Genomic DNA, 60948 nt, shown 5'->3' on the forward strand with positions numbered 1-60948 from the left:
AGTTTTCCTTCACTATGACGATTGATTTCGGTCGCCAGTAAATATCAAGAGACAAGACAACTGTCTTTAAGAATCCGAAAACATCCGGTATAAACAAGAATAATGAACTTTTAATTCCATGGGTCTTACAAGACGCACTGTGCACATATGTAAAACTACATTCGGTTAACAATTTCTTCACGTCTAAAATAAAATTCATTCCAGATCATCACCTGCTTGCAGCGAAATCTTAAGGCCATCTGTCCATAACATGCGTACACCCGATGCCATCTTGAACATATATATGTCCAACACAGCCTGATTGTGATTTTTAGAAACAAAAGCGGCATGTGTTTTCTAGCAGGAGCCTGAAAGGCAAATTCGAATATCATCTTTTTCTAAAACGTCGACGTTTACAGAGCATGGAATCGTGACCTGCGGGTGCAATTTGTGGATCCTTCATCAGCAGTAATTACCAGGTGGGCGCGTGCCGGCCACGTGCCACCTGGCACCACCAGCCCTGCGACACTCCAGATGATGTGGTTGAAGGCCCCAAATTGACCAACCAACCTGAACAGAACGGTCAGAGGCAGTAGAGGCGTCGCAGGTGGCTGGTGGGTTAAATGTTCGACTTTTGGCTTATAGTGTCTTCTTTCTTATATTAAGCAGATGGGTTTGCTTGCATACTACTTCCTTTTTGCCACAGGTGGTGTGAGTTTCCTCACTGAATTTTATCCCTTTATAACCAACATTCATGATTTTATTTATCTAATAATGTATTCAGGAAGGCTTAGAAGTCATTTTAAAAGATGATTTAGATAAGATATATGCTAATTAAGCTGGGCAAATTATAATTTACTTTTGAAAAAATAATTATTTATTCTTAAAATAAATCGTTCATAAACAAAAGATATTTTACCAAATATGAAAGTGCTTCTTAAAATTGTGTATATTAGATTACTACGAGAGGGCTTCGCTCCCTGTTCGCTATCGTCCACCGTCCTCAAAAATTGCTAAGCAAATATTTTTTGTTTGCTTCACTGATGCCCTCATAAATCATTTTACCGTAATTTTATCCAGAATATTTTACAGTATTGGGATAAAACAGTTTTTTTTTTTTATCAAAGTTTAAACTATGATCTTATCGTGAATTTTTTACAGTGTTAGCATAAAACAGTTTTTCCGACCAAAATTGAAACTATTTACAATTTTGGTATATAGTTTTTTAAATAGTATGTACTGAAATAATGTGTCTGCTAACGCTTCCACATTTCAAACATTTCATTTAGGATTCTATTAAAATAAGATCTATAAGAAAACATAATTTTTTTAAAATTACCTTTGCAATCAAAGAATTATTTGTTACAGAAAATTTGGTGAGTTCTCAACCGTTATTTAATATTTTCGCTCACCAAACAGGTTGATATATTAAGTACAATTTTCGTCTTCATCATCACATTGAACCTGAAGCTGATCGTTAAGTTCTAAATCATTTAACGAATCTTTTTATTGGTTATTTATAATAGCGTATTAGTGTAATTAACATAAAAAATAATGAAAATTATAAAACATTTAATAAGTTTAGACACTGACTCAAATAAGTATCTTAAGATGCAGTGTACTAAAGTTTTCTTTTTCCAATGCCCACCTGTGTTAACATCTGTCAACTCAGGGATATACAGGGCGATTTTGTTGGCCTCTCTTTCAGGGGCACCATATTGGGTGGGCCAACGTCGCTCTCACAGTGAGGACAGATAGTACAGAGAAGGAAAGAACATCCATGCTTTGCCCAGATTCGAACCCAGAACCTTTCTGATTCAAGGACAGCCTTCTGCCCCCTATTCAGGCCGGTCGACTGTGTAGTAAAGTAATATCATAGAATTACGTTATAATAGAGAAATACCTCTTTTTGTTTTAATTTAGAAAACAATAAAAATCAATAACTTAATAATAACAGAGTAGAGAAAGAAAAATTAATATTTTATGTAAATACTTTAGAATTACAGGTACAAAATTATTTTATAGAAAAACAATACCTTGATGACTTCTTGAATTTTATGCTGTTAAATATGAGAAAACTAAATCGTACCATGTGATTTGCCAGCCAATAAATACATCTACAAAACAGTCTGACTACAATATGAGACAACTTTATCTTTATTATATAGAGAGATATTATCGAATGTTTGCACCTTTGAGACTAAAACTAGAAAAAAAAGGAAAAAATAATAATTTGATAACATTCATTTAATGTGATTTATTTGAAATTCATCTTTTAATTTAAGGTTACAGTTTATAGACGTTGAAAAAACAATTTCTAAGTGATATATGATAAATTAACCACTAAAAATAGCAATAAAAATTGAGCATTAAAACGTTTTTGGACATCTAAATTAGAAAATTGGACATCTAAATTTTTATTTCTCTTTGGACTATGCAGTGTATTTTTTCTGCGCTCTGTACTTTAAAATCACAAATGGTGCAAAGTTTATCTTAATTTGCTTCTTTTTAATGCATTTAGTTTAAACTTGTTTTTGTTATTTTTTTATTTTTAATTTTTATAATTTTGGTTTTGATAATATTTTTTTTATAAATGTCTGAATTTATATTTATTAAATTTAAAAAAAAAAAAAAAATTCAAAGGAAAAAAAAGAAAGTATATTGAGCATTTATGGAACTATTAACTATAGTAACTTGTGCTGCTATCTAGTGATGTTCATAGAAAGTAAATGTTCTTTATTTACTTTCATTTCAAAAATAGAACTTAATTTGGTATTTTTAGAAAATGCAGGTTATCGAGATTCATCAATTCAGTTATTGGAAACAAAAAAAAGAAAAATTGTTATATAGCGTAAGATTATTCGAGGAAAAAAATTTACAATTCTGTTAATAATTCTGTTCACTAACTCTTATGTCAAAATTATTGATTTATAGTAGAAAAAAACTTCTCTACGTGACAGATAATACTTACTAGACTGATATTTTTTTTAAAAATTACAGCAATCATTGCACCATAAATTGTGGTAAATTACATTGCTGCATATTATTATTAATTATTCATTCTTTTGAATATATTTTTTTTATGCATTTTTGCTTCCTGTCATATAATTATTCATTATGAATTGGTTTAAAAGCCAAGTGTCGCAATTAAATTCTGAAGTTATTTTTTAAAGATGTGATAAAATTAATTTTTACACCTAAAAAACCAGAAGAAAATATAAGATACAATTTTTTTTAATCCTGCAAGCTTTGTTTAGCTATTCTAACTTTTCAAACAATGCAAAAAAATTTCTTTCTTGAAAATATTCCCTGGAAAAGAAATAAAATTTTGCCAATTTATTGAAATTGTGATATTTAGTGATAAGTTGCATTAAAATAAGCTTTAAAGAATCACATTAAGTAGTTTTTGTTGATTTAAAAACTCACATCAAAGGATTTTCCAAATTCCTCTGTATAATAGTTATTAAGCAAAAAAAAAAAAATCCTCAAATAATAATTTATCTTGGAAAACTTATAGTTTTCTTTTATTGCAAAAGAGGGCAGCATCATACCATATAGTGTGAGTTGCTGGAGCAATGAAAAAATTAAAACTTTTCCAATCCAAAATATTTTATAAATATAACGTACATTTTTTCAAGATATTTTTTGATTGTAGTTTTTTTTTGCAGTTTGATTATTGTATAGAAATTAAACTTTTTATTTTTCGTACAGTACGAGAAAAAACATAAAAATATTATTCCTAACCTCAACTTTCACATGATTGACCGATACACGTATTAAAAATAAAAACAATTAGATAATCTCTACATGAATTATTAAATATAGTAAAAATGTTTGTACAGAGCTACAAAGTTTAACCTTCAATTATTTTTTATTTGATTCGTCATATTTTTACTTTATAGAATCTTCACTTTTGTAGGATTATTTGTCACAGTGATTAATAATATTAACTGTTAGAGAAATTAGGGAATCGAACACAAAAAATTATTTATTCTGCAACTTGAAAAAATATTTATTTATGCAGCATATTTTTATTTTTTTTTGTAATTTCCGAATTTTTATTAATTGCTTTCGACGAAATATATCTTGAGGTTCTAAAAAATGTGAACGTAATCGATTTGGAACTATTAATGATTTTTTTTTATTTTCATACGATTTCTGAAACTAGATATTGTGCAAATACCCCTAAATTTATCCCTAAATTCTATAACTGAATTACCAAAAAAAAATTTTGATCTTCATTATTTAGTTTTTAATAAAAAAAAAGTCGAAAAATATTTGAATTTCTATGAAGTAAAAAACTGTGTTTATTTTGTGTGTTTTTGAAACAACTCAATTAAGAAATAAATTTTTTATTTAAAAATTATAAGCTTTTTTCATTTTTTTTCTTTTTAAGAATTTTAAGAATTGTTATAGAAAAGAGTTATAGATTTTGAAACTTGAAATAGCATTGTCTAAAAGTGATATAAGAATTTTAGGACATAAAAAGTTCTTGAATAATGAAAATTGAAAATAACTGTTATAATTTATTTCTTCGCATGGTATTAAATTTGGATGAATTAATTTTATAACTGCGTATGAAATGTGAAAACATTTTTTTTTTTTTATGATTTCGAATTGCTTTGATTTATTTCTTTTCCTTCCATTCTCCATGAAATATTAATAAATAAATAAAAATTAAAGGAAATCTGGATGAATTTTCCGAATTGATGAATTCAATATTGTTACGAATAAGTCATTTAAATTATTCGTTTTGGTTTTTTAAATGTCAGTGAAATTACTAAAAGTCAAAACTTATGCCTGTTTTTATTGAATAGCACGTTACCATGGAGCATGCAAATAAAAGAAAGTATTAAGTGGCAAGGAAGAAAATTGAATTAGTACATTATGCAAAATATTTGATGAGCAAATAAGTAAACTGGTTACATCGGTAATCGGTATATCAAACAGTTAGCAAATCAGTGAATCGATAATGGGTGAATCAGTTTATCAATAAATATATTATATTTGTTGATCAGCAGTCAACACCATAATTTTCGATTATTTTTTCCAGGCTTATTTCTTTTATTCTCGAAAAAAATGTCGTTGTACTTGCACAGCAGAATGAGTTTTATGAAAACAAAGGGCAGCATTTCGCTTTTTCAGCACTGTTGTAGTTCGCCATTACCGTATTGCCGAACAAGAATGATTACCGTATTGCCGAACAAGAATGATACTAAAAGATAGAATCAGCTATGACACCTACCGCCATCTATGAATAAACTTAGGAAAATGTTGATTCTATCTTTCCTAACTACTACTATTATTTTAAACTGAAAAATTTCATTTGATATTTCAAAAGCTCTTAACTTACAAAATTGCCGAAATAATTTGTAAATATCCTACATAAAATAAAGTACCAATAATTAATTTGGAATGTTTAAATCGAGGAGAGCGGGGAAAGACTGGTAATAGGGTAGAACAGGTACCTCAATTCTGGCGAAATTAGTTCTGTTCTCAAGAAAACAGGTTCCAGATTACATACATTACATACTAAAACTAAATACATACATTACAAACTAAGTTACACATTACTACTTCGTTGAATTCCTAGAGTCAATGCACATAAGTTAGTTTCAATGTGTCTACTGTCTAATAATAATTTATTTGTTAATTATCCTTCTTCATTGGTCGTTACAGTTACAAGGGCGCCGTCAACGGGGTGCAAGAGGGTGCACTTGCACCCCCCTGACTTTTTTTTTAAGCAAAAGAGATACAGAAAAACAATTTTGTTATAAATTTATTTTATTAAGTATTTTTATTCAAAAACAAATAATTAAGTAATTATTGATACATAGCAATTAAAAAATTGTTTAATCAAACAAGAATTGTAATCGTCTTGTTTGCTGTCCAAATCTGTTTATAACTTTTTCAATGAATTCTGAGTCATTTTTTATTCTTTTTTTATGCACACTTAGCATGCACAAACTTGGCAGATATCTAAGCTATATTTTTAAATTTCATTTAAAAAAGCATAAATAATATTATATTTTCTATTAGTTATTAGGTGTATAACATAAACTGACTTCTAACAACTGTAAAACTTCATCAGCACAATAAATACCAATGTTAAGCGTGCACAAACACGTTAGTATACAAAATTACTGTTTGTAGTTATTTGTGTTTCAATGTCAGTAGCCAGCCCCATCAATACAGTTTCTTGTGGCAAAATTTGCAAGTACAAGAAATTCGTACTTTTTTCTAAATATCTTGTTAACAATGAAGAAATGTATCTTGAAAAAACAGATTAAAGTATGTGTAATAACAAAACAAAATGTAATAACAGAATATTTTAAATTCTTTTTGGGGGGAGCGGGGGGGTAGTTTGTTGAAGGGTTGCACCCCCTTTTATATTATTCTGCCGGCGCCCTTGTACAGTTATAAGAAATCGTTTTAGTCTAGCTTACTATTCGTTAACTAAGGATTCATACCCAAACAAAAAATTACAATTTAGTCCACTAGTAGTTTAGTTATGTTTTGTTTCGTAAACCTCTACTGTCGGGGTAAGATCAGTTACGGCAAGTCGAGGGTACTGATTTCGGTACTATACTCACCAAATAAAAAAAGAATTTTAGAATATCAGGAGAAAGAAAAGAAGAAAGAGATGGATGAAAAAAATTGCTTTGTAGTGACGTAAAAAAATAAATAAATCAAACAAAAACTAAATATGTGAAATAAAGTAAAATAAGGATAAAATAAAACAAAATAAAAAGGAAAACCTAAAAATAAAATTATCAAAAAAAAGAGTAGTACCAATATTGCATAATTTTATGTAAAAAAAAAACTTTTCTAACTTTAAAAAAGAAGGACGTTAAGTGAATCCAATGATGAAAGTATTTTTGCTGGGCCCACGAAAGCTGCAGTGGAGCAGCGGGATAACATAACTATACTTTACACGTGAATTTGATGCATAATATTCATAAATTGTAATATAAGATAAAAATGACTGCTACTTCTGATACTTTTTCACTGAAAATCTAGTATTTTTAAATTTCCTATAAAGTTTGCATTTGCGTACGATTTTAACCCACTAGTGGGGTAAGATCAGCTGATTGGACTTTTCCTAGAAAAATGTATTTATAAATAAAGTAGTGCATCTATGACTTTTCAGCAATCGTCATAGTTGTTGGAATTATTGTACACAAATAATCAGTGAATATCTTGATTGAATCTGACATTTTCTCGGTCGAACACTTTAGCTCCACCAGGCTTTCGAATCTGAACGCCGTTCTCACCTTACTTTCCCTATATATTGTTTTGATATTTCAGTGTACGATTTTAAATATAGAAATACTTGAAATTTTACTTAATTAAAGAGGTGGATTGCCTTGTTGCCGTAGATGGCGTACTCCACAATCGGTAACTTTGGACCAGTGGTCTGTAAAACTACATTACTTTTGTAGTTTACTATAATTACTTTGTTACAAATGTAGTTAATTGAGTCGTGATGGCTCAGGGGATGGAGAGTCCGCCTCCCAATGAGGTGAGCCGGGTTCGAATCCTAGGGACGGCTAGTGCTCGCACCGACCACAGTGCAAACGTAAAATATCTTCAATGGTAGACGGATCATGAGTTAGAGTCCCTTTGCCGTCAGATTAACCGTGGGAGGCTTTCGTGGTTTTCCTCTCCATGTAAGGAAAACGCGGGATAGTGTCATTAAAAAAACTCTTCACGAAGACAAAATGTCTCCTAATACTTGATCCTGAAGTGCCCTTGTCTTCTGGATTGGGTTCAAAATTACAAGGCTACGGCGTTGAACAATGGTAGCCGTAAACTCAAAATTGGGTCGACTGCTCAAAGCGACGGTGACAAAATAAAACAAAAATATATTTAACTACAACTATTTTTTTTAAAAATGTGGTGACTACGAACTACTTTGGAATTTTGTTACTACTTCACTACTTAAAAGAGACGAACTTTGCTGGAGAATTTAATTTACACCTAATTTACAAATGGTTTTGAATAACAAAATTGGCTTACATTAAATGCATGGGAATAATTAAGAAATATTTATTCATGTTCAGAAGAAAGAGCTTTTTTTTTTTCAAAACATCTTTTTTTTCAAAACTTGTTCATTTAACCTTCAACTTTTTATGCCTTTTTTGGCAGAGAATATTTAATTTAAGAGATGCGAAATTATCAAATAATTTCAACTCTTTAATTGCTTAATGCTCTTTTATATATATTTCCTCTAATAAATTGACTTATATATTTTTTATTATAATTTAGATATTGAATTGAAAAAGCATTTCGTTTCTTTGAAGTAACATCAATGTTTCACGAGTGTGCATCCGCATGCGGAAGTGTGACCCAAGTAATTAATTATCTGTTTTCCGCATTAGCTAGTTCAAATGCTAGTTATACGTGATTTTAAATACGTAATTTCTGTTAAATCTCAGCTGCATCCACAGGGTAATTTTCAATGCATATATTGACGGATCCGCGAAGATTTGTAGCCGTCAAATTCGAAAAATTAAATGCGTTAGAACCATATTTCTTTTCTAAACTAACGTTAAAAGTAGTTCCCAGGAATCACTACAAAAACAAACTACTGTTTTTTTTCTTCTTTTTACATCGCACTACTCACTACAGTACTTTTTTAAACATGTAACACACTACTCTACAAACTACGAAAAGAGCAGCGACTCAGTAGTTTCACTACTTGTAGTGCTCTACGTCCGACTACTGTAGTCTGGAATATTGGAATAAAAAACTCTCATTCACGTTTAGATGGCAGCTCCTCAGAGCTGAACAACGCAAAAAAGTGTAGTATTTTGTATCTCAAACTATAGACGACACCAATAGATGAACTAATTAAAACACATTCCTTGGTTCACTTGACAAAACACAACCGCACAACTATGTCCATTCAAAAATTACAAATTTTCAATTTAAATTTTAACTTTCAATTTTGTGTAAAGCCATGTATTTTAATTTAAAAATAGAAAAAATTAAATATCTATTAGTTTCTTGCTTTTAAAAGTTTAAACTTAATAACTAAAAAAAATAATTTAAATTAAAAACCAGTTATTTATAAATTGAATAAATATTTTAAATAATTATCAGCGTTTTTAGAAGAAGAAAAAAAATCCATGATAATAATCCACACATTTAAATTAAAAAAAACCAAAAATACTAAATATCTAATTTTTTTTTGTTTTTCTTTTAAACCTTTTAAAAAATTAATTTAAATTAAAAAATAATAATTTACGAATTAAATGAAACATATTAAAGAGAAATCTACCTTTATAGAAAAAAAAAATTAGAGATGAAATTTAATCGTTTCAAGTAAAGTAAATAGGTCCAGCGTAAAATAATAAGTCGGAAAGTAAATATGTTTAAAGTAAAGTATTAAATATTTTTGAAATAGTCCATTATAATTTGGTTTTGTTCTCATCTGGTATGGTTTTGTCTCATTTGATAAATCTAAAACTTTGTTTGTCTGCCTAGCAGTGCATTGCACTCCACAAAAACTTTTATAGTTATATAACTTTTGATCTACACTTTGAACTTGGGTGAGATTTTTCTTAAATTCAATTTAATAGAAAAAAAAAGAAGAAGAAAATGCATCAAAACAATACTTCACTTGTCTAGATAGCAAAGCGTAAGTTTTTACCCTCCCCTTTAGTAAGTTTTATATTTCGATTGCAGGTCACCTCAGGGGAAGGGTTTTAAATTCATCTATTCATACGAGGCCCAATTCACAATTTACAGTATTACCATAACCATTTCCGTATTTATTTACTCAGATACGTGCCTCAAACTTCAGTGTTATATTATAAAAAAAATTGAATCAGTAACCATAGATCTGTAAATTGATTTTGTTTCTGCTATTTTTAAGACTTCTTTTCCTACAAATTTCATATTTGTTTAGTTTTGACGGAATCAGTTAATGACCTTGAAAGTTAATCAAAATTTCATTTTCTTGTTACTTTAAGGTCAATATTAAGGCTAGGCCAAGTATACCCACATGATATTTTATTTTGTACTACTTAAAAGTATCTATTCACAGAAATATATACCTTCTTGTGGTTCACTGTAGGTACAAGTAGATTCTGACGGTCAAATACTAAGAAAATGGCATTTTTTCTAAAACTTTTGAGTGACCTTTGATACAAAATAAGTATTTATGTCTTAATAGTTAGTGTGAACGTAGCAGAACATAAAGTAAAGATCAGTGTCGTGATTCAGTAGTTTTAGAAAAGGAATTGCCATTTGTAAGTCGATGTGTTTTTCTCAAAATTTCAGAGGATCTTCAGTATAAGAGTTCAGCGGATCCGTTCCCCTAAAACTTCCTCCAAAAAAAAAAAAAAAAGAAGGAAAGAAAAAAAATTTTTCAAAAAAATAAATACGTGTCTAATAGTTTTAAAGAGCATATCCTGAAAATTTCAAGAAAACCAAAAATGTCAAGTATCTAAACCTGCCTGTTTTGGCCAATTTAAAAAAAAAATGACTAACTAAACTTTAATGTTAATTAAGTAATTATTACTTAATGACGGTACTTTAAAAATGTCTGATAATGATGAAGGTCGCTTTGTTCTCCTTTTTATTTTCATTTTTGTAATCTAAATCTTTTTAATGTAAGTTTTTTTCATAAAGAATGTCATTTGAATAAAATTAAAATTGAAAAAAAAATTTGAAAAAAAAATCTCTTTTAATTTTCATTAAAAAAAAATTTCCGAAGATGATTTTACATTTCCGGAAAATACCTGAATAATTGTGCAATTTATTAGTTAGGTCACAAAATAATGTTTGAGAAAATCATTTTGATTGTGTATAAAACAGTAGTTTTGAACTCATTTTCCACCTCTGACTTATATAACCACATTCTTCTTTACATTTTTGACGAGGAAATCAAAAGTTTTTCAAATTTAAATTTTGTTTGAGATTCTTTGACATTTGTTTTGTGACGTTTAAGGAAAAGAAGTTTTTTTTATTGTTAAATAAAAACTTGTTTACATATAAAGTGTTTATTGTAAGTTGTTTTTATGCTTGTTTAAAATGAAGTGATGATAAAAATTACATGAATTCGAAAATTACAGCAAATTTGCTTTCACAAATATTCAGCGCTACAGAATTTAAAGAAAAAAAAATAGCAATAATCATAATCGTGTTAAATAATTACCATAACAAAAAGTACTAATAAAACCTTTTTCTCTAACTATTAATTGTGCTATATCGTATTAAAATTATTTTTCCAAATATTAATTGCCCTATATCGTATAAAAATTATTATTCTGTTCAAAAATACTACTCTGTTTTAAATTAATAGGCAATATAAACATAAAGAATTTTCGTTTAGTAATCACAATCAAAAAAAGTGCACATTTTGAAATAAAACATTATTTGCAAAATATAAATATTGCTCTTTATCTTTAAAATTGTTTATCTGCTTAAAAATATTATTTTGTTAAATATTAACACGCAATATAAATTTTTTTTTTTAAAAATGAGCGTGTTACAAAAGTGCTTGTTTTTAACTGAAACTTTTTAATATTTTCCTATTAAGCATTAAATCTGCTATATACTGTTTATAATATTATTTTGCTGGAGACTACTATTCCGTTAAATATGACTAGTAATATTAATTATATTAACTACCTATAAAAGTTTTAAAAATTGTGCGCAATGATTATATCTAGAAACTTTAAAATTTTTAAAAATATTAATTTTACCATATATTTTCAAATAATTATTCTGATTAAAAATACTATTTTGTTAAATATTCACATGCCATATAAATTTTAAAAAAGGGAAAAAAATGCAGGAATTAAAAAATAATGCAAATTTGAAAATAAAACTTTTTTCCTACTAAATATCAGTTATACTATAAAACTATTTCAGTTATACTATAAAACAAATCAATTATACTATAAAACAAATACGATTCTGCTAAATATTTACACTGAATATAATTTTTTTTGAAAAAATGAGCTTGGTTGTTACATGCAAAAGTGCAAATTGAGTAAAATTCGCATAAAATTATTTTTTCTGATTGAAAATACGATTCTGCTAAATATTTACACTGAATGTAATTTTTTTAAATCTCGAGATTTTTTCGTATCTCGAGAAATCTTTTTTTAAGGGAATTGAAAAATTTTCGCACACAATTATAAAATTCATTTATCAAAGATAATTCCTTGCAAAAACTAAATTTTAGTAAATCTTTATTATTTTTTATTTAAATATACGACTTATTTAAAATTTGATTTCTCAGGAACTATTCAACCGACTTCGCTCAAATTTTTTATTTTGCCATGTAAAACTACGTACTTTAAAGTGACGTAAAAAATAGTATGCCTTACAATTCAAAACTGTTTCGACTAATTATTAAATAAAATATTAAAAAACAATAAATATTTACTGAAATTTATTTTTTTGCACGGAATTATCTTTGGATAAATGAATTTTATAATTGCGAGCAAAAAATTCTTCTATTCGCTTGCAAAAATCTCGAGATCTGGTGAAGTACGCTTTTGTAATAAAAATGTTTCATAGTCTCTGAACGACTCCACTATTGAGTTGCTTAAAAATAAGCAACGAATTCAGAATGATGCATGGATTTTAATTGTTTTCCTCTACACTGTAAAAAAATATCCGTTATTTTTCGGACTTTCTCCGTATATGTTGTCGGCAATATAATTTTTCATGGTTTTCACCCTATAAGCATATTGAAAGTGTTAGTATAGACTAAAAATAAACATTTAAATAGCAAAACTGAAAATAATCTTGAATTTTCTAATATTATTGAGACTGATTGCGCAACATTGTCAAAACCATATTGACGGAATTATGCAAATTCAAGATGATGAAAAAAATTCCCAACTTCAGAAATTTTAGATGATTTTTCAGACATTTTTGCTAAAGATAAATATGATATAGAGGCAAGAAGAATTGAGCCTGTAAAGGTAAGATTAACATCAGACTTACCAGTGCCATTTTTTTTTATTGAAATAAAAATAAAAATAATGAAGTCTTAAACATCAGAAAAAATCAAACTCTTAAATTGCTGGTAGCGCTTTTCCTCCTCGAACACTTTAATTATGCTATTATTTTTACCATGTGCAGAAATGTGAATTTTTTGTAATTTATATTACTTTATATCTTGTTAATATTACAAATTTGATTATTTTCATTTTGATTATGCTTCTATCATAGGGAAAGTCTGGCAAATAGATAATTTCTAAGAAGAAAAATTTAGATGGTAATTAAAAAATTTCGGGGAGGAGGGATGTAACATAAAAAGCTTCAATTAAACTTTTTATGCTGTTCCTTTTCTGTAAATCCTTTTCTCAATTTATTATTCAAAACTAAACGCTTTCTCACACTTTTAAATTCACATCCCATCCTTTAATCTATTTTTGGTTCAAGTAATTAAAAGTAAGACATTTTCCCCTTTGCTCTTCGTAGGAATCGCGCGACCTATTTAATAAACCAATTACAATTACTAAGATTTCCCTTATTCCCCAAAACGAGACATTTTACGGATTTTATTTCCAAGATTTTCCCTAACTTTTATTTGAGCTTACGATGATTTTGTTACTTTCTCTCTCGTCCATCATCGCATAATGATTAAATAAAACAATTATATATATATATATATATATATATATATATATATATATATATATATATATATATATATATATATATATATATATATATATATATATATATATATATATATAACTTTAATAACTTCCAAACTATTAGCTCCAATGATTAAATTGACATGTACATTTCATATTCAATTTAGCATAAAAATATTCATCAAAAATATCTGTATAGTAATAATTTGACATCTTTTCTATATCAGAATACGTACAGTGAAAAATATATACATACCACCTTGATTAATGTTTGATCTAATGATTGGATTTTAACGTATTAGGACTCAATCTTAATTTTTCGAGGGGTGACCTCAAATATGCTAATTATTCCGTGCTGAAGATATTTTAAGTTACGAAATAAGACACAAAAATTTACTTTTTATCGGAAAAAACATACCATTGTTTTCTTCGTATTATGATTCCTGTCCCCCAAAATACAGCGGTTGCCTGAATATGGGAAATATGGTTTCAATAGTTTGATCAAGAGAGTGCTCGAAAGCTTGAAACCATTATTGCTAATTTTAATTTTGCATTTTTAGGCAATTGTAAGCGATTTATAAAATTAATTTATCCAAAAATAATTATATGCAAAAAAAAAATTTTATAATATATATAATTTTCTTTTTCATTATTTTTTTTTTCATAATGGTCGGAAAATTTTTGAACTGTAGGGTGTGCAAGTTTTCAAATAATTTTAAGGAATATAATTTAAAATTACTTGAAAAAATACGAAAAAAAATTGATAAAATTAGTTTTTGGGAAAACAATTTTTAAACACCTGACTTTTTTAAAATTTGATTTGTGAGAATTTCACAACCAATTACTTTTAAATTTTGTATTTTGACGCACAAAATTACGTTATTCAATATCATGCAAAAATTTATTGACTTACAAATCAAATTTGTCAGATTATTATTGAATAAAATAATGAAATATAATAATAAATGATTATTACAATTTGCTATTTACATTGAATTTTCCCTGCATGAACTAATTTTATAATCGATATTTTATCAATTCTCTTAAAACGTATTCTGCAGCTCTCCTGACCAAACTAATGAGACCTTATTTCCCAGATTGTGGCTATCTCTTATGTTTTGTGGATCAGAAATCATAATATGCAAGAAAAAAAGTATGTATATTCAGAGAAAGTATTATGCTTTTGTTTCTGATTACGTAACTTAAAATATCGTCTGCAGTATTGAATTAGTATATTTGAGGACACTCCTTCGAAGATATGAATGAATCCTAGTACGTGAAATTCATGCCGTTGGATCAAAAGTTATTCCTGGAGTTTCGTGTATGTTTTTGTTCATTGTACCAAAGGCATTTTTCTCCATATATTATCTTTTTGTGAATATATTCATGAGAATGAAAAAAAAATTGGATACTGTATTTGAAATCAGCTTTCCAAACAATATAAAAAGACATTACATTTTAAATAAGTCTAATAGCTCAAATTCCGAAATCCAATGTCATTATACAAATTTTCATAATTTATGTCTACTAATTGTTGAATTCCATAACCACGTTGTTTTGAACGTAACTTAATTAAACATTCCTGAAATAGTTAGAAACGTGTGAAGCATTTGAGTAAAATTAAATCTCAGTTGCGCTTCTTCTGATAAAAACCATGAAAATCTCACGAAGTTATTTCCATTATAATTGGTTTTCAAATCCCAGGAGCTTTTTTAGATCGATGCTTTAGTTTTATAGCAGCTTTCAAAGTTTATTTGAGTTAATTTACTGAAAAATAACTGAAATATGAGCTCAAAGTTTGAGAGGGGGCTAAAGAATTTTGGGAGCAAAGATTCGTATAAATATCAGTCATATCTATTATTATGTAATTGCCTGTTATGTTTCCGTACGCAAAATATTTTGAAATTAGTATAAAAATATGATTAAAAATGGATGAATTTTTAAAATTTTTCTCAAATGCTTTTAAACGTTTCCATAGACAAAAATAGCTTTTCAAAATATGTGTCAATATGTTAAATTAAAACACATCAGCGAAGGAAAACTAAATTTTAGGAAACTAATGCAATAAATAACATTTATAACTTCCCTTTTCCTTCGTTTTATTCCATAAAAACTAGAAATTATAAATTGATATATTTTTTACCCACCGAAACGGTACTAAAATTGTTCCGTATATTTATTTTTGAAAGGTTAACTAAATGGATTTTCCGATACCCTTGGCCACTATTCTAAGTTCATAATAAAACATTCATAATATCGGTTATTTTTTCTTCTTTTTGGTTGTGTTCTTTTAGCCATGACGAATCGTCAAACACAAAATCAATTACAATTTCGCCAAGCATTGGCGGGAATTTAAAAGTCTTGGCAGCAGTTGGCTGTGATTTTTCTCGCCGTGATGCAATGCACAGCATGGCGCTCTGTAGAACAAAACCGCTCGTTATGAATAACAAAGGGGACAACATTAGGTGCTGTGAGTGGAGGGACGTAAAGGGACTAACCGGACTGGTCAAGTGAATGTCAGGGACGGGATGAGAAGGGACATCGAACCCTTTGACCTGTCCCAAGTATGGACTAGGATGAATTTTAACTCCCACAGAGAAAACAGTTGACATAGGTTGCCATGGATACCGCAACAATTTTCAGCTGCTGCCGAAAGTTGCACATGTGCTGGTTTCGAGTCTTTTGTTTATGTGCAATAATAATTGTAATAAACAACTTCTTGATAGCAGGTGAGATTGCAGCAATTTTTAATTTTCTTTTTTAATACATCCGATTTATTTGAAATATAAATGCTACTAGTTCAATTGAAAAAATTATAAGGGGTAAAAAAGGAAATGAATAAATTCCGAGAGAATTTTATTTATTGTATGAAAATAATTTAATAAGTATTACATATTATACAATAAAGTCAATATTTGCTAATGAATAAAAACTCAACAACATCAAAATCTTATTACGAAATTAATTTTTCGTGTGATCTTGTTTAACAGTTTATTTTATTATTTTTTTAAACGTAGATCTTTAGTAGTTAAAACTAGTTTTTATGTAACTTTACAAACGCAGACTGAAAAAAATTATTGTGCTATTTTATAAATAATATAATAATAAATCATATTTAAAATTGAAATTTCTGTTATAAATATGAGAAACATAGTCATAAATCTTTTTTACTGATTTATTTTCTTTTAATATATATATTTTTCAAGCATTTTTCATCTAGTCAATTTTGAGTATAATGTTTCTTTTTATGAAAGCTAAAGTAATTATAAAACTATGAAAGCTAAAGTAAAATTATGAAAGCTAATTATGAAGCTAAAGTAAAATATTTCTTACAATGAGCATATATCTTATAAATTCTGAAAGGTTTAAGGTATTTCGATACTTTTAACTGGAAAATAAAAGTCAAATTTTAAATAAACTTAAGCTTGTTTATAAAAATGTTGTTTTAAATTATTTATATTATCTCTTAAAAGCTCTATTATATTTTGTTAGAATTTCTATTCTAGTTCTAACAAATTCGAATATTGTACTTTCTTTATGATAAAAAGTTATATTTTAATCAAAAAATATTGTGTATCATGTACTAAGCTTGGTTTACACGTATTTCTGTATTTTTCTCTAAAAAAGTTAAGTTTCCAATTGTTAAATTAATTAATCAATAACTTTTAATTGATAATAAATATATTGGAATTAAAAGAAAAATGTTTGTTAGACATTGTCGTGCTTATAAAATAACAGTAAGTAATACAATATTATTATGAATTAATTAATAATTGTTCTAATAATTCATAAAAAAATTTTTATTACTAATTAATATTTTATGAGTCAAGTGCTTTTTCTTTTCTTTTCTTTTTTTTAGCATTTATTTAGTTCAAATTTATTTATTTCTTGAGATTTTTTTTTCTTGTAGTAAAAGAAGCAATTTATATTTAAATAAAAATACTTACGAATAAGTAAGTATAAAAAAAATGAATATTCAAAAAACTTTCCATGTCTTCCCTAGAAAAATAAATGTTAATTATAAATTTTTAAGAATTATTCACTCACTTTGAAGTTTAAGAGATAGTGTAAATAAAAGAAGAAGTATTTATTGCAAGAAGAATGGTGAATATTAATACGTCGATATGCGGATTGTTTCCAATTTGATGAGGCGGGTTTTATTATTTATTTATTTATTTATTTATTAATTGATTGTTTCAATGACTTATATCAATTGATACTCGTTGTTTATTCATGTGCGCTGTTATCTTTAAAGTAAACAACGATATCAAAAAAAATGAACTGAAAATGTAAAAATGCTTTGAAATGATATTGAAAGAGAATTGTAGTATGAGCGCTTTCTTATTTTTCCAATCAATTCATTGAGGAATTCGAAGTAATCTGTAAAAGTGGTTTTCCCGCCCATACTGTTACCGCGCAAGAAAAATAACATCTGGGAAATTGACATAAAAAAAAGACAACAGTGAATCAGGTCAACTGATATTTAGTTATATTTTATTATGGGTATTCAACCTAATGTTATTTTTGTCTAATAATTTACAAAAAGTGTGAACAAATTTTAATGATTGAAATAGCTTTTAATGACATTGTTTGCTTTACATGAATTTTTTTTTCTTCAAATGTCTAAAATAATCCCCCCCCCCTCGCTGTGAACGTGTTAGGAAAATAACAACAAGGAAATTGACATAAAAAGGAAAGATGAGAATTAATTAAGCAAGTTGACATAAAGTTTTATTTCATTATTGATATTTGAATTAATTTAATTTTTACACAATAAGTTAACTAAAATAAACTGTCCATAGTAGTTAAAACTGCTGATAATAATAATTTTTCTATTATTCGTATCAAAATGTCATTCTCCTGCCTGTGTTGTATAATCATGAAAGATGAATAACATCAAGACAGTTGACCGACAATGTATTCGATCAATAGCTATTTGGTTTATTATCTTACAAATAATCAAAATAATTCCATGCAAAAAATAACTTTTAGTAAACATTTATTATTTTATATTTTAATTACTTTATTATTTTATTAATTGTAAAAAACTTGAATTGTAAGGAAAATAATTTTTACATAATTTTGGACAATGTAATTTTTAATAGCACAATCCAAATTTGTGCAAAATTCATCGACGAGTTCCTGAGAATTACAACTACTTTTTTTAAACATGAAAAAATATTTAAATTTTATTGGTGATATTTTCTCTGCTTAATCACCCAAAAATTCATAATGAAATTAGTTTAAAAATCATATTATACACTATATAAATTTTTTGTGTATATGAACAACAAGAATGGTGGCAAGTATTTTATACCATAGTGGTATTCCACTATAAGTGCTCCACTACACCAAGAACCAAAGATAATTCCTGGTGCAGTGATACACCAACAGTGTTCTTCTACTCTACTTGGTAGCTACCACCACGTTTGGCGTATCTGAACAACAAGAATGGTAGCAACTATTTTACACCATAGTGTTTTGTGTATCTGAACAACAAGAATGGTTGCAACTACTTTAAACCATAGTGGTGCTCCATTACACCAAGAACCAAAGATAATTCCTGGTGCAGTGAAACATCTACAATGTTCTTATACACTACTCGGTAGCTGCCACCATGTTTGGTGTATCTGAACACCAAGAATGGTGGCAACTATTTTGCACCATAGTGGTATTCCAATAACATCACTATGGTGTAAAATAGTTGCCACCATTCTCGGTGAAACACCTACAATGTTATTATACACTACTCGGTATAATGTAGCTGCCACCATGTTTGATGTATCTGTACTCCAAGAATGGTAGTAACTATTTTACTCCATAGTGTTTTGTGCATCTGAACACTAAGAATGGTGGCAATTATTTTACACTACAGTGGTGCTCCACTACACCAAAAACCAAAGATAATTCTTTTTGCAGTGAAACATCTATAATGTTCTTAGATAATACTCGTTGCTGCCACCATGTTTGTTATTTACTAACACTAAAATTTATAATTACAGTAAGATATCACATAATTGGTGAAGTTATTTTTCGAGACAATACAATGTAAGAATCAGTAACTTAGGTTGCATACATACACTAGTTCTTAAAATAAAATTAGTTTGTAAATTAAACATACGCGTAGCACAGAGAGAATATTAAGACGAATTTGAACTAGGCTTAACAAAGTAGAATCGAATGCAAATTATGCATAATAAAAATATTTTATGCAGTTTACAGAGACTTAAAAATTAAAAATCCTTTTTACACAACTAAAAACATGCATGCATTTTTTCACGGCGAATTTTAGTTTATGTAAATGAAAAGCAGCAATGAAGGCGATCACCAACGCTCGCCAACTCGTTGTCGATTGTAAGCAATTACACACGAGCTCACCAACATTGGAAGGTTGGGAAAAGATTTAACGTCTGGTGTAAAAATTCATGAACTTGGTGTAAACCTTTTTCGTTTCAGATGCTTAGAGCTGTCATACACCCTTTAAATTTATATGAAGACTCGATTTGGTGTTAGGTTGAAAAAAAGGATTCGTTATAACAATTTTCAAGGTTGTTTAGCATAGAGTTTGGAGTGATAGTACACCATTGTTCTTACAATGTGTTCTATATAAAATACTTTTCTTGAGTCAAATATTTACCTTTTAAAAAATTGAATTTTAATGCAATGCAATAATAAAAAAATATATAAAATAATACATAAGTTTAATTAAATTAAGAAATATTTTTTTATCGTATTTATGATTTTAATTTCTTTATCTCGTTATTCGAATACAAAATCGCATTATTGCCATTATTTATAGAACAAGTATTAAGAGAGCTAAAATACAAGAAAAAAACATTACTTTTCTAACCTATTTTTTACCTAACCTATATACAGTAAAAAAATTTATGGTCGTACACAATAAAAAAAATCAAGGTTTAAGAGAATTTTTTTCTCACATATTATTATTCAAATTCTATGTTGAAAAGCAAGCTAAAAACTGTTATGACTAGCATTAAATATCGGATTACAACTATAAAACATTTTTATTACATACTGAGAGCATTAGCATTAGTAATAAGAACGATTATAATTTGTTTTGTATTATTAATGATTCCTTTTGCATTTTTATGCTGGCTTCCTCAAATCGAACGTGCATATTTGTACAAAGTTCATGCTTTGTATAATAGGGTTCATCTTCATTTCCGTTATAATTCACGCAAATATTTCGTCGCATAGTCAAGTACGCATGGACAGTTTTGAATAATAAATATCCATATAATAGAAATAATTGACGCCGGAAGAGTTATTCGTCCGCCTCTTTATCGTGATGTAGCCCTCACATTGGAAATGATACCACCATTTTTTTTTTTTTTTTTGAAGTACTTCCCTTCAACTATTCTTCTTCACTTTAGTTAAAAGAAGGGGAAAAAAACAATCACACTTTTCCAGTTTTGTTACTAAAAATAATAACTCTCCGAAACTTTCGCTTTCTCCCTTGCTGAGAAATGTATGAATCTATTTCTGCCGCGGTTTTTACAAATGTTAACCAAGAAATAATATTTTTTTCCTACCTCATTTGAAATTTTTTCTCTCATCTAGAACGGCAGACGATATAAATGTACTAACGATACCTTCTGCTGTAAATTTTAAAAATTAAATGAAAAATTCTTGTGCATGCTGAATAATTGTTTAAATACGGTAACAATTATACTTTTCTTTTTAAAAAATATATACGTAATGAACAAAATTTTAAAAAATATATGCGTAATTAGCAAAATATTAGTAAATTTTTTTAAGAAAAATTTTAAAATATGGGTAATTAACAAAATTAAAAAATATCTACGTAATTAACAAAATATTAGTATTTTTTTTAAATTTTCTTTAAAAAAATATACGTAATTAACAAAATTAGAAAAATATATTCGTAATTAACAAAATATTAGTAAATATTTTTTAATTTTTTTAAAAAAAATATACGTAATTAACAAAATTAAATATATATATATATATACATATACGAAATTAACAAAATATTAGTAAATTTTTCGTAATGACGGGCACTTGGGTCTACTTAACATTGGTCTCAGAAAAGCCATAATTGCTATTCTTTTATCGTAACCCAGGGGGCAACAGTGGCTAAGCCAATGCGGTGGAGTAGCTTCTCCCACGTCACACAGTCACGTCATAGGGCGGGTTACATTTACACAAAAGAAAGGACATAGAACAGTGAGAGAGAAAGTTACATCCATGCCTATGGTGGGATTCAAACCCACAACCACTGGGCCCGTAGTTCAGTACAGTAACCACTAGACCAGTGATCGGCATATTAGTAATATAAATGATTAAAACTAATAGAAATTTGAATAACTGAAACACTAACAATTTTAATTGCTAAAGTAACAAAGAAATGCTTGAAAATGAAATTGAAAATAAACCTTAATGACTGAAACTACAGAGAAATTTCAATGACTGAATTTACAAGCAGTTTGAATAAAGGAAATTACATGTATAATTGGAATTGTTAAAATAAAATTTTAACAGCTAAAACAACTAGTAATTTTACTGAATGAAATTATTATTAATTAAATCAAATTAATTAGAATAAAATAATCGATCTGATATCAATTGAAAATTTAGTGACTAAAATTACTAGTTAATGAACTAAAATTTAATTTTTTTGATTTAACTAACTATAATTGTAACTTAATTTTAAAAAAATAAAAATTGTAATAGTAGAAAAATTACAAACAATTTAAATGAATGAAATTAATAGTAATTAGAATCACTGAATTCACTGGTAATTTAAATTACAAATAACCAACTTGAAAAACTAAAGTTTGTGGAGATATTACCAACTCTTAACTTTTTTTCATTTTTTAACTGACATTGAACAGCCAACCCGAATCTTAGTTTACCACTATCAATGTTTAGCTCTCAAGCCTTGTGATTTTGAATCCAACCCAGAAGACAAAGGAACTTCTAGAAAAAAACATTGTCACAAATTAGCCTTCAATTAGGACATTTTGATGTAACCAATCCGCAATTGCATTACATGGAGAGGAAAACCACGAAGACCTCCCATGGGTAGCCAAAAGGCAAGGGGATTCTAACCCATGATCCGTCTACAACTGAGAATATTTCTTTCTGCAGCACACTGGTCGGTGCGAGTCGAGAGCAGAAATCGCTTCAACCAGTCATCCCTGGGATTCGAACCTAGGTGACCTTATTGGGAAGCGAACGCTCCATCTCCTGAGCCGCCACGGTTCTCTCTACTTCTATTGATTAATGAACTAGTGTTCACAGTAGTTTTTTTAAAGAGAAATAAGGTTCAAAAATTTATCATAGGCTCATGGAAATTTTTTTACATGAATTATTTTTAAATATTCTAGCTTTTTAAGTACTGTAAAGTGCAATGCGTAAACTAAAACGTTGATTGTAGCCTTATTTTTTTTTCAAGTTCTAAATTAAAGTGGTGTTTGAAATTTTTAAGAAAATATGTTAATTTTATTTTATTATCTGTATTTTTTTTATTTGCTTCTAACAAATATTGTAATAAATGTAATATTAAGAAGTGTTTTTTTCTCAAAACTTTTCTAAAATTTAGATTCTTATGGGTTTTTTTTTTATTATTATTTTTTATTGCGTTCTAAGTTTTCATAATTTTTTCCTGCTCTTTCAAAACAAAAATTTTTCAAGCAGGACGTTTCCAGTAATTTTCCTATTTTTACGATGTAAACTGAATATTATAGAAAAATTTACTTCTTAAAAATAATTGTATTAAAAAAAGTTTTTTTAATTAAAAATACGAAATATTGTTAGATATGTTACATTAAGTAATATTTTATTACAATACCATGCATTAATAATAGCCTAATTTATATGTTTTGAAAGAAAGCTGGTTTTAAAGCTGGTATGTACTAAGCTGTCAATCTTAGAAGATAAAGATTCACACTTAAATTTTTAAAAAACATGATAGTCGAATTTTGTTTAAATGCAGCTCTCAATAAATAAATAAAAGTTTTAAGATTTAATCTGATTTGAATGAAAACTGTTAAAATTATATCTGACCAAACATGAAAAAATATATCACCTGTCATCTATGTACTAAAAGAAAAAGGAGAGTAATTTAAGTGCGAATTTCTTTATTACTTTTTATTCTTCTTATATATCCTACACTGTTAGAAAGTTTACGAAAAAAATGGTTAAGTAACAATTACTTAATTGCTATTTTACTATATTCAAACAAAACAGTCAAATAACCGTAAATAAGATGGTATTCAAACTTTTAACTGTGAGAAGAAAAGTTCATTAACTGCATTTACATTATACGATAAAACAACCAGAATTTTATAGCACCAAATAGTACCTAAGAAAACCACTTAGTTCCTTGCAGCTGGGTACAATTATAGGGTATTCAAACTGATATATCTGGGTATAATTAATTGCAAATATATGATTTTCCGTCATCAACATGTAAAAATTAACCAAAATATGAATTAATTTCTTAATAAATAAAGAAGGGGCTATATGATTCTCCAAAGGTTTGTATGGAAAAGTAATTTAATATAATTATTAATTGCTGAATAGAAAAGGAAACTGTTAATATATGATTTTCCGTAGGTTAACATGGAAAAGTAATCCCATATATCATAATCAATTGCTGAATATAAAAAGAAATCACTAAGATATGATTCTCCGTAGGTTAATACTTAAAAATAACCTAATATATTAATAAATTCCTGAATGAATAAAAAAAACTGCTAATATATGATTCTCTGTAGGTTAACAATTGAAAAGTAATCCGATATATGAATCAATTGCTGAATAGAAAAGGAAATCACTAAGATATGATTCTCCGTAGGTTAATACTTAACAGTAATCTAATATATTTATTAATTCCTTAATAAATAAAAAAACTGCTAATATATGATTCTCTGGAGATTAACATAAAAAAGTAATCTAATATATCAATTAATTGCTTAATGGAAAAGGAAATCGCTAAGATGTGATTCTCCGTAGGTTAACACTTGAAAGTGATCTAATATATTAACTAATTCCTTAATAAATAAGGAAATAGCTGAATCCCCTCTTCATTAACCTGAAGAAAGTTGAATCCTTTTTCAGTTTGAAGGGAATATAATATGCAGCGTGACATAGTTAGCTTGCTATTGTGTTAATGTAATTTACTTTTTCCTAAAATAATCATTCAATTTAGGCTCCCAGGATAAAGCAGTGCAATAATAAAAAAAAAACACTAAAGACTGAGGAAGCCTTATAAACCACATGACATAGTTTCAACCCTAAAAGATGTTCAGAAAAAAATATATAAAAGCTATATAATGTTTCATATACACAGGTAATGCCGCATCGCATTCAAGCACACGGATCAGATAAAAGCAAGCAATAAATAATAAATTCCCCTATCACAATTTCAACGGGGTAAAGAGGGTAAAACACTCAAAATATCCACAAGCCGCTGATTACCCTGCCTTTAGTAGTTAGCGTGCCGAGATTCCAGATCACGTGCCATCTTGGTTCACTGACTCTTCATTGATGTGGGCTCTTCCCCATATAAAAAGTATGGGAGGGTACTTTTATGTCCGTGGGGGTCAGCAAAAAAGGGAAAGTGGGCAGGAAATCCATTTTTGTTCTCGAGTGTCAACCCCCTATGCTCACGAAACAGGGTCATCATATAAAATGGCGTGCCATAGAATCTTACAGAATGTTAACATTAGTGGGTGCGAAGAGTTCTATGCTGGGTGTGTGGTTGACATAAAAACTTATTAGCTGACCACAAACTCTCGTCTGATCGAAAATGTATGCTTTAAGGGGGTGGGCAATATTGGAAATAATGCACGCATGTATCTCTGTCCCTGTGTGCATAGATAGATATGAATTATAGACAGAACAAGCTTGGCTACTTGTGCGCCTAACAGCTATTCCATATTACTTGAATGAGATCAATTTGGGGAGTGTGTGTCCTAAGAGAAAATGATTATTTGAATGATTATTGAATCGATTCATGAGAAAGCTTTAATTTTGGGCGGGAAAGCATAAAGTAGCTCTTTCGGTAAATTAGATATTTCTGAAGAATATGTGTTCATTTAGTTTTGTTTACCATGGAAAAGTATATATTTGTCTTATATGTTGAGACAATTTCATTTATATTCTCAGAAAGTTGATGAGTATGATTTTTACGAGACGATTTTTCCTAAATGTTGATAATTTGTTCGTGTGCTGTGAGTCAAAAAAATAAGTTTTCTCCTGAATTAACTTCTTAACTAAAGATTGAATTTTCATGGACATTGCACACAACAGCTTGAACATTTCCGAGTTAAGACATGGTGGAACTGTTAGCTAATCACATCTGTGTCGGCTGAAAACCAACTTATGGTTTTTAGAGACATGTTATGCCTTAAATGGTTTAATTATTGCCACCGAAAACCACTTAGAGGGATATAAAATGTTTATAATATAAACTAGTATAAGCGTTCCAGTTACATTTAAATTACATACACTGTAAAAAGTGGATACTTAAATTTCACTTTGTTCTTGACGAAACCGTTTCCTGCTATATGCTCCGAGGGAACATTTAGTTAAAGTGACGAAACAACTATCGTCACTTCTTCAAGGAAACATCAAATGTAAAGAAATATTTCTGGGCTCTATTTTTTTTTTGACACCTCATGGTGTCTAACGGGAGTGATAATTTAATGTTGATGAGCATAATGTAGGTAGACCCTAATAATGATAGGACAGATATTATAACCGTCGTTGAACAGCCTACCCAATGTTGGATTTACGACTACTTATGCTCAACTCTGTAGCCTTGTAATTTTGAACCAATCCAGGAGACAAGGAAACTCCTGGATCAGTACCCCCAAAAGTATGATTTCAAATGGAAACATAGAGGACTTTGTGACTCGTCATATTTAACATGCATCAGTCACTATTTACTACACGGAGAGTCTTCGGCCAGCAGGGATCGAACTCATGACCTCTTGGACATGGGCCGAGTGCCCTACCAACTAGGATATCCCGGCTCTAGAAGGAGAGATAGAACAGATGATAGAAAGACATATAGAAGCGAGTTATAAACCCGGGATCTTTCTGGTATGAAGCCAACCCCCCGAAAATCATGTAGGCCGGACGGCTTATTTTGTCATTCTAGTTTCGATAGTCAAGTCTTCATTCTAGAAGCAATCTTCCACAATACACTGTGATGAGGTTTCGAGTTGAGGAAACATTTTCGTCATATATTTCAGAGTTCACGTTTTACCAGAAATCACGTGATTTCGTCACGAAATCATTAGTGGTAGTTACTACTATCATTCTCGAAATTAACGAAATACAGCTCAAGGATTGCCGAATAGTCATAATAGAATACATATATCCGAATAGAATATGAGATTATATTAAAAATTAAATTTAGATTTTAGACACAATGTCTTTCTCTGAATAAAGGCGGATTTCTTTTTCCAAAAGATTTAAATATTTGAATGTTGAATTTCAAAATATGGAGTTGAATCCGCAATTTAATCCCTTTTGTTGAGTAAAGAGATTTATCAGAAATTTGGTTTCTTCGATGTTATTTATTCTTATTGTTTTTTTATCATATCTCCAGAACTAAATATGCGAATCAAAGAACTTGATTACTTTTAAAAATATCTCTTGTTAACAATAAATTTTAATAACTATTTATTATATTTATCTCTTAGCTTAGTAATTATGGTTATCATTTTTGTATTTTAAGGAATATTTACTTTACATCTTTTTTACATACAACATACTTCTGAACATACCTCAAAGGAATAAATATTTTACATTTTCTTAAACCATATAACTCTTAACGTCAAAATTACAGATTTGAAAAAATAAGTTGCACAGCATCCGCAAAATGAAAATATTATAATAGTTAATATTCATTAGATATAATAGTAAGGAACATTAAAATAATTGTTATAATGGGATCTTAATTTAAAAAGAGTGTTTATTATCAGGGACGTATCCCCTATACTTTTTAAATTTTTGACAAGGATTCTAAAAGTCCAGAGTTCGCAAGGAAAAAGTAAATAATTAAATCTTTTAAACAAATGATAGGATTTTAATGTTCTAGGATTCAATATTAATGGTTTGCTGGGATGACCTCAAATATGCTAATTTATTAGCACAATTGTTATTTCAAATTACGAAGTCAAACACAAAAACGTACCTTCTTTATATAAACATACCTTTTTTTCGATGTATTCGGATTCCTGACCCCCAAAATAAAGGGGGCAGTCACAATCTGGGAAATATGGTCAAATAAGTTCGGTCAGGAGAGTGGTCCAATGTTCGGAACCCTTATTGTTAATTTTATTTCTTTGCATATCTTATACAATTATTTTATATTAATATCTCGAGAATTTTTGCTCGCAATTATTTTTTATTATTTTATTTAATAATAGTCAAGTGAATTTTAAATCGAAAGGTATACAATTTTTTACAATATTTTAAAGAATATAATTTATAGAAAATTAGAGCGAAAGTGGTTGAATAGTTCCTGAGAAATCAAATTTTAAAAATACGACGTAAGGGAGTTCAAACTTTGGACCACTCTTCTAATCAAAATGATGGAACCGTATTTCCCAAATTGCGGCCCCAAATTGCGTAAAAAATATAAGGGGGTACCCTTATATTTTAAGGGATCCAAAAATCCGAATCCGTCGAAAAAAAAAGCTATGTTTATTAATTGGAAATATGTTTTTGTGTTCGATTTCACAATTTAAAACAATGTCTACATTAATTAATTAGCATATTTGAGATCACTTCTCCTCAAACTAATAAGTTTAGAGTCCTAGAATGTGAAGATACGATCATTAGATCCATAGTTATTCAGAGTAATTCGCAGTAACTTTTTTTTCGTGTATTTAACATATCAAGGATTATTATTGTGAATCATAAATTTATTTAATGGGGAATTAATTTTATATTTAAAACAATTTATCTTTTAATAATATTTCAATATGCAAGCATTATAAGACTGGTTTAGATAAATTTTGAATAATATTTGTGTAAATACATTTCCCAGATTCTCTTTCATTTTACTCAAAGTCATTTACTCAATGTTCTGGAGCAGAGTTTCCCAAACTATGGTACGCGTATCCCCAGGGGTAAGGGAGCAGTTTAGGGGTACACGTTCTTAGGCGAAATATCTTGCAACAAACAAAAATTTCAAAAAAAATTTTTTAAAAACAAAGCTAGCCATGAAAATTTACAATTACGTATTTTTCTATTGGCTGTTTTTTGCAAAGTTAGTTAATAGCTAGTAGTGTCAACAGCTAGTTGTGATTTTTAAATTTTGTGCAATTTTTTTATACTAAAAAATACATTCATTTTTTTATTAGTGGTACACAGCGTTACGAGCAATTTAGAAAAAGGTACACAAAAGTCATAAGTTTGGGAAACACTGTTCTAGAGTAATCTAAGAGTATGTTATACGTTTTGAGAATATTAATCATTAAGTGTCTAGCTACCGGCACACCCCGGAAATCGGGACAAAAATCAAGCCTAAAATTAAAAGGAAACATTCTTAGACGTCAAACTAATGGATTCTATGAGCACGTCTTTCGAATTGTGTGACAGCACTGTCCTAGTTGAAGAGGGGCAATCAAAATTTTTGATATAGAATAATGAAAATGAATGAGGGCGCGATTAATTATTAGTTTTTTCTTTTAAATTTCTTGATGAGATGTTACAACTTTGTCCTATTTGTTTCGTGACACAATTTGTGTCACTTTATTCTGTTCCTGGTTGAAGTAAGATATTTGCTTACGAGAATAAGTTTTGTATCTCAAAGATTTTATGGATTGAAAATTGCGTTAAGTAAATGTTCAATTGCAAATATTAGAAATTACAAATATTAAAAAAATAAGAACTAAATTTAATTACAAATATTTAAAAACAGAAATTAAATTTAATGTCAAATATTAAAAAAACCAAAAATTAAATTTAATATCAAATATTGAAAATCTAAAAATTAAATTAAACGTGAATTATTTAGTTATTTTGTTTACGATTATTATCAATTATATTTTCAGATCAATTATATGTCACTTATGTAATGGTCAATTAGATCAATTATATTTTGTATTGTAATGTACAGTGCGTAAAATAAACAATGGAGAGCATCCTGAATAATTTTTGATCTAGTGATCGGATCTTCACATTCCAGGAATCAATTTTACTAGTTCGTAAGGGTGACTCTAAATATTCAAATTAATTAGCTTAGGCAATTTTTTAAGTTACGAAATCAAACACAAACACGTACTTTCTCTGAATAAATATGACATTCATTTGATGGATTTGGATTTTTTGAACCCAAAACGTAAGGGGTAGCTGCAATCTAGGAAATAATGGCCCAATAGTTTGGTCAGGAGAGCGATCTAAAACTTGGACCACCTAATGTTAATTTTATTTTTTCGTATTTCACTATATCTCGAGAACTTTTGAAAACTTTTTGCACACAATTATAAAATTCGTTCACTCAAAAGCATTTTATTGCAAAAAATAACTTACAGTAAATATTTATTATTTTTATTGCTTTATTTAATAATAATTGAAAATTTTTTGAATGGCAATGTTAGCAATTATTTATATCATTTTAATGGCTATGATTTTATAAGGCAAAATAAATTTTTTTTAGCGTAATCGGCCGAATAGTTCCTGAGAAATCGAATTTTAAAAAGGTCGTATATATAAATTTTGATTTCTCAGGAAAAATTAGCCAATTTCGCTCAAATTTTGTATTTTGTTATGTAAAATTTCATTCTTTAAAATGATGTAAAAAGTTGTACAATTGCGTAATTAATTTGAATATTTTAGGTCTACTTTTTAAACCATTCAGATTGAGCTCTAGAACTTGAAAATTTGATCGTTAGTGGAACTTTTGATGGCAGAATCAAAAATTTAAAAAAATGGGTTGAATATAGCTTTTGAAAAATTAAGTACAAAGAAATGCGACATTTTTCACTTCAACTCAAATGTTAACACCCTACGATGTTTAAGGAAAATTTGTCACCTTGGCAAGTTCGTTAAAATAGGGAAAAGTATTGTATCGACAAAGAAACTCAAAGAATCTTATCAAACTATTCTTAGTTTTCTAGCAACACAAATAAAAATTTCCTCTGAACTGTGAATTATTTGACAAGAGTTTAATAACTCACATATTAAGATAAGAGAAATTAAACTACAAGTGTTTCGAAATTTAAAAAGTTAATTTAGTTTCAAATAAAAATAAAACTTAACAAATATTTAAAAAAAATTAAATTGAAATTCAGTTATAAATATTTAACATCTAAAAATTAGGTTTGATTTCAAATGTTTAAATAATACTTAAATACTAAATTTTATTAAAATAAATACAATAGGCGATAATTAATTATAAGTCTTTTTATACTTCTTGATGAAATGAGAGTTGTGTTGAAATTTTGTTAGTGCCCTTTATGTTTCTCAACGCAATTTGAACGACTTTATTCGATTCCTTGTGCAAATGAGATTTTTGATGATTAAAATAATTTAGTAATATTTTTGGTAACTTACCAGTATTATTTTAATTTTAAATATTAATTTTAACTTAAATATTTAATTAATTTTAAATATTTAAAAGCTAAAAAGAAATTTGGCCGAGATAGCCCGACTAGCAGAGAGCTGGACTCCTGTTCGTGAGAACGGAAGTTCGAATCCAGCCGGTCGAAGACTCTCCGTGAAGTAAATGATGATTGGTGCACGCTAAATATGTCGGGTCACAAAGTCCTCCTTGTGCCCATACTCAATTATACCTCTTGGAGTACTGAATTGGAGATTGATCAGTCTGAGGTTCAGGTCAAAATTAGGATCTGTGGATGAATGAATGGATCCACCCTATAAACAGGTGTGACATATGAGTGTGGTAGAAGTCGAATTCTTGGCCATAGAGGGCGCCACTGGAAAAACAAGAACAATCAGACCAATTACAATTACATTAATTGCCAATAAGTCCTATGACAACAACAACAAAAAGAGAATTAAAAAACAGTTCAAATGTATATCCATAACAATTAAATTTAGTTATTTCATAAATAATTATTATTAAAAATTTAACAACAAAATTTAATCTTTAATTATTTATTGTTAAAAATTTAAAAAATTTAAAATAAATTTAATCACACAATAAATATTTATCATTAAAAATTAACTTTATTTACAATACAAAAATTTATTATTCAAACTTAATTCAATTACAAATATTAAATGGCTAAAACTTAAGTTTAATTACAGTAAAAATATTTATTGTTAAACAATAAGTAATATCGCAATGCAAGCATTTATTATTAAAAATTAAATTTAATTACAAATATCTAATACTTTTATACTTAGAAACGTCACTTTTTTAAGATGTATAGCGAAATATTCAGGGAATACGGTGGGATAAAATTCCGATAATTTGTTCGAGAATTATTAGCTGTTAAAACTGTAATAAATTGACAGACATATGAAGCTACAATTTTAAAATTTGTCGTTTTTGGGATATACATAAATTTTTAAATATGAAGAGAAAAAAAAATTTCTTTTCATATTTAAAAATTTATCAATAATTGATTTTTTAAATTAAAGAAATTTCAATATTGAATAACTGTTTCTCTTAGATCTAAATAACTGCAAAAGTGAAAAATTATTGTTTAGAAGTGAGTTGTGTTTGGAAGAATTTACCTTTAACGCAGAAAAAGACACCGGTGTTTAATGTGGTATTTCATAACCATAAACTATTAAAATGCTAAACATAATATTTTTCACTTATTTTGATCAAAATGAATTCAAAATAATAAAAAAAGTATAAAAATATATTTAATAAAAATTCTGCGTCAAAGGGTTGAACTGCATTAGGAAGATTATTTTAGAATTAAGTGAACTTGAGTTTATTTTTCATACAAACGTTGAACGCTATTAATATTTAATAAAACGTTTTTCGGAAGAAAAAAAAAACTAGGTGGCTCTGACTTCCGGATAGATAGTGTGGACATAATCCTGTCAGATTCGTTAGATTTTCTGAAAATTAAATCAAATTAGCATTTGCGTGATACATAATCATTAACAGATAAGTTTGAGTCACTGAAACGACATTTTTATTTTGCACACAGATTTGTCCTTCTCGTTACATTAAGATCTTGTTTGGCGTAATAATTTTTGACGTATGAAAGATGATTTAGAATCCTTTTACCCTTATCATATATTCTTACCAACTTCTAGCCACATGTTTGTTCTCAGCTATTTAAAATCCCATTTTTCTCTCAGTAGCTATATACTTAATTGGGCAATGACCTGGAAAAAAAACTTTTAAATTATAATACTGCGCTGTATAGTTTTAAACACGAGTTAAATGTGGATATTAAAATTTATGTGAATTTTGACTTCTATGTTAATTGAACTACTATTTGCTGAAGAAAGAAATCAAAGCAAGCTAATCTCATAAGATTTGGTTTCACGTGGATTTTGCTGAAATTCTACTATAAAACATTTAATGCATTTCCTTCCAATTACTTTCTTATAACTTTTTTAAAATCTGGATAAGTTGTAGAGAGTTCACTTTCTAATGAGGCGAACCGGGTTCGAATCCCAGTCGATACAAATTCCGCATCCGGCTTGCGCCGACCACAGTGCTGACGTGAAATATCCTCAGTGGTAGACGAATCATGGGTTAGAGTCCCCTTGCCATCAGGCTAACCGTGGGAGGTTCTCGTGGTCCTCCTCTCCATGGAACGCAAATGTGGATTAGTTCCATCAAAAAGTCCTCCATGAAGGCAAATTTCTCTCAATGCTTGATCCAGGAATTCTCTTGTCTTCTGGATTGGGTTAAAAATTACAAGGCTACGGAGTTGAACATTAGTAGTCATAAAACCAAAAAAATAAGGTTGGCTGTTCAACGATGGTTATAAAATGAAATAAAATAGAATTTCCAACATTCTGGGAAACAATTCTCAGTTAAAATCAAATCAAACTAAACAATAAGCAATTCTATTAAAAATGTTCTAAGTTCTACCTCATGAATTGGGGGTTCTGTAATGGCAAACCTTAATATATATTTTTTAAATCCTTGTCAAAAAAAAGTCTTGAAAAGATTCTGCATGAGTGATCGATAATAAGTATTCAAACAAAGAAAAAACTGATCAAAAACGCGATTGAAATGTAGGGAAATAAGAAGGGGACTGAAGACTAAACTATGTCTAGACTATAAATAATAAAAAGTTATTTTTTTGTCGAAGGAGAGAGAAAAGAGTTGAAAAGCGATTATTCGAAACACTCCAAAATTTAATTAGGTAATAAAACTGGTTTTGACGCTTGTTATCTTACTCTGCTATCGGCAGTTTTCGATAACTTTTCGTTTTTTCTTTGCTTAAATATTTATTTGGGTACTTAACGTGCGTATGATTTTAACTTCATTTTAAAAATAGATTTTAAAAATATACATTAAGGGTGTTCATTACAGAACACACTGTTTCTAACATGTTTTACTTTATCGGTTTTTTTTAAATTCCTTATATTCTTTGTTTTTCTATAGGAACTCCAGTTAACAGGAGAAATTTTATGACTCCCAGATTGCCATCCAACAAAATGACACACACAGCTTCTCCTAAAAAGTTATTTCATCCATGGCTTGACAAATTTGAAGAAGAACTTCTAATGGGACTACCATCAGGAGACGGAGGAATGGACCAATGGAACAACCTCGTACCATTTGAAAAACCACAATCCGAATCTACTACAGACAATTACTTCACACGATCGCCATTACCAGAAGACATATCTCCAAGTCCATCTGTACCTTTCCTAAGTGAAATAGATACATCATCCGATATTATAGAGAATTTCAGTGATGACGTGATCAGCCGGAGTTCATTTGTATTTGAAGGTCCATCGTCCATGCTCAATACCTACTTCTTCAGACCCAGTCCACAATATAGCTCGGTTGACATCGCTCCGTCTCCAACGCTTGAAAGTTCTTCAATTGCTCAAAGTGATTATTACCTCAGTGCCTCCTGGACAGATGCGGAACAATTTGATTCCCCTTTTTTAATGAGTAGTAGACGTGCCTTGTCTGATTCACCAAGTGAAATACTTGCTATCATTACTGCCATTTCTGCTACGCACATATTTGGAGAAAATGAACTGAGTTTTTTTACTAATCCGTCCATAATGTCATCGAATGTTGCATTGCCTTCAATTTTATCCAGTTCAGATAAATTAAATCATTTGCTTTCAACCGTCCATTTATTAAGTTCAGGTGACTTTTATACAGTTTCAACAAGTGTTTCTTATCTGAGTAGTCAGACACATGAAATATTTTTAACGACAAGTTTATCATCACATGTACAGTCTAGCATTACATTCGATGAAACGACTTTATTCCAAACAGATTTATCGTCGTCATTTCCTAGCGATGTTTTTCAAGAGTCATCGGGCATCATCAATAATATACCTCCATCAGCCAATAAGACTTCAATATTTTTTAAACCATTCACTTCTTGTGAACAAACTAATTCAGTTTATAATTCAAGTTCCATCGAAAATTCTGAATCATATAACAAAACAACAACGAGCATAAATTTTATTTTCCCAACTCTAAAATCGAGCGGATTTTTCGACATATTTACACCGAGAACGTATTTCTTGAGCAACGTGGAAACAACAGTAACAATTGTTGATAAAAAATCATTTTCACATGTAATTCCAACTTATACAATTTCTGGATCTTTGATTCGTACAACGCATATAAACAGCATAGAATACTTTGTACCTGTAAGCATAATCACCGAAGATTTTAATGATGCATCGTTTTTAATCTTACCATCTAGGGCTAGTTTAAATGATATGCAAAGCCAAACTGATATTGGAAAGTCTGAATTTGATAATAAACATGTGACGCTTGGTAATTATATGTCCATAGATGAAACAGATTCAACAAGCAGAGAAAATATTTTGTCGCAATCACAAAGCAAAACAAACTTCAATCCTATAGCATCTTCTGAATTGTCAGACAATTTTCTGTCGAGTACTAAGAGGGTATCTTTAAGATCGTCCGAAGTTTCACCTTCAGAAAAATCTCAAGACCAGTTCAACATTTCTTTTCCAACAGCTGACATTTCAACGATTCCTTTGTATGAAACAAAAACACTTTTTAGAACAAATTCTTTAGGTTTTTATGGAAATACCGATACTGATGCATTAATTCAACCTTCTGATAACTTTGAGAATGATTTAGATGCTTTGTTTACAACCACTGTAGATGATTCAAACACTACACTTCCTTTGAATGAATCTGAAAGTAAACAGAAATTCCCTATTACTTTTGATAGTTCTTTGCAACCTCATGCTACAGAGAATAATCGTGAGACTGGAACACATCACGTGACTGTTAGATCTTTGAAGGATTCTATCAGCTATGAGGCTTTCGAGGATCCCTATGCACAGTTTACTTCAAGCAGGCTGGATACATCATCAATAGGATCAGAAGCCTCATTTGGCTCTTCTTTTCTTGAGCTGATAAATCAAAGTTCATTAGATTGGAGAGTTCCATCAGCTGAACTGATCTATCCAAGCTCATTAGATTGGGGAGTTTCATCAGCTGAACTGATCTATCCAAGCTCATTAGATTGGGGAGTTTCATCAGCTGAACTAATCTATGAAAGCTCATTAGATTGGGGAATTTCATCAGCTAAACTGACCTATCCAAGCTCATCAGATTGGGGAGTTTCATCATCTGAACTAATCTATCAAAGCTCATTAGATTGGGAAATTTCAACACCGGTTCCAAGCGAGTATGAAATAACGGAATCAGTTAACCTTTCTTCTCAAAATTACAATACTGGCTTATATGAATTAACACCTTCACTAACATACCACGATAATACCTTTAACACCGTATATCAACCATTTAAGACCTCAAACTCTTCAAAAACATATCAAGTATTTCAGTCAGTAACTGAACAATATGATTCACAACTCGAAACCAGTTTAATATATGATTTTCCCGTTACAATTTCACCATCTTTCAAAGATGAAAATATGCATACTGAAAAAACCTTTCCTCATACATTGTCTAGCGGTGTCAAAAGCGATGTTTCGCTGAAGCAATCGCAAAAAGTCAACTCCATGCATGAGGCTACTACCGATATTTATTTTCAAAGCGGTTATTTTTCTTATATTTCATCAGATGATTACACAAGTACTAACTACATTCATACAAAGAATACTGAAACTTATAATGACTTGGAATCTGTACCAATGGTTACTCCAACACTGAGCATGAGGAATCACTTTGAAAATAGTTACATGACTGTTGATAATGCTTTTGACACATTCAATATTGAAGATGACTCCTCAAAAAGTTTTACCACTGCATCATTTATAAGCATGCAATCAGAAGATGCAAAAACAGACCACTTCGCCCATAGTTTTCCATCTATGGTTGGTTCTGATGATTATATAGGTATTTTTTCATCAAGAGCTCCATTGCTATCTTATTCTTTCTCACATACCTATTGGAAAGAAATTACACCGAAATTTAGTTATCCTATTGAATTTATGACAAAAATTTCAGATATGTCGCTTTCAAAATATCATGACAGTACAAAAATTTATAGCGAATTTCCAAAATTTTACTCAAGTGATGGTTTAATGTCTGATGAGAATAGAGTAATAAGTGTATCGAATGGTATGATGTCGGTTGATTACGCAGCGTTGGATTATTCGAAAGTAATTCCCTCAAATTCCACGTTGCATAATATTGTGGCAACTACAACTTTAAGTGACGTTATGATGCAAACTCAATATTTTTCACAAAAACCTACTTTGTATAAAGATTCTCTATCAGAATCAATTAGTCAAACTTATTTAAATGAGAATATTACAAGGGAGATTCCAGTTACTGTTTTGCCTTCCGAATTTAAGTGGAATTCTTTCGAAAGTAAAACAAAATCGGAAAAGGTAACAGATGATTCAATTGAAACGTTCAGTGTAACTAGCAGATTATTTCCTGAACTTACACCTAGTCCCCGAAATTTGATTTCACATTTCAGTTCTAATATATTCGATCCGTCAGTAACTATTAAATCCGTTGAGTCATTTGTTAGTTCTACATCCAACAAAAACTTTGAATATATTTCAAGCTCCACTCTATCTGAGAGTATAAAAATACAAGAAGTAAGTTCGGAAATAGTTGCAAGCTCCATAACATTAGAAGACACCAAAGAGGCTGATTCAGAATCTATATCACCAAAGCCATACAGCGAATTCTTAAAATCTACATTTTTTAGCAACGAAACATGGACATCAATTATGCCATCATTTAATTCAAAAAATTCAACTTCCTTTGAAACCGACTCTTTGAACTTATCTACCAGAACGATAAAAGATTCTGCTGAAAGTTTAAAACACCATACAGTATCAGAAACTTTACCTCTTTATTCTTCGCGAGTAATGTTTGAAGCGAAATTAACATCTATTACCAGTTCAAATAAACTAACAGATCCTTTCAGCATTGAATCTGATCATCCAAAACAAGTAATTCCAAGTTCAGGTATTCACAAACCAAAAGATCCTTTAAGTATTGAACCTGATCAGCCAAAACAAACAATTCCAAGTTCAAGCATTCACAAACCAAAAGATCCCTTAAGTATTGAATCAGATCACCCAAAACAAATAATTACAAGTTCAAGTATTCACAAACCAAAAGATCCTTTAAGTATTGAACCTGATCAGCCAAAACAAACAATTCCAAGTTCAAGCATTCACAAACCAAAAGATCCCTTAAGTATTGAATCAGATCACCCAAAACAAATAATTCCAAGTTCAAGTATTCACAAACCAAAAGATCCTTTAAGTATTGAATCTGATCACCCAAAACAGATAATTCCAAGCTCAAGCATTCATAAACCAAAAGATCCTTTAAGTATTGAATCTGATCACCCAAAACAAAAGACGACAAACCCAATAATATCCGTAACAATCCAAATCAAACCAACATCGGTTATTCCAGAGCCGAAAAGTATAGATTCAGATATTCCTAAACGAACACCTTTATTTAATTCTGCCCGTTTGACTTCATCTATTCTGTTACCTGTAAAACCTCACACTAACGATTTATCTTTATTATCGACAAAACCAAAAGATCCAATAAGTATTGAGTCGGATTTACCTAAAACAAAGACGTACCGTTCGCAAACTACTTCGTTTAAAATGCATTTTACAGACACACCAAAACTCCAAATAGACGCAACCTCCTTAACTTTTAAATCTACACCAAAGGTTGGTAAAGAGTTATTTCCAACTAGGACAATTGAAATGGTATCTGGCCATAGTTATGAAAGTATGACATCAGTTTTAGCAACCAGTTCTGTCTATCACCAATTAAGAAACTTCTCAGTTGAAGCCTCGGCAAATAGATCTTTAAGTGAAACGGTCACATCATCGAATGAATGGCTGATTCCGACTATGGACACGTCATTGTTTAAAGATGATTACTACTGGATACAAACAAGTAATACTCTAGCTAAATTTTTTAATTTATTAAAAGAGTATATATATTTATCTTTAGATAGTTCGAAAGTTATAATTTTTTAGATAATACCGTATGCTGCAATTAAAGAGCTTGGGGCTAATTGAGCCACATTTTAAAAAAGCACCACGGATTTCCTGGTGAAAAACACCACATTTTTCTTGTAAATTAAAAATAAAATATTTACGTGCATTGTGCTGTTACCTAAACTCTCAGAAAATCAGTTCAATGCTGAAACAATAATATCGGTACCGTGAACGATATGGTTCAAACGAAAAAAATTTAATAAAATGTTAAATTCAAACATGTTTCCTTTCGAGTTTGATCTCATGTTGAATAAGTACGATAATATAGCTCAACTGAGCAACCAACGTATTAAGGTTGCAGTGAATTTGAGCGATATTATGGTTCAAACTGCATCAAAATTTCCAACAGCGTACTGACAACTTAGAAACTACATGTCTGTAAACAATAAGAAATAGTTTCAAGTAAAAATATCCCCTTTAGAAAAAGTGTGGCTCATGACTGCATGACATAAAGCTATTATTTTATGTAATGTTTATGGAAATTCTAATAAAATGTCTTAAAATACATTATTTAGAATTCGCGATGATAAGTAATGATCAGGATTGTAATTATGGCTTATAATTTCAGACAATTAAGTTTAAATTTGATCATATTTGGATTACTTTTAACTATAAATTGTATAATTACTTTTAATGACTATAACTATATTGTACTCAAAACTGTTGTTATTCTTACATTAGGATTCCAAACATTGATTACATTTTTGCTTAACTGTGGTACCGAATAATTGATAATTTTCAGACAAATTTTAACACGTCACAGCATCTAAAAGAAATAAAAAGTTAGATTTTGTTGTCTGTAAACATAACAGCAGCCTATGAAGTTTTATTGATTTGTAATATTTTATTTAATACAAATTGGAAAAGGGTGAGTTGTTCTAGGTTTTTTATGTCAGCATATTTTTCGTTTTGATCAGCTTAAACACCATGATCACTAATATAGAGTTATAAGAGCCATAAGAAATCCGGCATACATAAGGATTAATAAAAAAGCAGCATAACAAGATCAGACAAAAAAAGCAGACGATAATTTTCGAACTTTTTGTAGTTGATTATTTTTAAGACTGAGTTTTTTACTTTTGTTTTCATCATCACGCAATTTTAATGTATTTTCACATATATTATTTCAAACTATTTTTATTTACTTTGTACGATTTTACGCATTTATAATTACGGTTTTGGTGGCGGTTAATATAAATATAAATACTGAAGAAGGAAAAGAACTTTGCGATGTCTTAGGAAACGTATATTGGTTAGAATCCAGTTAATCCCACCAATCCAGTCCATTGGAAGCAAGAGAACAAACATTAATTAATGCAGTTTTTGCAATGCATTACTTAAATGTATGAAGTCTATCCGAGAAAAAAAAAACATTTTAGTAACCAGTGATCACAATAATAAGACCACAATTTTCTTACTTTTTAATTAATCGCCATTCTTTTTATGTTTTTATTGTGTATCTTTATTCTCTGATTTTTTTTATGAGTTGCTTCATACGTTAACTTGTTGTTTATTACACTCTGTGAGGGCAGCTTTTGAAAAGTTGCAGCAGCATAAATATTACTGAAATATTAAGTTATACCAATGAGCTATTTTATGTCTTTTATGATGACTTGCAAGTTAATCCTTTGGCGCAGGATTTTTATCAAACATATTTTTTTTTATACTTTTCTTCATAATTTTGTGTTAAATTAAGAAAAAATAAGTTAAAATATTATATTTAGCATTTAATAATTTATGGTTTTAATAGTAATAAATTATGGTTAAATTTATAATTTATGATTATAAAACACAGCACGAAAAACCGGTGCCTTGTTCTGAGTTAAAGGTAAAACCGAACACGACTCGCTTCCAAATTATAATTTTTACAAATTTGCACTTATTTGCAGGTATTTAGATATAGGAAAACAGAGTTATTCTTCATTGAAATTTATTTAATTTAAATTAATTGTTGATAAATTTTTGAAAATGAATAGGAAAAAAAATTAAAACTACTTTTTTTATATTTTAGTACAAATATAATTATATAATTCCGATTATCTAACAGATTTTTTAAGTAACTATTATACTGTTTTTTATTGATAAAAAATATCAAAATATAATTTTGCTTGTAATTAGAGCATCAGAAAAAACAATGTAAAAGAGATATCAGTGTCCCATCTGCGTCAAAGGGTTAAAGTTAGTCAGGCGTTTTTTGTATACCCTTCATGTTATAAAAGCTATGACTATTTTTAGTTCTAGAAGCTCCAGAGGAAGGTCAACTACCAGTAAATTTTAGCCGCACCATGGAAGTTCGACTTGCTAATGCTTACAGCGAGGCATTTCGAAGTAAACGTGAAAGTGACGAGCCAATCATTGTAAAGGTAAATTTATAAACTTTGCACAATGGGCTATTGGCGACGGTCTGGGAAACATTCCTGAGGATAATCCTAAGACATGCCATAACAATTTGTAAAGTCACTTCCTCAATTTAGACATATCTCTGATGGGGAAGGAAATTTTTACCAGATCCTCGTACCCGTGGTACTGCTTATCGACCGTACTCAAGACTTTCGATTCCACAGATTTTGCGAGTATGTATATAGCAGGTGCTCGATGGGTCTTTACGGAGTTTATGATCGAACCCCAAACCGGAATCCGATTCTCTTGTTACTGGGCCATATACCACGTCCCTTAGTTTGTAGGTATCAATACCACTCACGTTAAATGTTTATTGATTATTTAAAACTGTATACTGAAAGCAAGATGAAAAAGAGAATTTTTTTAATAACTTACGATCTAATGATTGCATCTTATTACATGAAAATACATTTTAAACGATTCGATTCGTAAATTGTGCAGATGGTATTTTATGTTACGAAATCAGAGACTAAAACACACTTTCTGGGAAAAAAGATGTCTTTAAGACGGATTTCGATTATTGATCTTTAAAATATAAGGTGTAGCCGTAATCTGGGAAATATGGTCCAGATAGTTTGATCAGGAGAGCGGTCCAAAGCTTAAACGCAAAACTTTTCGCGATATTTCGAGAACTTTTTTAAGTGAATACATCACCACCTGATAGTAACTTATGCTACTGATTTGTAGAATTCAAATTTCGGTATTAAAATACCACTTAGTTTCATCCTCTAATCTAGAATTATTTCAGAACTATTCGCTGCAGGAATCTGGTACTATTTCGATGCAAACTCTACTATTGAGTTCTGCTCTCTCATTATCATCTATTTTTTAAAAAGTATTTCATAATTAATTCGCGTAGGTCCAATAATCATGTTCCCCTTTTTTTTAAATTTCAGATTCTCATACTTAAAACCGATATATTTCTTCGTCAATTTGACATCATCTATGTAGTTGAGAAAGGAGGTTCTTTAATACCTGCTGCTTTAGCTGCCGAATATCTCAGTTTTCTGAGGTTTGAGCAACTGAGGCAGTTCTTCGGATACCATGCTATATTGAAAGCTCGTCGTAAGTATAAAAATATTTGCTCAACATACCACCGCCTTTAATACATATTTTTAAAATGTTGCTATATTTAAAATTTTTGCTTTGATTGTAGACAATGACAGCTTTAAAATGTTTCAAAATAAGATTTATTGCAAAAGAGGCTTTCAACAACTTTTTAAGAATCTTTGTCAAAAATGCAGTATACCACAAATAGACTAGAGTTCACAAGCTAATATTTTAGCGAAAAAAATAAATTAAAAAGTTATTGAAATCTATAACAAATCAGTAAGGAGGTAGACGGAATTAAAATATCAAAACTAGTTTGATTGTCGGATGAAAGTTAAAGCCGTTTCTAATTACCGCCTTTAAACTTTTATTTGCTTCCTTCAGTAAATGCACACTATTTCACTTAAGAGTAATTATATTTATCCACATTTTTAGATTTATATATCATTCCCATCATCCACATTTAGTCTTTAGGTTCTCAGATAGAATACAAATATTTAAAAATTTTACAATGGTGTTTATACATAGTAAATTTCAATTTAAAGCTTTTTTTCCCGAGAAATCTCGCCACCACAAAGTTTGCAAGTTCAGGAATCTTTCCTCAATTTTAATGTCTTGTCCCATCATTCTTCTTAATCTTAAATGGCTAGGTCATGAGTAGAAATGCCTAACTAAAAATCAGATAACACTAAGAGTTTCACAAAAGTAACACTCGAATGGTGATTATATGTAACACAGATAGAAAATAAAATCAAAAACTTATTTACTGTTGCTATGTGCTTCAGGGATCAAAGTTACTTAGGTACTCTAATTTCTTCCTCAACTGTCACTGTTAAAGTTAATTAATTTTTCACAGAAAAAAATATCATTAAATGGTAACCCTCTAGCTACAATCTCAACATTGCAACAAAACTGAAACTGAGTCGAGCGGCAGACCATAAAAAGTCAAGGCCTACTGTTCTTATGCCAGTTTTCTTGACCTTGGGCTTGAGGTGCAGACACATATGTTCCGGTTGGGTGGTCAGCCGAAAGCAGGATCCCCAATGAACTCCACAGAACCCTAAGAATGCTTGGTACTCATTTGATCTACCCACTGAAGGGATGAAGGGCTAATTCAACCATGCCCGGTCTGAGGATGGAACCCCGAACCTGTGTCACGGAAACGCGAAACGGGCGTTAGCATTACAACTAACAGCTCAAATTTTTTACAGAGCTTACCGCGATGGCTCAGGGGATAGAGCGTTCACCTTCCAATGAGGTGAACCGGGGTTCAATCCCGGCGATAGCTGGTCGATACGAATTCCGCATCCGGCTTGCACCAACCACAGTGCTGACGTGAAATATCCTCAGTGGTAGACGGATTATGGGTTAGAGTCCCCTTGCCGTCAGGCTAACCGTGGGAGGTTCTCGTGGTCTTCTTCTCCATCTAAAGCGAATGCGGGTTTGTTCAATTAAAAAAGTCCTCCAAGAAGGCAAATTTCTCCCAATACTTGATCCAGGAGTTCCCTTGTCTTCTGGATTGGGTTCGAAATTGCAAGGTTACGGAGTTGAACATTAGTAGTCGTAAACCCAAAAATTGGGTCGGCTGTTCAACGACGGTTATAAGAGCTCTTAAAGGCCAAAGAGTTAATGTTTTTTGCCACCCAAACTTTTCTTAGAGAACTTCTAAAATAACTGCTATTTGACAATATAGCAAGCAGCACTTTTATTAGTTTAATTATGATGGGAGCTTTACATTTTTATTTTTATTTTTATTATGTGATTTGATAGTCTTATCATGTGATTTGATTGTCCAGTTGAAATAATGCAAAATATTATCATTCCATTCAGTTTTTGTATTGCTTTTCACATATTCATATCACATTTATTTTGTTTTAGCTTATCGAGCCAAAGAAACTGAAACAGGATCTCCTCTTCCAATATTAGCCATAGTAGGAGGCACTTTGGGTACCTTATTTCTCATTTTCTGCTGTTTCTGTGTGTATTGCCGTTGTTGCAGACCCAAGCCACTTCCTTCCAGTCCAGGTTCGTCAGCCAGTGGGTCATTGGAGAGATCTCTCTCCAAATATGGTCAGCATAACAGAAAACATGTAAGTATTCAGTATTCTTTTTTTTTGTATATAGTTAATACATTGGTGAATAAAACAAAAGAATAGTTTTTATCTTGGAATCTTAAAAAATTTTGGATTTTATTTCATTTATTGATTTTTTTCCACATTTCGTTCTAAATTTTTAAAGTGCATAGCTCCAATTAAAGGCCTAAGAGGAGGATCCTGCTAATTGGAGAAAGGAGAAAACTATGACGTAACATAAATTTCATTTAGCGATAAAATTGATTGAATCAAATTCAGTTTGTGGCTTTCAGGAAATGATTTAAACTTTCATTATTCTTGGGGAATCGGTGATAGAGTTCCATTTCAAATTTGAGAACTCTATCTTATCAGAAAATTTTTTACAACTTTTTTTTAGATATATTTCGCTTGAAGAAGTCAGGAAATGGTTGAAACTTACTTTCATAAAATCTACGGCTTGAGTTAATATTATGAGCTTCTAGCTTGTCAAACGGTGGTTGAATTTTTATTGGCTGTAAATTTTATCAAGGAATAAAATGGCGAAAAATTCTATTTGTGGCATTCAGGAAACGATTTTAACTTTTATCTCTCCAGTTGAATTAGCGATAAAAAGTACCAGTTGAAAATTTGAGGACTGGGCAAAAAGTTAATGCAGTTGAATCTATATAATCAAAAGAATATTAAATTTCAATTGAAACTTACTTAGGAAGGCGATTGAAACTTACTTTTATCCAACATAGAGCTTCTATTGATATTCTGGTAATTCTAGTTGGTTAAAACATGGTAGTGTTTTTTGGATTATAAGATCTATTTAACGATAAAATGACTATAAATTCTGCTTGTAGTGTTCCAAAAATGATTAAACTTTTATCGCTCCAGTTGAAATTTTGGGACTCTATCTGGTCAAAAAGATATCAAGTTTCGATTGACGATAAAATTTGTTTGTAGTTGTCAGGAAATGATTAAATCTGACTTTTATCCAGAAGAGAACTTCAGTTAACATTATTAGCTTTCTAGCTGGTATAGCGGTTGGGTTTTCTTATTAGCTATAGATTCTATTTGGCAATAAAAGGGCAATCACTCCTGATTGTGGCATTCAGGAAACGATATTAACTTTTATCGCCCAAGGTAAATTAATGATTTAAAGCCGTATTTGAAATTAAAAGACTTAGCGATGAAAGAATTAGAAGACTAAGCAAAATGTTGGCGACATCTTGATAGCAAAATTTGCAACTCACAGACAATCATTAGATTTACCACAGACAACTAAGCTAATTTAAGTAAAACAGGCATTAAAGGCACAATAACGGGTAATTTTTTTCAAAAAAAGAAAAAATACGATGTTTTGTATTAAATGATGGTGGGTCAAGATATTTCTTGTGTTACATATTACTTTGGAAGTTGTTGTTTAAAAGTTTTGTAAAAGTAGGACAATAGTTTTGGTAATAACTGAAAACTAAAATGTGCTTAGAGATTGGCAATTTAAAAAATTATTTTATTTTTTAGCTGTTCCGAGAAATGACTCACCAGCTGACGGCCGAAATGGCTGCCCAGATGAAACATGGTTCAACTGCCCCGGACACATATCTTGCTGAAAAGACAGGTCGGAGTCTGCCTACTTTACCTCGAGACGCAAGCATTGAAGATAACACTTTTGAAAAGTCATTGAAGATATTAAAGATTTTAGAAAATAAAGAGTAAGTAAACAAGTTCTTATTTGTTGAAAAATGTACACCAACAATTTTTTTTAATAATTTATATCACAGCTGTTGAACATCTGATTGTTGCTATGAATGTTCAACTCCGTAGTTATGTACTTCTGAAAGTAGAGTACCAGACAGAACTACTCCGTAGTTATGTATAGTCAGGTACTCAGAGATGATTGTGATCCGGAAAAATCCCGATTTCCGAATTTTTCATTAACCGCGATCCGGAAATTTCCGGAAATATAAAGTCCAGAAGTTTCAAGAAATCATCGATCGCATTTATGTATAAAAATTCTTGTATATTTTATTTAAAAATTTTGGAACTAGAATTAATACTTGTCATCTCTTTCATTTGTAAATATTTTTTTCTGGTAGAATAATAAATGTGATTAGAGATAAAAGTAAACGTATACATAATTATTCATTTAAATTATGCTGCATATAATTTATTTAGAATTTCATGTTTTGAAAATATCAATGATTTAAATTTATAAGGACATTAATTTTTTGAAATGCGTCGTCAATTATTTTACACAAGAAATTTTTAGGATTTTTTAGTTGTGCTCACAAACACCCCTGGGTACTTTACGTTCGTGCTTTACTATACATGACTACGTCGTAGTTGTGTATACTAAAGCATGGTTTCTGTTGAGTACTTTTTAAAGAAATTAATCAGTATTTGCGTTACATGGTGAGGAAAACCATAAAAACTTCACATGGTTTCCCTGATGTCAAGGGGTGTCTACCCCACACTCTGTCCACTACTGGGGTTATTCTACGTCAGCACGTTGACCGGCCCAAGTTTGGAGGGAACATAGTTCGAATCAATAAGCCATCAGCTAGATGTGAACCTTCACCATGAGTGCAGTCCATTCTCTCAGGCATTCCAGCTTGTAAGAATTTTACAAAAATATTATTTTGCGAAAAATAGTTTATAGTTTCTTAGGTTGTTTGCCGTTTTTATTATTGTGTACTAATATATGATGTCCCCACCCTCTTCACGTTTTGCTCTTACTCCTCGATGACTGTTTCGTAATATTTTTTCTTTGACGATTTATAGATTTTCATACAGGTATCAATTCTGTATATTTATTTTACATACAAAATATGTAAGTTTGGGGAAAAAGTCTCGAGGGAAAATCTCTAATTATGCTTTAAAGCAAGAGAAAAAGTAGCAAAATTTATATATTTTAAATGAATTGCATTTTTATGCAATTGCTGTTGCAAAGAACAGTTATTGTTCGAAAATGGATGTCAAGAAGGAAATGAGAATGGTTGTATTAACTCTTGTTATTGTCTTAATAGAGTCATGAGAAGCTTGAGAGTTTCAAACTGCTTCTTACTATTGTTTTCAAATCGATAATTTACAAGTTTCAGAAATATCCAATTGCGGACAGAATCTCTATTGCATGAAATTAAATGAGATTTTAAAAACGAATTTGGTAACCGAGTATGCTATCTGAGCTGAATGATTCCGTTAATAGTCGAAAACTATTTATATGAAACCAAATTTGTGTTAAAAAAACAATAAAAATATTTTAGATCTGATATTTGTTTAAGTTTTCATTTTGATGTATCTCTTTATTTATCGTCAGGAATTAATTATTGCGATAAAGTCGAGCGGTTGGTTTACGGGTTGTGGGGAGATATTGTAGCAATAAAGAGAAAATGACTGAAAAATTCATAAAACATACGTTTGCATATTTTTTTTTCAGTGCGTCTACAAGTCCGATTCCTGGGAAAGCTGTTAAGGAAACAACAGAATCAAGTAAAGCCATTGAGACAATAACGAAAAAGAAAAAACATCCGAAACCAAAGAAAAGACGAAAAGTCAAAGATGTTCTTGAGCAAAGTTCAAAAGGTTAGTTCTTATCTATAAATTCGAATATTAATCTTTCTTATGGTATGGCAATATTATACTAAAGAGTAAATTTAAGTAGAATTCTTGAATTGGGCTAACAAAATTGATCTGTAAATCATTATCGTAGAAATTCAACAATTGGTAAGGAGATAGTTAGTACAAAAAGACTTTGAGACCATCCAAACCTTATTAAAGCCAGAAAAGATGACTATTCCCGCGATAATTTTTACGGGGAAATTACAGATCAAGAAACTCATACTAAATCAGAGTTGTCACAAATCAATATGTAATGCTCTTGCTAAAAATTATAATTTACAAAGGGATACCTGCAAATGGCGTAGTGTGGGTATTCGATCCTGATTTGTTGTTGAAACGTGACAGTTGTTTACGTGAGCAACTGTTCTTTCCATTCTATTTCGAGTAAGCCAAGCCCGTCAAGTATCAATTCTCTGAAGTGACACGTTATAAATTCTTTCACGAAGATTATTTCTCAAAGATTTCAATTCTTTTACTATATATTTACACAAAGACTTAACACAAAGAGCAATGTAGAACATAAACAAACTAATTATGCATCGAAGTTGCCAGGTGTACAAAACAAAAATATATCACGGTTACAATAAAATACATCGACAAATAATAAATCTAAGTTAAGTAAAGGAAGTAGATAGGAAAGAATTTGTTTTGCCAATTCTATGTGCGATACGGAAATTAACTTATCGTTAATGCATGAAAATGTTTTCCAATAAATAAAAAAGTTTCAAATTTTAAAATTTCAAAAATATTTTTTTCATTTTTTTTTCAGGTTTGACAAACGGACAAACTATGCCACAAACACAATCTGAATCTCCTCCACCTACTCCGCCTCCGAAATTGGCTCTATCATCAGCAACCATTGACAAAGAACAATCCATTGATTCCAGGTATACTATCGCCCGTTGTTGGTCGAGTCGAATGCTTGATTTGTTAGGCAATTTATTTAAAATGCCTGCACAGTGGATCAGCCTACAGTGGTGTGCCGTATATTAGACCCATTGGGGAAAATATTCAATAATTAATTATCTTAATAACACTAAATATCTGAACTTAGGGTAAGAAATTTTAGTTTTAAGGGTACTATCTAGGCAAACATTTTCGCTCGCCACTGTTTTCACTTCAAAATATGAATAATTTTTTAAATGTTAACGAACTTTTGAGTAGCCCAAACTATGTACAGAAGAAATTGCATTATATAGTATATTGCAAATAAAATATAAGGTTGCTATAAAATATCAATGGTTAAATCATCATCCACATATCATTAAAAGAAGGAAAAAAAATCAGAAACGTTTTCATATTTTAACACTTCGTAATAGCTTACCTTGTATACACACAGTAATGCTTGCTAGCTAAGATAACACAGTGATGCTTGCTAGCTTATATCTTTAATCAAAAAAGTTGTTCATCGCGCGTTCAGTGATACTTAATTATATTTTATTTGTTATGCCATATTATTTGAATGATCAACGTAATCATAGTAGAGTAAGCAAACTGTATCACCAGATTACTATTTTTAAGGTTATCTGAAACCGCGTGTTTATTTTGTTTATAGTTATGCTTATAAAACTTGTTTTTATAAAACTAAATACTTAAAAATCAACGGCAAATGAAATGAAAAAAAAGGTTTTTTAATAAAAATTAAAATTATGCAGAAATGGAACTAATTCGTTAAGGATAAGCCTAAAAAATACCATTATTATTGTTAATGCCTAATCAGTTTTGGTAAATTACTAATTAGGAAAAATAATAAGCTGTGTACCAAAAGGCAAAATTAATGGAGAAATGTTACTAATTCGTTGAGGATAAGCATAAAAAACACAATATTATTATTCACGCCAATGAAAAATATGGCATTAGCTACTAACTAAAGTAAAATAAGAATAAGCCATGTACTGAAAGGTAAAATTAATGGAGAAATGCTACTAATTCGCTTAAGAGAGCTTAAGAAATCGGCCAACTATTATTGCTGTCAATGGTGCTAAATTAATTTTTGTAATAAGTTCTAATTGAAATAAAAAAAAAAATTATGAACTAGAAAGAAAAATTAATGGAGAAAAAGTACTTATTCGTTACGGGAACCGTAAAAAGTCGCCTTATTATTATTGACACAAATCATGCTAAATTTTAATAATAGGCACACCGCATCAAGGTAATTGGTGCAGTTTTAATAAGTGACAAATATACTCTTATTTAGGTACAAAGTATTTTATGAGTTAATTTAATGACGATTAAAGCTGCACGAATACTGCACTTTTTATAATAGATTTTCTACAGTTCCCCGAAGAACAGGATAAAGTAGCTTAATGGTGGGAAAATTTTAAATATCATAAGTTGGCTCGAGCAACAGCATGAAGTAAAATGATAAAAATTTTTCAGTGCATGCGTAATATAAAATAACTAGCCTAAATACTTATAACTAGCGCAGTTTTTAGCGATTTTTTTAAAATTTCAAATCGTCAATTTTGTTATTAATCTTAATCCAAAAATGTTATTTAATTCCATTGAATATCTATAAAGTTATAATGAAATAACGTAAAGCGAAAAAAATTAATTTTTTATAAAAATGTCCATATCTCCATAAATATTTACTCTAGGTTTACGAAATTTTATGCAGTTATTAAAAATAACAACTTAAGTAATCGATACAAGTTACAGGCTTATTGCTTGATTTTCGGTTATTGGGTGTTCAAAAATACTTGTTTTATTTCGCAATTTATTGCAGGCCTTTCAAAGCTTTAAATTCCATTAAGATCGCATAAACTATATATATATATATATATATATATATATATATATATATATATATATATATATATATATATATATATATATATATATATATATATATACAGTCGGACTTCCATTTTGCGAATCTTTTCGAGAAACCAAGGAAATTTTTTTCGTAAAATAACTTCTAAGTAGCGCGAAGTGAAATTTCTATGTAACGAACTTTTCATCAAGATTCACTTTTCCTATTTTTCAAAATATTTCAGAACATTTCAAACTTTTTAACGCATTTTATGGGGGAAATGACCTTGAATTAATTTTCGAACCCACCACTTTATGTAATGTTTTACTGCTTTCTCTAAAAGTTATTTTAAAGGAAGCAGTAAAATCCCTTTTCCTTTTTGTTTTCGTTTCAAACGAAAAACTCAGTGCAAATTAACGGATTTCATCAGTAGCAATTAAACTAAAGAACGCATGTGGTAACGTATGTTTAAATTTTTTTTGTAATGAATGTAGCTATAATTTTATGCATAAATTTAGCTTTTTTCAGTTGAAAATGTATGTAGCATAATAGTGTAACACTGGATAATGTTTTGCTCTATTCTTGCTTTCCAGGCAAATTTCTTTTATGGTAAAGATTTATAAAATAAATAGTAGATACTAGTTTACAAGATAAAGGCGCATCCATTGCTACTTTAATTATGCCTAGTGTTTATGAATTTAAAACCTGTTTTGTGTTGTTCAAGTATTTTAAAAAGTGATTTTCTATTTAACGAGTTTTACATATAACGAACTTATTATCGGGATTTGGCGACTTCGTTAAATAGAGGCCCGACAGTATAATAAATATGTATAGTATAATAAACAGTATAATAAATAATTAATATTTAACATTATATCATATTTAACATTTAATTCTTGTTGGAATTTTTGTTTCGAGTGTTACTTTATTGTAGCGCCTATACCAATGTTTATGTTTTTTTTAAATTATTTCAGGCACATTTCATCCAATCCAAGCACTCCTTCTGATAAAGGAGATGAAAGAGAAAGTGAGAGCTCGAATGCAGAGCTGCTTCCTCCTCTCAAGGATATAATAGTTAAGTGACAAATTAACTAAAAGTTGCCAACTCTCATTTGCTTAATTTTTTTTAATTGAAAATCTATTGGATAGCGCTGAAAAAAGTTTATCAAGTGCATGATTTTTTTTTGTTTTCTTCTTTTTAGATTTTATTTTTCAATATAGAAAAAAGATTTTATTTTTCAATATAGAAATTTTACTTAGTATCTCAATGGAAAACTGATGAATTTTATACAAAACATTTCGAGGGTGTATAAATTTAACTTATAAAGTATCACAATATCGAGGCTCTAGTTTGATAAGTGCGGAAATTTTAAAGTTCTCTTTTGAAATTTCTAGGAAAAATTTAAAAATAAGTGCTCATTTTTTTATGTTAACTTGTTTTAATTATAAAAGTTTAGCTTATAAAGTATCTCACTGGTAAGTTAATTTAATTTACACGAAATTTATTAATGGTATGCAAAATTATCTTATAAAGCATCTCAATACTATTCATCTTCTCGGGTTTTAGTAAAATAACCGGAGATATCTTAAAAACTTTTTTTCTCCACTCTAAAACCCACAGCAGATTTCTGAAAAGAAATTTGCATGTGTAAAATTCTTTATTCTATGATCTTCCTTTAATATAAAAATTTAACTTATAAAATAACATACTGGTAAGTTAATTTAATTTACATAAAATATGTTAATGATTTGTAAGATTAACTTATAAAACAACTCAATGGTATTCATTTTTTCGAGTTCTGGTAAGTTAACTGAAGATATCTTAAAAACTTTTTTCTCCATTCAAAACTCCACTGCAGAAAAAAATTATTTATGAAATTCTTTATTCTGTGATCTTCTTTTAAATATAAAAATTTAACTTATACAGTATCTCAATAATGTTCTAACATGAATCCAGAAATTTTGAAATGCGTCTTCCCTTTTTTTTGTCACTTAAAGATCCAATTGCTCAAAATAACTTTTTTTTTCAACTTAAAAATTTTACTCATTATCTAAATTCATTTCATTCAATTCACTCAGGCTCAATCTAAATCAGAAAGTGAAGCAGCTGCGGCAGAGACTAACCAGCATCTATCTAGAGTAAGACAGAGGATATCTGAGTTACTGGAAGATGCTTTTGCTCTAGCTGGTGGCAGAAAGTTGCATGGAAGGTGAGAAAAGCTAATTTTTATTTTTTCTGGCATAAAATTAAAAAAACAACAACATTTGTATTATTATATTTATATAGTAGTATACATAAGGATGCACAAGCTATGGTCCAAGGGACAAAAGTGGCCTCTAAAGCCTCTTAACTTGGCATCAGAACTGTCTTTACTATACTCCGTCGCAAGTTAAGAAAAAACCATTACCCCTATGGAGGGAACCTGTTTGCATTTAAGTGCACACCAAATGGATGTCAAGTTCCGAGCGTGAACGTATATCATCATCGCCAACTCCTGAAACGACTTTGCATAGCCTCTTTCTTGCTGGTTCTTTTATTAACAACAATAATAAATTAACAAGTAATAAGAATTAATAAAAATGATATCTAAAAATAGTAACAAATATACGTCTTTCTGTTCGCATTTAAAGAAACTGATGAAAGAATAATAAATATTGTTTCTTGCAGACGGTTTTCTTCTACAGAGAATCAAAGGTAAAAATTCTTTATCTCTCATTTGATTTGTTTAGAGCATGTCAGCATAAGATCCGCCATTTTTAGTGGTCCAATAAAATCCAATATTCTCGCAACGTCATATAGTTGTTTCTTTTTCAAGAACGAATGTTCTCCGTATTTATCGAAATATGTCGCCAAATCTAAGATTCCAGTAAAACTACGAAACTATAACCTTTATTTAATAATTCTATGATAAATGTCGTAAAAGATAGCACGAATTAAATTTCTCTCCGTCGAGTTCTTTAAATGGTTTTACATTGTTTTGAAAGTATATTTGTATAATTTGATAACGAAATAAAACGGAACTATATGTAGTCGAGGAGCGGATGATTTCTTAAATCCTATACCGCAATGGTCTTTTCTTAACTTCAAACGGACTACAATAAATATATAGAAAAAAAGGTTATTAAAAAAAATATTTGGTAATAGCAGCAAAAATTTGCGTTGCGTTAAGAACTTAACTAAGACTTTGAATAGATAGTTACTGATTTATTCTATCATTCTTAGAGCACCAGATTGTATTCATTTAACCCCTTCTGTATCGGATTTTTTTCGAATTTCCAATCCAAAAACAGCACTTTTTTGATTCCTGAAAATTAATATATGTTCTATCCTAAATTCGAAAATGCAAATTAATTTTGTCAGCAAGCAGTTGTTTGTTTGGTGTGATGAATTTGGCGTTCACTGATTTCCAGTTTTCCCTACAATGCACCCAAGTTTTATCTATAATACACTGTGATAACATATTTATTAACTTTATTGCTTTAAGGTGCTTAAGATAAATCTTAAGCATAAAATAATTATTTATATTAGGTACGAAATATTTCGGAAAATAATTTTCCAAACTTACCGTTAAAACAGTTTTACAATCAGTCTTAGTCATCAGAGCGTAAAAAATCATATTTATCACAAAACTATCATAACTATTTTGACATGCAAGGTAACACTAATAAAGAAAAGTAAAGAATGATTTTGATTTCATTTCAAGACGGGAGATCTCACTGCGAAAATTGTGAAGAAAGTGGGACTAGTTGCGCCATCTCTTAACAATATTCAGAAGCAAAAATAATCGCGGGACTTCAGTAGTGACGTCGACCATACGGGCATAATAACGCCGAACGAATGAGATGCAACGCCGGCAGAGAAGGGGTTAATTTTAATTTTGCAAATTCTCTTTGTAACCCAGTTGTTAGCAGTAAAAATAAATTTCTTTCAAATAAATTAAACACACCTGATTTTAAGATTCCAATCCCGTTAATCTGATACTATATCAGGAACAGTAAAAAAATTTGTTTTCTAACTAAATAAAGTTAACTTTTGAGATAAATGAAATTTTTTAAGTGTCCTTCTTCCTTTTTTTTATTTTTCACGGTAATTTGTTTGCTTCTTAATCTTCCAAATATGTTTAAAGCATTTAGATTAAATAAAAATAAATTTCTAACTAAATAATAGTAAAAGTTAACTATTGAGGTAAATGAAATTTTTTAAGTGTCTTTCTTCCTTTTTTTTTTCACAGTTATTTGTTTGTTTCTTAATCTTCCAAATATGTTTAAAGCATTTAGATTAAATAAAAATATATTTTTAACTAAATAACAGTAAAAGTCAACTTTTGAGGTAAATTAAATTTTTTTAAGTTTCTTTCTTCCTTATTTTTATTTTTTACAGTAATTTGTTTGCTTCTTAATCTTCCAAATAATTAATTCCCTGTATAAAGCATTTAGATTAAATAAAAAAATATTTATTAATTTATAATATCTTTATTAATTGAAAAATTTAGTTACGCATGCGTAATTAATATTAGTGTATTTTTAACTAGAATCTAAATTCACACTGAATTTTTACAATTACAGACTTATGTTACTACTGGCCCTCAACATAATACTTCCCAGTTTTTGTAGCCCGATACCTAAAAATGGTTGTGAATCTCTGGTTTACATTGTATTAGATTAACGTGAGGGCAAACTAACTGACTCAAAAATAATGAAAATATTTATTTTAATTTTAAATTAGCTTACGCAGTAAGAAGATTGAACCAACAACCAATGATATTTTTTCAAGATCTTCCAGCTTCAGATCGCAGTCAGCAGAAGCGGGACCACATACAAGGTATTTTTTATAGTGACTTATATTCCAAAATAATATTAAAGTTTAAATACACTTAGAAAATGAAATTTTGAAGATTTTATTTTATTTTATAACTGTCGTTGAAGAGCCGACTCAATTCTTTGTTTTTACTACCACGAATGTTCCACTCCGTTGCCTTGCAATTTTGAATCTAATCCAGAAGACAAGGGAACTTCTGGATCAAGTATTGGAGAAATTTGCCTTCGTGGAGGACTTTTTGATGGAACTAACATGCATTTACGCTCCATGGAGAGGAAGATCACAAAAACCTTCTACGGTTGGCCTGACGGCAAAGGGATTCAAATTCGTGATCCGTCTACCACTGTGGTTGGTGCAAGCCGGGTGCGGAATTTTTATCGACTAGCCATCGCTGGGATTCAAACCCTGTTCACCTAAAGGTGAACGCTCTATACCCTGAGCTATTACGGCTCAAATTTCAAAGATTATAATAAATAAAAAAATTTGTTAAAATAGCAATACTATGAAATCTTTCCTTATGTGAAATTTATAACTAAACTAAGAGGCTTTGCTCTCTGCTCGCCAATCTGAATAAGTTAATCAAAAGATAAATAAATAGAAATAAAAGTACTTTTAGTTTATACTGTGTAAAAGTATTAAACATAAACGCAAGTGAAAAAAACAGTCTGAAAAAAAAAGTTTCAAATTCAAGTTCAAAAGTTTTTTAATCTTGTTGGGCTGTTTTTTTTTGCATTAATGATTATTAAAATATATTTTTAAATTTTGGATCTTATTTTGTTGATATCTTTCTTCTTAAATAATACACCTGATTTGCGAACAAAATTTTTTTTTATATCCGCCGTTGAACAGCCGACCCATTTTTGGGTTTACGACTACTAATGTTCAACTCCGTAGTCTTGTAATTTTGAACCAATCCAGAAGACAAGGAAACTCCTAGAACAGTACCCCTAGAGGTATTGGTTTGTTATGGGAACCTGGAGGATTTTGAAACTCGACTGATTTAACGTGCATCAGTCATCATTACACACGGGGAATCTTCTGCCGGTGAAGATCGAACCCACGAACTCTTGGACATGAGCTCAGTGTCCTACCAACCAGGCTGTCCCGGCCTCGACCAATTATATTTAAAAAAAAAATTGGAAAAAAAAAAATCTGACATGAAAACTTTTTTAGATTCGTAGTCAAAATAAAAAGTTGACCGCAAAAACACGACGCATCTCCTCTTGATTCACGTGTCGTCCTGTCCCGGAACATAAAGTTTTGGGCGAGTAATTAAATAAGTTTATTTTTATGTAAATTTCATTTTTAGGCAAGCGGGTGATATTGCAAGTGATCCTCGACCCATTTCAGAAGGTGGAGAAAGGTTGTTGGGAACAATAACAGATGATGGTCAACTTATAACACAAACTCATCCACCACCAAAGTTGGTTTGGGATGAACAGGCAAGTTTACTTTTTTATAAACACATCTACATAACTTTTTTTAATTTAAGACTAAACACAGTTTTTGTTTTCTATATTATAATAAAATTATTAAGGCATCTCAGATAGTAATTTACCTTATTTTAATTCGTGATATGCATAATAGTAATCGGGAACAATTTTTTAAAAAAAATTACGAAAAGATCTAATATTTTTTTTATGCATTAAAACACTTAATTTAAGTGCTTTGATTGTTGCTAACTGCAGCTCTTAAACGAAGAATTTTTTAACTTGCTTTTATAGTTTTGATTAAAGTCTTTTTAGATAGATGGTTAATAGAACAATATGAAATCTAACCCAGCTTATCTGAGCTTAAATAAGTTGTAAGATAAACATTTTTCAAAATATTTTTGCAAAATTAGAACCAAAACAGGCATATTTTATTTAAGAATATTACGATATTCACTACACAAAACAAATTATAGTTTCAAAATTTGGAATTTTGTAATTCCAGTTAAAGTAAAAGCATTAATAAATTGTTTAAGCTACTTAAAAATAAAATGAAAAAACAGAGGAAACTACTGTGGAACTGAACTTTAAAATAATAAAAATGGTGCTCCAAGTTATTCAAAGAATGAAAAGCTTCATTTCCACGCAACTCAAAACTGTCCCAAAAGAAAAAAATTGCAATTCTGAGAAGAACCTATATTGATTGAAAATAGGGCACTAATCAAATAAATACCTAGTAATATAACTACTAATTTTTTTGATTTTTAACCAGAAAAAAAAAAGAATTAAGTTTACATATTACAAACAAAACTGCAAAGTTATTACATGAGCAAGAATATTCAATGTTTTGTCCTTGAAAGATATCGACAGTACAAAATTCAGTTCTAAAATAAAATAACAGCTATTCCTCCAGTAGATACATGTAGTAAGCTACATTGAAAACACTAAATATAGAACAAAATTCATGACCGCCACCAGGGCGTCTAAATATAACGAATGGCAATTAAAAATTGCCTGATAATCACCACTTTTACGCCAAAAATACAATCAATCTGCATTTTATTATTTTTTTTAACAAAAATACAATTATTATAAATATTTTATAATGTTCAGAAATTACTGCATTTCACGTTTGTTTCTTAAAATTTCTCTTCATTTTCTAAACGAACTCTACAATGTTGTCATATTTTGAGAAATGCTTTACATTAGTAATATCGAATTTTTTTTAATCATTTGAAATTTAAAAAAAAAAAAAAAACGGCCACCGTTAAGTGGGCCACCGTTAAAATTGCTAAAACTGGTCACAGGTCATTGGCAAAAGTTCCTAATTTTGCCCCAAGCTAATGAAGTACTACTGCTACACTAATGAGCTATTGGCAACAGTTTGAGACTCATATTTAATGATGTTACAAAAAAACAGTGGCCTGTGGTCACATAGCACTCCTACAAAATAAAGATAGGAGGGTAGATGGTGATAGTACCATCCATACCACACTCCCCAACTACAAGTATGCTTTTCCGGCTTGGAGACCGCCAGGATACATTACATTAGGATTCCACATTATAAGGACACAATTGGAGAAACTGCAATTCAATCAGACACTCATCCGTAAGCACGTGGAATCGTACCACGGCTGGGCAAAGACTAAACCCACGATACCGACTCTACTAACAACGATGCAACCACTTGATTAACATTTTCAAGATACTTTATATTGTTTTAAGCTTTGATTTCTGTCTTATTAGCCCCTTCCTTCTCGCTCCCGTGATATTTCCGGGCTGGAGTGTTCAGTAGTAATGCGCCAATAAGAATAAAACTAATTCAGTTCTTTTGCCTGGAAAATATTTTATTTCTCATTTTACACACCAGATGGCAATACCAGGATATTTTTAAGGTAATTGTAGATGGTTAGTTTATTTTAAACTAGATGTCAGCACTAAGCAAATACGTGTATTTGACAAAATAGGCACTTTTATGACCGTTTTCGTGAAAATGAACCAATCGTAAAGGGGTTAAGCACGGGGAATTGTACCACGGCTGGGCAAAGACTAAACCCACCATACCGACTCTGAGACTAATTAACAACTTGATTAACATTTTCAGGATACTTTATATTGTTTTAGCTTTAAATTTTTTTCTCATTAACTTTATTATTACAGGCTGGAGCTTACAGTTCCGATCGACCACCAGTAGAGGCGTGTAATAAAAACATTAACTTCTTCCCATTCCAATCCCAAAGAATAGGTCAGTTGCCAGCAGCTGCTCACTCTTCCTCGTCACCTATGCTAGAAACCCTGCCAGAGGGAGGTTTGGACACGACAGTACCTCTCTCATCCACAATAAACATTCTACAAGAAGTTATATCAGATCAATATTTGGCTCATTCTTCCGGAATGAATCCGGCCACAGTCGGCCAGTATGACGAAATAGATATTGTCAGTTCTTTAAGAAATGGCGAACCGGTCGAATCCTTGATACAAGCTATCAAAGATGAACTTCAGAAATTCAATGGATCGCAACCGAAATCAAATGAAAATGAAAGCAACGCTTAATGCTGGTACTATTTTGTTATTGGATACAGTAGAACCTGGTTACAGTCAACCAGAAGGCTGAGATATTCTCAGTTCTTTGATGCAGCAGTTCCCAATTTTTTTTCTTCTTTTGAGTACTTAACTGTAAATAATCAACATTTTTTCGGTGGAACCCAGGCTTTGCAAATGAAGTTAATTAAGGTAATTGTGAACGTTATAACCTATGAAAGATTAGTTTTAAAATATTTGATTAGAGGAATGAAAATTTTTCATCGTTTTATCATTGATAAAGTCAAATGAAGTTTTATGCCCAACAGTTAAAATTTGTAATAATTCCTTGTACTATATCTAAAAAACGTTTTTGGCGTATATGTTGCCGGCAAAGTATGAAACGCCGGAATTCTACATAATGCCCAGACATTGTATATAATGCTGGATGTTTTTAGGCAAGATATGGAATATGAGAAGTATTACATACTTTCCCAAGGCCTTGTATATAATACCTAAGCATTCTAAAAGAATGACAAATGCTATTTACGTAAAGTATGAAAAAAACGTTCTGATTAGGTTATAATGTAAATGATGTGCATTTCTCAAAAATAAAAATGTTATTCTGAAAAAAATAATGAGAGTGCCATTAAAAAAAAATTATTCAAAATGCGTAAAGAAAAATGAAAGTTGTACAAAACATAATTTATGTCTTTCTTATTATGGGAAACAAAATTTTCATATAAAAAATAAGAAATTAACCTACTTGTTGCAACATGGCAGGCTTGAATGACATTTTGAATTACATTTCATTACATTACGAAATGAATTGGAGATTATTTTATACTTTGACGGTTTCTCATTTGGCATTCTATAGAATGCCTAGGAAATGGGAGAAATATAAATGCCTTCATACATTGCCGGCTAGTTTTAGGTATTATATACCATACCTAGGCATTCTATAGAATGCCGGATTTCAAACTTTGCCAGTAACATATATACATAAGCTGAAAATGAATAAAATATTCCGAATTCTGGTTTACTTTGAAATCGTTCT

General features: G+C 29.8%; 1 protein-coding gene across 1 annotated transcript; it reads left to right on the top strand.

Moving 5' to 3' along the window:
• Positions 1–15999: 15999 nt before the first annotated feature.
• LOC107456418 (uncharacterized) lies at positions 16000–60213 on the top strand. The gene is made up of 13 exons (XM_016074271.5): positions 16000–16336; positions 34165–39141; positions 41481–41608; positions 42542–42710; positions 44574–44785; positions 46274–46464; positions 48189–48334; positions 49140–49257; positions 52097–52196; positions 53202–53332; positions 55849–55944; positions 57251–57383; positions 59532–60213. Exons 1-13 carry the CDS (start codon positions 16228–16230, stop codon positions 59922–59924), a joined length of 6903 nt encoding a protein of 2300 aa, XP_015929757.3. The 5' UTR covers positions 16000–16227; the 3' UTR covers positions 59925–60213.
• Positions 60214–60948: the final 735 nt, after the last annotated feature.

Source organism: Parasteatoda tepidariorum, chromosome 10 (genome assembly GCF_982258835.1).
Source record: "Parasteatoda tepidariorum strain Cologne lab strain chromosome 10, Ptep-v5.0, whole genome shotgun sequence".
NCBI lineage: Eukaryota > Metazoa > Arthropoda > Arachnida > Araneae > Theridiidae > Parasteatoda > Parasteatoda tepidariorum.

Coding starts and splice junctions, on each gene's coding strand:
- LOC107456418 (XM_016074271.5), top strand. CDS start 16,228: ATGGATACCGCAACAATTTTCAGCTGCTGCCGAAAGTTGCACATGTGC. Junction 16,337..34,164: donor AAACAACTTCTTGATAGCAG/GTGAGATTGCAG, acceptor GTTTTTCTATAG/GAACTCCAGTTAACAGGAGA. Junction 44,786..46,273: donor GTCAGCATAACAGAAAACAT/GTAAGTATTCAG, acceptor TTTATTTTTTAG/CTGTTCCGAGAAATGACTCA.